This window comes from Schistosoma mansoni, chromosome W, assembly GCF_000237925.1.
Source record: "Schistosoma mansoni strain Puerto Rico chromosome W, complete genome".
Lineage (NCBI taxonomy): Eukaryota > Metazoa > Platyhelminthes > Trematoda > Strigeidida > Schistosomatidae > Schistosoma > Schistosoma mansoni.
This window is the reverse complement of record NC_031502.1, coordinates 44,334,360-44,406,448: the sequence shown is the minus strand read 5'-3', so window position 1 is coordinate 44,406,448 and position 72,089 is coordinate 44,334,360. Positions and strand designations below refer to the sequence as shown.

Here is a 72,089-nt window from a genome sequence, read left to right as displayed (position 1 = left end):
TTTTATATATGTGATTGGGAACTGAAAACGTTGATTACAATGGTCAAACGTTTAGAAAACACATAGTATAATGCAAATGTAACCATGCTTCAAACACGTAGATGATTTGTAAATGTACATAATAAAGGGTCAGAAATGGAATAATCTGAAATTATTTCAGATGAAAATTAGATTTTATACTAAAACTTTTTATGCAATATTTTATTAAATATATTACAAAGTGATTTAAGATGATTTTTACTGACAAACGTATCTTCTATCTGTTCAAGCAGTTATATTCCTAACACCTTAGGTCAGCGTTCTAAGCACATTTATGTGTGGTAGGGAAATAAGACTACTTTTGTAGACTGAAATTCGCTTAGTTCGTACTGAATCCTAATTTTCTACAATTTGTAAAAGCTTGTAATTGGGCCATGGTAAATTCGGGTCTTTACTTCGCGTGTAGCTCTACTAGGGTTTACTACCGTCTCAAGCCGCCTAAAGAAGGAAGGTTGGGCATGAGGCTAGCATCCCCAACCCGTAGAAAGAAGCTTTGAAAAATCAAACCCTGAGCAGAATAAACAAACTGAACCATTTAAACTGTGTCCTCTGAATTAGAGGAGCTTCATTTAGAAGAGTTATGACACCTCGTGATGAAATCCTGGATTCTTTGGAAGCCACAATTCCGATGCCCCTCTTAACACCCAGAGCAACAATCAACATAGGTATATGGAATGTCCGTACAATGTGAGAGATCGAGAGGAACAATCAAATAGCTGCGCGAATGAGCCGATATAACTTGATGGTTATCGGAATAAGTGAAACCCATTGGAATCTAGCCGGACAGAAAAGATTGGCTTCGAGAGGGGTTCTGTCGTACTCTAGTCATGATGATAACTATGTTTCGCACACACAATAATTCTCACTGATTCTGTTGAAACACCCACCAAAACTTATGGGATGGGAATCTCATGCATCCAGGATCATCAGGCATCCTTCAAAACACAGAAGGATGGATCACCATGGATGTTATCTAATGTCATGCACCCACCAATGATAGGAATGAAGACGATAACGATCAGTCTTACGAGAGGCTGCAATCATAGCGAAGTGTTCAGTAGACGATCTGACCATCTTCATAGGAGATCTAAACGCAAACGTCTGAATAGAAAACACCGGGTATGAAGATATCGTGGTACGACATGGACTGGCTAGGGGAAGGTGGAAAGAATGGCGAGAGATTTGCAAATATGTGTGCCTTCAATAAAATGGTTACAGGTGGCACTATATTCCAACACGAACGCATGCACGAAGCTACATGTGTCCCACCGAATCACACTACACAGAACCAGATAGGCCATTTTGCTTCACTAAAAATTTCAGAAGGTCAATGGAAAGTGTGAGAACCAGGAAAGGAGCTGACATGGCCTCAAATAATCACCAACTTGTGGTTGTCAAGATGAAATTGAAGCTAAAGAAGTACTGGACAACTGGGGAAACAGCAGATCAAAGGTTTAATACACCCTACCTTAGATATACTGACAAACACAACGAATTCAAGAAAAGTTTCAACAACAGGCTTCAAAGAAACTGGTAGGGAAAATCACTAAGAGTCGAAAACAGGGAACAGGTGAGTAGAACACTTTGAAGAACTCTTGAATAGGCCAGCTTCATTGAATCCACTGATCACTGAAGCAACACCTGCAGATTGTCCTATAGAAGACAATTCACCAGCGATCGAGGGAATCAGGATGATCATCAGATAAATCAAGAGTGGCAATGGAGTAGTCGGACCAGACAACATACCAGCTGAAACGCTGAAGTCAGACCTCAAGGTAATTGAAAGTATACTTCACGTTCTGTACAGTAAAATTTGTGAGGAGGAACAAGTACCGACGGACTAGAAAGAAGGACACTACATCAAGGTACCATAGAAAGGAGATCTGAGCAAATGTGAGAACTACAGAGGAATCATATTACTGTCAGTACCAAGAAAAGTTTTCAAAATAGCGTTTTTGAACCAGATGCAAGATTTAGTTGACGCCCATCTTCAAGACTAACAGGCAGGATTCCGTATGGATCGGTCGTTCACAGACTAAATCACGGCACTACGGATCATCGTTAAGCAATCAATTGAATGTAACTCGTCACTGTATATCGACTTCATTTACTATGAGAAGGCGTTTGATAGAGTGTATAGGAGAAACTTGTTGAACCTTCCTCTACGCTATGGTGTACCAGAGAAAATCGTCAACATCATCTGGAATTCAGATAACGGAGTACCCTGCAATGTGGTGCATAGAGGACAGCTGACAGATGCATTCCAAGATGGGAACGGAGTTAGAAAATGTCGTTTACTCTCCCCCTTTCTCTTTCTTCTGGTGGCTGACTGGATTATGAAGGCTACCTTGAAATCTGAAGGGAAGCACGGAATACAATGGACAGGTTGAATGCAACTAGACGATTTGAACCTCACAGACTACCTAGCTTTTCTATCTCATACACATCAACAAATGCAGATGGAGACAACCAGTGTGGCAGAAGCCATTGCATCAGTAGGCCTCAACATACATAGGGGAAAAATCAAGATCATCAAATGCAACACGGAGAACACTAACTCAATCACACTTGATGGAGAAACTCTGGAAGAAATGGAAAATTTCACATACCTGGGAAGCGTCATCGATGAACGTGGAGAGTCTAATTCAGACGTAAAGGTAAGGACTGACAAAGCAACAACAGCATTTTTGCAGTTCAAAAATATTTTGAATTCGAAACAACTGTCGATCACTATCAAAGTCAGAATAATCAATACGAACGTCAAGACAGTTCTATTGTATGAAGCCGAAACTGGCAGAATAAATGACATTTTCATCCAATCATTTAGAAAGAGAAACTGAAAATTCTGCCCCTCGTACATAAGAACATGTTAAGTCACGTTCGTCAGGTGGATCTCATGCTAAAAAACCTCTATTTTCGAGTCGAAAGTAATGTCAGTTCTAATAATAAGTGTTAAGTTTCAATTTGGTTCTGAAATAAATTTCATCATTTTGTAAGCCTTGTCTCTCTCTGACATATTATACGGATTCATGGAAACTCGCAAAATCCTCTGACTGACTAAGGCCTTAACTAGAAATACTCACAACTTTTTTCTGAAAAGACAAAACACACATTCGGAGATGCTGTTATAAAGTGAATTCTGAGTATCACTAATTCACAATTCTCCTCTAAAGTAAATGAATTTTTTGAAAACAGGCATAAGTGAACAAATAGACTTCGTAACAGCTACCACAAATTTTAGTAAAAAGGAATAATTGAAACAGTGGAATCTAGGCTGCTTGTTTTTTATTACCTTGGGCCGGTTAACTGAGTGTTCATTTTCGCTTTCAGACTTGAATTTTTAATTCAATATTCAAAGCTACTTTCTGTATTACACATAACATTAAACTAAAATATGATTGCATTTCAAAAACTATGATAACAATCAAATTGTATCTCAACAATGATAGGTAGAAAGGGAAGACTGTGAACAGAATATATAAAAAGATCAGTTTCAAATTTCATCAATACGAGGTGTTTTTTGAAATGATTACACTTTGATTAATGGATTTACTTTCTTGTCTGGCATGAAAAAAACTGGATTCCCAAATTTCTGTGTAGTATTCTAATTAAATAATCTTGCCTATATTTCCACCATTGTTTGGCTAGATAATCTAATTCGATTTTACATATACACTAGTTATCGTTGGTATAATGAATGCTATCAGTCATCTATCAATTATATGTGGGGATTTCTTACGGTAATAGAATTTGTCTTGGAAAATGAGAAACAAATCTACCGAGATTAATTAAGCTAATTAGTACATACGATTCTACACAAGTACACATTCCATCTCATTTTTTGTGTCTGAAGTGAGTAGACAAAATTTCGTGTTTATTTATATTTCTCTTTTTAAAATGAGAAGTGAGAAATGAATCCCAAGATGTACTCTATTAAATGAGTAAACGATAATCATTAAGTTATTCGTGTGGTTGTACAATATATACTGTACAAATGAATCATGGATCCGATTCCACCGTCATTTGTTGACTGACACATATGTACAACAAAATAATCTCTTTATCTACATTTTATACAGAATGAGTAATAATTTTATCCGTAGTATTGCTTATTCTTCAATAGTACCGTAAGATGTTGGGAAAACACATTATAAGATGGTGAAGACTTGTAGCTCAGGTTGATGATTTAGGTGGAATCATCATATCGATTGATTATTGACAGTTCTTAGTGTCCTGGGTTATTAGTATTACGAATTTTTAATAAATACTATGTAAATCCAATACTCTCTATAAAAACGATTTTGACACCACTGTCTGCTCGTCACGAATTCCGTCAAACAACAAACATGGTAAATTTCTGCATCCACTTCTCAATAAGCAGTTAATAAATAATAAATTTGTATAGATTTGGAAAATCCTATTATGATTATTCGGTATAAATGAAGTGTGTTGGGCATATTCGCTTTTAAAATAATTTATAATTGTGTAATATCAGATTGGAAATCGCATTTATGCATAGAACATAATGGAACACAACCTCATTTCAATAATAGTCACACGGTATTTACATTTATAAAATTGGATAATTTTCCGATCTCACACAACTCGTGGATTTTAATTGTAATTACGTATGTAGTGAATACGAACACCAGTGGGACAATCGAATGCATTCCAACACAAAATTACAGATCATGTTAGTAATATCTCAAGACCAAACAGTAAATATTTATTTTGCAAAGTATCAATCAAACTTGACTATTTCTTTGCAAATGTCAATCAGTCGTTTTAGACTTCATTGTTCATTTATCTTCATACCAATTGCTTTCTGTTTCTGTTCTTTTCTTCCCGATCTTCTCAATCTTCTGCTGTCGACTCACGATATATAATACTTATATCGATATAAGTGGCACACACCACACATAGACACTTCAAAGTAAGTTGTTTGTTACGTCCAAAAATTCTGTATTTCACTGTCTTACATATACAAATATTGAGAAACACGTTTATTCAATTTTTAATATTACAACTTCTGCTGCTCTGATCGTTTTAATAACCATACAATTAGATTGTTTTTTTACTATTCACCAGGAATTATTGTATGCTGAGTAAACCAATACTCTATTCAACATTAGATTGTTTTAGTTACTTTCAGTTTCTGTTTCCATATACATAGAGAGTGTAGACAATTCGTATCATAAAAGTGTGTGTCCTTTATGTGTTTTTTTTATAATTTAAAATAAATGTATGGACTTGAATGATTCTAACCAACGTTTAACTTGATACTATGATAAATAATATTATATGATTATCATGATAATTGCATAGTTGGTTATTTGAAGTGATTTGAAGTGTGTGGTCGCGTGACAATAACTCATGTAGGTTGAATCGATGAAAGGGAATCCATAGAATAAAATCATATCAAGTTATGGATAAAAAGTTAACAAAATTTAATTGTCTTTTTTTATTTGATAAACCTTTTTACGTACAGAAACGAATAAAAAATTATTGTAAACATTAATGCGATTGTTGGATAAGGATTATTAAAGTTATCAATCATCATATAATATTAAGTTCCGAATATCTGACTAATTTGGTGGGCGGCCTATGCTTCTCCACGAGGGGTAACAGGCGTAAGTAAGTAAGTATCTGCCTAATTCTTGTTCGATATCAGTATCAAAAAATAAATATTATGATATCATAAACTCCAGCAAAATGATGTTGAAGAAACTTAAAATCTGAAATTATGTCAAAATATTAATTCAGATGTATTTTTATACAAAATTTTTATTCGAAATAAATTCTATACACTGTATTCTCTAAACATATTTTTTGATTGTCGACACATATGGATAGTGGCTAGCAGTAAAATCTAGGACTCGCGTTTCATCTTATTTGGGACTTGTCACCTCTATGTACCTGCATCTCAGAGTTGATGTTCACCCCGGGATTCGAACCCAGTACCATTCGTTTCAAACGTCATCGTGTTAGATAGCCACCATCCATCTTTGTTTATAAAGCTTGTGACTTAAGATAATATCGAGACAGTCCTTAAAGAATACATATATTCCAACAAGAGACTGATCAATTACAATTCTAAACTACAATAGGACGATACATGCAAACAATACCAAGTGAATGTTTCTTGATTGAATTTTTATCTCATTCATGTTACTTTTATTGGTTTATGTACAAAAACAATTTTCTCCACAACAGCTTATTAATATATGATTTTAGATTATTTGGCGTCTATAAACTTAATCATTTCAACGTACATCAAAGAGAATTTATTGCTTGTATATTGTTACATTTATTTAACATAGGTTATGTAATATGTTCCTAACGGCATATTATCTAGTATTGTAATCAGAATTCTAAGTATAAGATTTGAATAATCTATTTCCTGTATATTTATTGAACTATTCAGCAAAACTAATTTAAAATACATATTAGTTAAAAAAACTGTTAAGAAATTCCAATGTCTATATCCATAAATGTAGAACAAATGTCAATGATACGGAATACTCAAACAGTTGTTTTATATTTCATTTTAAGGTAATTTTTAGCCCGGATATTTATCCAAGTTTTATAAAATAAGTAACTAAGCTCAAAGTCAACATTCTAATTTCTTGATTGGTTAAGGTTATGCAATTATTTATCTACTACATACTTTGATTTACGTTATTATAAAGTCGTGATAATATTATTGTATACATTTTCAGTTGTTTAACCTATCACTATAAAAGATCCAAGGAATATTCAATGTAATTTAAGGTTGACTAAAAGTATTCACATGTTGATTTCATATTTCGAGTTTGATTCACTCTCTATTATCTTCTATGTCATTTATCATCTCTGATTCTAGTAAGTTACTGTTACATCAGTATTCTACATCTTTTCATATTAGTAATAATCTCAACGATGTGTACTTTACTGTAATTCTTAAACTTGTACATAAAAAGCCAACGAATCGCTGTCTCTAAATATAAATTTTCTTATGAAAATGACATAAGAGATCCAAAGCATTTGTCAATATACACTATACTAAATATTAGGCTAGATGAATAAAAACACTATTTCATAAATAACAAAGTAGTATGATTATTCTTACAGGTCATTTTTATATTTTAGCAAAATATATATTGTATGTGACTGTAGCTCCTCCGGTGGCTACTGCCGGTCCCGAGCCCAGGTAAAGGAGGAGGGTTGGGCATGGGGTTGACGACCCCATCCCGTAGAAAGCCAACTCGCTAAAAAAACGCTAACCAGTGATATACAAAACTGAATAAATTCAATAAGTGAAACAAAAGAAAAGAGAAAAATGGTAAACTGTTTTTTAGCCAATTAAATTTTAGTGACAAATATTTTCCCCCTGGTAATATGTACAGTAAAATATGTGATTTATCGAGAAGTAAATTATTCATGGTCATTCGATGTGTACTTGTATTATTCATATCTAAACAGTAAGGTTTGAAATTGATTCATCTTAATCAAACGTTTTTGGTACTCTGTATAAACGTTTGTTGTAAAAGTGCGAAATTAATGTTTTACACAATAATCTTTGGTAATATCTATTGCTTTATTTATAGTACACCGTTGAATCATTTTGCTTTTTTCCTTAACAAAATGATTTAATTTTTATTGGAGTAATAGTTGAGAAACATTTAGTTATGATTTACTTGCATTCATGGTATTTTAGACTTAGAAAGGCTAATAAATTTCTTTAAATGCTCACAATGAGCTTTAAGGTTATGACTATTATCTTGAATTTATACGAATATTCGTCGAGGTTAGAACGAATAGCTTAACAAAAATTGGGCGCCGAGTATAGAGAAGTCATTATATGTGAAAATTACATTTCGAAATAGTCTCAGCGATTGAAATTTAAATAATTCCAACGTTTCGTCCAGCTAACTTGTCTGGACTTCGTTAAGGTAATGGTTGAAATAAAAATCATCAAAAGAAATATATAGTAATTTTTACCAATCATACCAAAATCTATACTACGTTAAACTAATCATATTTGGATGTTCAATCTATGTAAACAGGATAACATAAGTCAGTTGAATGAGAATCAATTGAAAAGTTCAACGATGTGAAGTAAAAGGAGACAAGATGAATTATGTGTGTGTATGTATGTGTAAGAATGAGTTATTAATGAATGATATTCGGTGTTGATATGTCTCTATGTGAAGTAAAAATAAGAGTAAAACACCAAATATTTCTTTGATGATTTTGATTATTACCCTGAAGAAGTCCAGACAAGTTAGCTGCACGAAACGTTGGAATTATTTAAATTCCAATCGCTGAGACTATTTCAAATATAATTTTTCACATATAATGACTATAATCTTAAATGTCACATAAATAATCATTGATGAAATCTATATTTAACAAGATGCTAGAAATTAGATATTTGTTAGTCCGAGTTGTATCTCATAGCCTGAAAGAAAGGATTAAAATGAATAACAACATCATTCTTTGGAATCTAATCTTCTGTTCATGTATCTGAATATCTGGGCTTTTTAGTTCAATTTTATTAGGAATGGTTTTCAGTCTAAATCAGTTTTCTAAAGGAAATCTATGTAAAGATCTGGAACCCTAAAAGAATAAGTGATCAATTTTTCTCATCATCAAAATGTGTTTGCAGCAAACCAGTGATTGATTAAAGAATCATGACTAGAGTATAAACTGAGGTGTTATGCATAACGTCAGGCAATAAATAAAAATTATGTCTCATATACGTGAATGATGCTAAGAGATATAACCTGTTATAAGAGACCCGTTTTTTATTTGACTCTCTTGATTTTAATGAATTAGTCATGTCAAGTGTCACTTCCATTGTAAGGTTTATATTCTCAGTTTAGATCAATTAATGCAATGTGCAGTCAACGAATTAGGTTACACTGTACTCACTGAATAGCTTTTATGTGGTAGTTTAGTTTGTGAAAAACCTAAAAAACATTGTGGTACATACGATGGCTGAATAGTTTTACTGTATAAAAATGCATAAATGTCTCTTTGGTCAGATTTCAAGAAGTCGTCAATTTTCAGGCTATATTTATAACATACATTTGTTGCCAACAGTTAACGAAGTCTATGTTAGTGTGAATCTCTTCGTTTCAATGTTTCAGTGAAGCTAGTCATATCGTTCACGTAGAATATACAAATTTCAGTGTTAAACTGTCTTACTATTCAGCTAATCATAAGAACTTTATAAATAAGCTACAGATCAATTGTAATAATAAAGCCATGATAGCGGAGTCCTTTAGATTTCTGGTTTATTTACAGTGAAAGAATTTGATATTTATTTACAAATGCGTTAAAGATTATCTTCTATTTTCATCTTCATTCTAATCATCTTCATTTTTATTCACTTTATTATTTAGTTATGTATAGCATCATTATCATGCAAAATCAACTACTATCTTATTCTCTTTGAGTCTTCTATGTGCATTTTCTTTTTATTCTACAAATACTTCTCATTATGAAATTTACTTAGTATTGTTTGTTTGAATATTCCCATTGATGTTTAGGACTGCAACTGGTCAGTCTCTAATTGGCATATGTGCATACTGTGCGTATTGTCTCGATATAGCCTAAATTCACAAGCATGGTAAGCAAAGATTGATGGTGGCTAGCAGTGGAATCCGGGACGCGCGTTTCGTCCTATTTGCGACTCCTCAGCTGGATGTACCTGCATCTCAGAGTTGATGTTCACTCTGGGACTCGAACCCAGTACCTTTCGCCTCAAACGCCATCGAGTTATCCACTCGGCCACTGAGTCCTTATAGCAACTTGCTTGTGCAATGGGGGTGAAGTTGAAATTTACTTAGTATTGTTTGTTTGAATCTTCCCATTGATGTTACTTCACAGTATAATGTTACGCATCTATTGATCAACTGGCATTTCCTTGTGAGAGTGATATTTTTGCAGACATAGTTTATTATGTAACAGAAGCCTATCGCATAAGCGTTCACGTTTAGAAATACGACTATATACCCTCTCTTCATTTTATCAACTGTACAGTTAATTCTTGCCTAAAATGCTAATAAACTTAAACTAATGACTATCTCATAGTTACGGTAATTATCTTCGATTTGATGTTGAAGGAATTTCGTTCCTAAGGTTTGTAATTCACTGCTATAATTTGACAGACTGTTACGAGTAAAAAAAGAATCATGGTAAATAAATAAATAATAATAAAACATCCAACCATTGTTACTTGGATTTCAATGGTCTTTAAGTTGATGCCCATTAGCAACTATACTTGTTATCTGAATACTAAACAAATATCCGCCAAAAAAAGAATAATACCTTAGAAACTAATGAAAACGCTAAAACGTATCATTTGGATAAAGTATATATATATATATATATATTTTGAAGAAAATATATCACCATTAAAATAACATTTCAAAATAAATTTATTTACATTTGATGTCTATATATTTATATATATGCAGAGAAATGTGTATTTGAAAAAAGAGCAACCTTTTGTGAACATATTCATGTGTTATATATATAAGCATATACCAAAGTAATTTTTAATTATATAATAGGATTTATTTATCATACATGCAGAGAAGTTTCAAAACAAAAAAAATAACAAATTTAAGGTCACATGCATTAAAGAGAGAGTGAGAGAAAGAGAGAGAAAGAGATAGGGGGGAGGGAGAGAGAAATAGGGTATAAGTGTAAATGATCAATCAAAATTGTATTTCAATGAAATTTTGTAGTTCAGACTAATTTATGGTAAAAACAATAAAACTGAATATTTTGTCCTAATTATTTTTTATTCTAAAAATAAAGAAGATTGTCAAAGAATAAATATATTTATATTCCTAAGTCATTAAAGGGAAATATTTGATGTTTTTTGGTGTATTATTTACTTACGAGTGTATTTATACAAGGATACTTAAAGTAGCCTACTTGTTCTTTTCTATTTCTAAATTTAGAAACAAATAATTAATTTTATATCAATTATGAATTTTTCTTCGTTAGTATTTTAATGGTTGTTGCTGTGGTAGTAATGGTTACTATGGTGTGTTAGTCTAGTTGTTGCTTTCTGATATTTCTGCTTTCTTCAATATTTGTTGTTTGACCAGGATTCTTTCTGTCTTCTACTTATCTTTTTTTGTTTTCTAGAAAAAAAGCTTCAAAAAATATTAAGAATTTATATATAAATCCAGGAAGAAATCTTATCTTAAAGTATTTATAAATCTATATCTACATATGTATTAAATTTATATAATGATTCAAGCAGTTTCAATTCAACTAGTTGATTAGGTATTCTGATAGATTTCTTTTGTTTTTGGAATCTATTTTTAGGTAGAAAATGAAAATGTGACTAATTCATGTTTACAATTAATGTCTTTATATCGTTTGAAAAAGTTAAAACGAAAAAAAAATAGGAAAAAGTGTGGATGAATAATTTTTCACTTATTCTTTCATGTTGGTTGGCAATCAGTGATTGAGATGGAACTTTATATTGCCAAATGAGTAAGAAATTGTGTATTCGTGTTCATACGTAGGTTTTTTCATAATATGAATGCTCAATTTTTTTCTTTTTTTAACTTTCATCAGGAAAGTTGAATATGAGGTAATTTCTTGACACCAGAAAAAAATTCTCTTTAAAATAATGTGAAAAGACATTAGTGATTACTACTACATATGAACTAGATATACATTTTGAGAAATATTGAAATGAATATTTTCATAAAATGTTATTATGATTACAAAATAACAAATGCATTAAAGAAAAAAAATATTTATACTGTTAGTTGAAGTTCTGGATTTGATAATGGGTTTGATTTTTGTTTGGGTTGAATATTAACTGGTTGGTTTAATGCATAATTACTAGCTAATGGAGGTAAACCAATACCTAAACCATTTCTTACTAATCGATGTTGTTTCGATGCTGTATCATAATTATTTTCTGATGTATTAAAATCTGTGGTAGACTGTCCTCTTAAATCGATTCTTAGTGGTGTTTGAATTATATTTGATGACTGATCGTCGGGTTGATTAAAACCATTATGATCAAAATTGTTATTTGAATGGATCAATTCATGGCTATTTTCCGAATGAGGGTATAAACCTGAAGCTCTTGAATTCACCTTTGTGGGAGATTCATTATATTTTGAGAGACCTGATGGGATATTTGTTGTGCAATTTTTACGTAATGTGACAGTAGATGAAGGCATCTGAGGACTTCTAGGTGGAGGTATGGGAGGTAGACTGTGTTCACCTCGTGAATGTTCCATTTGCTGTTGTTCTAGTGTTAATGGCATTATTTTCTGAGGTGATGCATGTTCTGGATGATAAGCGATTCCGGGACCATTATTATTTCCATACTGAGCTACTGGTTGAATGATTGTATTATCAGAAACTATATAACATGCACATGAACCGCCTGGTGTTGGATTTTGACATGCGATTGAATGAATTTTAGTCAGACTTCCTGTGTTATCTAAACTTGGATTCCTGTAATAGCCAATTCTACTACTTGGTCGATATCCAGAGTACGTGTTGTACTGATATGTTCCATGCTGTCCAGGTATGTTCATGCCGTCTACATCCAAATATTAAATGAAATTTGTTAAGTTTATCAGGATATAATTGTATGTATATATATTTAAATGTAGATAAATAAACATACAAGTAGTTATTAAGCAAGAGCTGGTGATCTCAAGGCCTGAATATGATCGTAAACGCTTACAACTAAGAGTCTAAGGACTCTCCTTTAAAAGATAGCCTTCATGAAATAACATAATATTGATCAATCAATCCAAGAATGTATCTAGTGCAATGTATTATTACCTCATGTCAGATTGGCAACATTCTATCACACACAAAACAGCACTAAGTCTTCAGTACAGATATTCACTAGTTGATGTGAAAATATTCAATCATCTGTTGTATGTTTTAGTGTATTCACATATGTACGTACATTTTAGCTGTGAAATATGTTTGACGATTATTCAGATTGATTGCATGAACAAAAATACTATTCTTCTATATAAGAATAAACATCCTAAGCAGTTCATCGTTGGACTCTCTAGCAAACTTATGGTTTTTTTCCTAATAGTTTCTTCAAAATTTCTGCATTGATTCAAGTAAAATATCTAAATAACGAAGATAATGTTTACTGTAAATGGGACTTCTATCATATTGGATATTTGTAAGCTATTAAGAACCAAAGTTTAATCTTTACCATTTGCTACATTACATGGTTTCCAAGAAAGTAAATATATACCTAATACCAGTTAGTTAATCATTTTCTTATTCCATTATAAACAATAGAATACCTAGGTACATACTATGCTTATTTCAGTTATTTTGTTTACAGTAATGAAATAAAATAAAAATAATGTTAGTTCAAAACTATAAATGTTCTTATCTGATTATCAAATCATCATTACTTACAATAGGGAATAATTTAATTTTATCTAAGTTAATAAGTTACTAGGAGTATTTCTAGTTTCTAGTTGTTAACAATCCTTTTTTTGTATTTTCACTAATTAAATGAATTTATTAAATAAATAAATAAATAATCAAGAAAAGAAGAGAACAACTGATTTAATTCAATTGACTTTTGAAATAATAACGCACAATATAAACACCTTTACTTCTAAAAAATTTTTTTGTCAAATTTTTATCAAGGATTGCTTTGTTGTTTTTTTTGTTTTTTTCTATGGAAACTAACAACAACGAAAATGAATGTCATTTTTTCATTCATCTTTTTTTGCGGTATAAAATCTGTTCACCATCTCAAGTGATAAAATAAATAAAAACAAAATGGAAAGATAGAAAAAAATTTGATTGTTTTTTTCTTGGTTTGAGTTGTTCAGGTGCCTAGAAAATTGCTCAAATCTCTTTTACTTATTTTCACTTATTTTTTGTTTCTTTAAATAAAGTTGCAAAACCTGGCTCAAGTTCAAAATTGTTTTCTCTTTCATTATTAACTGAGTGTTGTAAATGTTAGATCCATGCAACATAAATACACAATGATAGTATTAGTATTATAAAGAACTGTTACTGTACTTGATAGCATACTTGTCCAAATGTATATAACATCAAAATAACAAATATTTCATGCAAGTAATTAATTCTTAAACTAACGAAACATCTATCATATTCATATGATATGTGTCAGGACGAGTCTATAAAATACAAATTTGCGTACACTAAGCATTAGTAAGTATATGAATTACAATAGGGAGCTGAATTGTCATCCATTCAGACCATGCCATAGTTGCATTTCAAAACAGATTGTATTGTCAGTGACAATCATCCCTAGGATCGACTAAGTTGGTAACTACTTCATATTTAGTATGAATATCTATACATTTGTAATTAAGTATATTTCTACTGATTGTGTAAATAATTGTGTTTTATTGTGTATTAAGGCGGAAAAATACATTTTTTTTAAATTTTAAATTAATCATGATATACACCTGTAAAGTTTCATAACTTAATACCTTCGGGTTTTTTATTAGAATTAACGGATAGTTTATTGATTTATAAAACAAACGTAATTGAATTTATCCAATCAAAAATTTAATTACTGATTAATAATGGATAATATATTTGTAATAACCCCATAAGTTAGATTTCTTAACGTTTCGTGACTCAGTGTAAGCCACCTCTTCAGAGAATAAATAACAATCGACTCTGTGCTCAATCTATTCGAAATTGTCAAGTCAAACATGGTAATGATACCTACTAATGTTTGTTAAATGATAATAATAACTAGACTGACTACTTACTGTCATTCGTGAAATACTGTAGTCTGAATTAATCTCAAAAATAGCAAAGTGACAAACAAATTTTTAGGTTTTCATTGAATTAAATTACATAATTCTAGTGAAAGAAATGGCGAAACAATCAGGCTATACCGAAAGGATTTTACATCGCTTCCTAAAAAGAAGATATGTTAATAACACTTCACGTTATTATTGGTTCAACATAACTAATAATCACCTGAACGCATGGTTAGATTACATAACACTCATTATCCTTCATTATTTCTTATTAAATTCATATAACATTACACACAAAACAGTGTTCTACTAGACATTTGATAGATTTGGTAATTGTATTATTATTCCCCTCACTCTATCTGACCCATATTTTATTTAACATTTAGGCTTATTCAAGTTAACGCTGCATATTAATCATATCAACATTATGGATTTCATTTTATTACATAACCTTAAATTCCCATGTTATGATTTTGAACTATGTATTTTGCTTTACACCTAGTTACATATTGAATTATTAATCTGGATATATGATTGTAAAACCTAAAGAGAATTTATCAAAAAGAATATTCTTCATTCATATAATAGGATATCCAATGAAAGTGTTAGATTTTATGGGATATCTTTCTTCAAAATACAGCGTTTAAAAGTAAAATGAGTTTCAATAGCTTACAAAGTACGATATGTATGTTAAATTTAACAAATCAGTTTTCAAAATAAAAAAAACTACTTACTTCTATAATTATCTGATAATAAAAATTGATTGCCTTCTTCAGATGGACCTCTACCTGAATCCCCACTGTCGGCATCTAAATGAGGTTCATAAGCGATTGCACAACCAGGTGGAGCTGCAAATACACTTTGCCCAACTGAACCACGTGTTCGTGTTAAAGTCTAAAATGTATGTAGAAAATAATATCGGAAATTTAAATAATAACGATGTTCAATCAAGGACAAATATAATTTCATAAGTCTCCATACGTTTATTTTTTGCCTCTCTACTTCTTTTTGGAAGAATAGTCATTACAACTAGAGAATAACTAAATTAACAAATGGAATGTTGGCGACACTATAGTTTAACCAAATGATCAGATTGTATGCTCAGTTGTAAAATTAAGTATTTAACACTAGAGTAAGTAAAACATTCAAAAGTCAGTCTAGACAGTAACTGAAAGAATATTGAAATATAGATGTTCTGAAAATGGTTTGCATCACTTTAAATGGTTGCTCCGGAATAAAAAAATATTTTGATTGCAATGGTTACAATCTAGCCAGTAGTTTAGTTGATAATCTCTTATTTTATAACTCATGATGTCGGTTCTAAATGAAGGAAATAGACAGTTATATTTCTGATACTAGACAATTCTTTGAAATGATCACATAAATCGTAGTGTCATTTTGGATAAAATTGGTTTCTAAATTCACCTAGCTGTTTATTCCATGAATACGCAAAATGAAACTAAACAAATATTAGATCAAATGTGATATTAACCATACTCAATATTGCAGCAACTCTCCTACAGTCAACTTCGATTATGGTTAAATTTTGCTAAGCCCTTTTATTAACTTATTTAATAGACAATGTTATTCGGACAGTAACAATTCACATATTTCTTTGTACTATTATATTCACTATCTTGTCCGCATAAACGTGTACGCTTGATCACGTGACAGCCTACGTGCATATCTCTCTCTAGCTAAAATGGTAATCGCTTAAATATCGCTCGATGAGTTATTCCCATTCCCATGTGTATTTGTACTCTTATCCTATTATTAGCCTTTGTCTTTTCTATAGTTGCCTTCATTCAACTTGACCATAAGTTTGCCTCTATATTCGCTCGCAAACAGATATTCGCCTCTGTGCTTCGAATTCGGTCGATGTAGTTGTAGATTAGTTATTCGTACTATCCGCCATATAACCGTAGTCGCCGCTTCTTATTGCCGTCTGATTTCAAATACTGTTGGGATTTATATAATAATGATTATCAAGGTAATTGATTAACAAAGCTAAACCACTACAATATATTCCTTGCAGATTCTTAAAAAAAATTTAAGACTCTACATAGTAATTACTCATATTATTCTTCCGAATTCGCTAAAACAAAATATAAAAAAGCATTTTTAAATTTTAACTCAAGCAAATATTGTTTTTTCTCTTATTCACTTCAATGATTTGTCTATTACAAGGAGGAAAAAACAAAAACAACAATTTTCTTCACAACAAATCAAATCAGATAAATTTGGAATTATTTTCCTATTTTTTCATTATTTTTTTAAGGAAATAAAATATTATAACATTAAAACAATGTTAAATATTACATGATTGATGGATATGAAATTGAACTTTTGAACTTAGACAAGTTATGCATTCAAAAAAGAGAAAGAAAAAAAGACTAAAACAAAAAAAAATGAACAAAATTCGAAATGTGAATAAACTTCAGAAGAGGGGTTTTGTGGAGATTTCAGTATTTTCATAGTTGAAAACATGAGTCAATTGAAGCTAGACCACCATTGAAAACCTGGAATGGTTGAAGTTAGAGATTAACATCATCGGATGCCGGCTTAGTGGTCTAGTGGTTAAGCGCTCTGGCACGAGACTAGTAAGTCCTGGGTTCGAATCTCGTGCAGCGGGATCTTGGATGCGCGCTGCTGAGGAGTCCCACAGTAGGACGAAACAGCCGTCCAGTGGTTCCATGTTTTTCATGGTGGTCTAGCTTCAATTGACTCATGATTTCAACTGTGAATAAACTTATTCATTAAGTTGCTCTTTAATATTATTATTGTTTACAATTTTGATTATTTTATTAAGTATTATAATCTAATATAACTAGAAGGATATGTTTTATTGATTTCTATTAAGACAGTGAATAATCAGTGAACTATTGGTTTATATGTTTACTTTCTTATTGAGAATTCGAAGAGGATAGAATGATTAACGTATTTTACAATTTAAACAACTTTGTAATTTTATTTATTTTGTTTTTTTTTATTCTAAAAAAAGTAAAGTATAGACGAAATCAAGTCATTCGATGTAAGAGGAAAACACAGAAGGTATTTATCAATAACAAGGAAAGGAATACTATGGCTATGGTTAAACACCTAAAATGCAATGAATGAACACCTTTCGACCACTAAGTAATGTAAATAATGAAATTACATACAGTATTTTGGACCTTTTGTGAACAATAAATAGTGGGCATATTTGGCCTTCTATATTTCTTTTTATGGCTAAATTACCTGGTCACCAGGTAACAACCAGGACCAGTCTGCTTATGCTTCAGTGTTTATCAGATTCTGTTGCTTAAGTTGTATTTCGGCCAATACTGTAAAAAGATTGAGATCGAAGTTGTCTTTTTTAATGATTGAATTAGTTGAGATCTCAGATGTCTTATCGGTAAAGGTCAGTTAACACAAATTAAAAGTTCTTAGTTTTTTAATTCTTATCTTCACTCTAATAACCCTTCCGTGAATTTTGAAAGTATTTATATTTTAATTAAGATAATTTTTAGTTTGTAACTAGCACTTAGTATTTAAAATTTCTTAATGTTACAAAAGGGCTACTTGGTACCTTTTATCCCAAAGTTTTATAATAAAAAAATTTACAATGCCGATATCAACAATATACCAATTTTTAAGACATGTTGGGGGAGATTTTGTAAACGGTTTATTGCTGGTGTATATTATGTTGATGAACAGTAAACAACAACAGAGAGGAGTACCGGTTTCTTTAGCCCCTTCCCATAAGATACCATACACAAAGTATATAATCATTTGGTGACAATATGAAACAGTGTAATAACAAAGGTTCTAATAATGGAGGCAGTTTACAGATTGCGTGAATGTTTTGATGTTGTTCGGCTCTCTAAAGTAGATAAATTCGTTGTAGAGCTATCATTATCTTTTTGGATAACATCGTCAGAGCTTACTGCAAAAAAACTGTTTAAACTTTAGGCTTGTAGAAAGCGAAACCCATCAAAAATTTCAATCTGTCAGATGTAGTTCCACTATGAATCTATTATACTTTCTATTGTGTAATTTGCGGTTAAACTGAATCAGTTATTATTTTCTTTTTCAGATAAATTTAAACAAATTGATGCAATAAAATGAATCAGTAGTACAACACGATATGAATAAAAAAATAATTAAAATTATTCATTCTAAAAACATGAGTTTTCATGGAGTTGCAGAAATGTTGATAGACAACATGTGATGCATAACTACCGGAAAAATTACTATGTAGTAAAATGACAAATCACTACATTTTCAAAACAATTCCAGATCATGTTAGCAAGATAACTGAGTAATTCAGACTGATTACATTAACAGTGGAATAAATTAACCAGACAACAAAACAATATGAATCCGGATTGGGAGTAGATAAATTGTTCATTTTACTGATTTATTTATTTAGCTATTTCCTATTATTGTTATTTGAACTGGGCATAAATTAGTCTTTAGAAGCGTTTCTGGCTTCTTAACTATGGACTTTGCAGGAGAAACTTTAGTTGATAACCATTGGATGTACGTAGTTATTTGCAGAAAAATATACAGCAACATATCACAGTTGTGTTTGGATTTATAGTTTTGCTAGAGAAATAAATGTTTAACTTACATACAATATAAATGTTAACTTTTTGTATACTTAAAGATTACTAATTCAAATTCATTTAGTATTGTTTGTTTGAATCTTCCCACTTATGTTTGGGACTGCAAGTGATCAGTCTTTTATTTGCATATGTACAGGTATATCCAGCTGACGACATCCAAACAGGACGAAACGCGCATCCTGGATTCCACTGTTTGCCACCATCCATTTTTGCTTATACTTACTCAATATTCAGTCATTTTCACATTAATTCTTAATACTAACGATAATGATGACACTAATGAAGGAAGTACTTTGTACTCTACCAATAGGAAGTACAGTTTATTGGTTAAAAATCAATGAATTTTATTATCGAAATCGGTAAATGTACTATCTAAAAAAGGATCTCTATACGCCGTTTGATGATTAGTTCGAATGAAAGCTAAAGTTTTTCTCTTATGATGAGTCACAAGAGATAAAACTTCATACATTAGGTTCTTTCAAAAAGCACAACAAGTAATATTAAGCCACCAAGTTAATACCTAATGGCTAATACTGTAAGACTTGAATCCATTTTCAATGACTCAACAATTAACTAAAGTCATCAGTAGATATGTGTCTCATTCTGATATATTTGATTTCTTCATACAATACACAGAAATTACCTTAAAAAGCCAGTTACTAGTCAACAAACTATTATCAGTTGGTTATGTGATTGGTGGAAATTTGTTTAAAATATAAAATACAAAGTAGAATAAAATCAGTGACAATACTACTCTTAATAATGAAATCTTAACTACGTTTGGAAGGACGAGTTTATCCAACCAGTAATTTTCTGTTTCTCGGAGCTCCACTTATTATACACTCTTACGTAGACACTTTTGAATTAGTCTTATGTAAATGGAAGATATTAGTAGTCACTCCCTATAAGACTATTGGAGTGTATTTTTCGCACGCACTTAATCAATCTTACTTGCGCATAATAATTATTCCTGATGATTGGTGGTTTCTGGCCAATACAATCAAACATGATCAGACAGATTACCTACTGTTTGTTTTGTGACGAAACAATGTTCTCATCGAATAGTGCTTTTGCTTGTGTGCTTTGTCCCACTAGATGGAGATTTAAATCTTTATTTAGACATGAGACCATGACATTTACCTCTAGTCATTATGGTTATGTAGATATTTTTTAAGAATCAGAAGTGTAGTATATCTAGAAATCACGCTAAAACGACAGTATGCACAAAACGACCACTTCACACGATAAATGAAAAAACAAATTAAGTATTAAGTAAATAATAAACTTTATAGAAATGCAAACCGCTTACTCCAAATGTATGCATGTGATTTCTAGAAGGATAGTCTGGACTTGTTGTAGTAAGGTCAACTGGTACTGGTGTCATCGAACCTCCTAGGGACCCTATTATATTTGGTGTTGTTTGGGCTTGTGGCACGTAAATCAAACTTGCTGTATCGCTTGGCGACATGACAGCTCCATATCCCATAACCCCTCCATGCCCGTAAAGCGCTGTAAACATCTGACCGTCTTCTATAATCGAGTTTCCTCCATTGGCTTGCCCAGGTATGAAATGATTTGCACCGTAGGTAGCTACAGGTGAAGACCAACCACTGTTGATATTTGTTGACATGTTTTCTTTAGCAACATCCATTGAGAAGGTTGTGGCTGCATTTCCGGGAGAAACCCCCCCATCAGTTCCAGTGACATTACGAGCCAAAGTGTATCTTGTCGGTCTCCGACGAACACAAACTATTCCAACAATTAGGAACAGTGATATAATGGCCGTCACAGTTATCATAGCCAAAATTATTGTGATGTTTAATGTGCCATCCCCGCCAAAACTCAGAAATCCAATGCCTTCACTCGGATCGATGAAAACGTTGATAGTTAACCATGCATCTGTATGGGAACGGGGGGTTCCCTGGTCTTCTGCACGTAAGTGCAGATTTATTGTTCCGGATGTCAAGGCTTGAGCAACCCATATTTCACCGGTTGTTCCGTTTAAATACAAAGGGCCAGCACGATATCCTTTCAAGTCATCTGAATTTGAGGATAGCTTTTGTCCAGGTTTTACTGTTTTTGTTAGGCCTGGTTTAGGAGGATTTAGAACATTAAGCAGACCTTCTTCTAAAGTGACACCTTCGATTGTTTCACCTCGAGGTCCAAGGAACAGATATTCAACTTTTCCCGCTTCGAAAGAGTCAGCATCCTCTGCTCTAAGTCTACCAGCTAGACTTCCAGGTTTCATTCCAGTGGTTAGATTAATCGTTCTATCCACAGGTGTGGGGAAAACCCAAACGGGAGCATTGTCATTCGCATCTTGTACGTTTACCCTTAACATTGTTGTACTTGCAAGTGGCTGAGCTCCACGATCGCGAACTCCAATTTTAAGTATATATACAGGTACTGTTTCTCTATCTAGTTCAACTAGTGTTTCAATTACTCCATTTGACGTAATTCGGAATATAGGCTGGTCAACCACGTGACGTGTCATTCCGGCTTCACTATTGAGATCTGATCCTGGTCTATCAATGAAATGTTCAAAACTAGTCAACATATTTGGTGAAGAACCAATAAATTGATTTCGCCTTGATGACTTCGTAAGAGCATATGTAGCTAGCAAAGAAAACTGAACTCTTCCATTATCACCCTGAAAAAATAGAAGAGATATCGTAAGTCTAATAATTAGTAATTCAGATCTGAGAACAATGATAAAGATGTCGAAAAGTATATTATTTTGTGGATTTACTCCGAAAAGTTATTGATGATAAGTATGAACTTCAAAGTTATCTACTGTCTGCTAAATTAATGTACGGTTAATCTACCAACCTATGATTGATGTGAGAAATTGACAGCGAACACTCCACTTCTTTGATGCTGGTACGTTTTTTACTAAACGTGAAGCCAATTTTGTAAAACGACTAGGGCTATTCATAAGTTATGCAAAAGATCAATCGCAATATACTTTTGGATTTATTTCACTAATCTGATAAAACTGAAATAAACCAGAGTTATTGTAGTTTAAGTTTTTTTCATGGTATTTTGTTTGACTTGTGAGCTGTTTTCTTTTATTTATGGTGAATTGAACATAATCTGGTGCTAGAATTAATCAAAACCATTCATCCATTACCGTTCAACTGACTATTTGTAGAAGACAACCTAAGCAACAAAGCATATTGATCAAACAGTGTCAAACAACAATAACTGACTTTCATAAATAAACTTTTAGTGTCTGAATCAGAAAACAAGGTTTAAAACTATTACATTATTGTCTAAAGGGTAAATTAAAAATCAATCTTCAAACAAGTTCTGTATATCTTCTTATGAGAAACCAACTGAAAGATAAGAAAGTATTCAAAGAATAATGAAATAAAACTTGTTAATTACTTGATCCGGATCTTTGGCTTCTAATCGTTGACTTAACTGTGTGAAACGTGGAGCATTTTCCATAATTGTGAATGCAAATTTTTCATTGTCGCCTTGAGGTGCTTCAGACGATCTTACTGGAGGATTAGTAAAGACAGGAGCATTATCATTCTCATCTAATATTTCTATAGATACTGTTGTTGTAGCTGTAAATATTGGCGGTGAAACTGAATCCGTTACCAGAACAACTAATGTCACACTTCCAATTTTCTCCCGGTCTAATGGAATCTGAAAAGAAAATATTGATTTAAACTTTAGTTTTATCTCATTTGATGTTAATCGATATCATAAAATACAGCATTTGAAGAGATTATTCAATGTGTTGTCATTTTACATTACTGGGAAATGCTAACTTTGTGAACCGATGGGAATAAGAAAATACTGGATGGCGATGTAACTTAGCTACACTCCGAATCCTGATTAAAGTTGTTGTCATTCACGTGAGAAAAGCAGTGGTGACCACTAAGCTTCACTGAATGGTAATGAATTTCACAAAACTTGATTTTCTGTAAGTAGTATCCAGAAAGGATTTTTATATGATTTGTGACATTTTTTCCAGGATACTTATAGATTTTCGTATAAATTTAGGCTTATCAGAAAATCAGAATATTTAACGAAAGAGAAGAGTGATTGTTGTGTACTTATCTTATTTATACCATAACTACATATAACGAATAACCGGAATTATGTAACATTACACTATGGCAGCTTAAATATATGATTTGTGAAAAGTATGTTGCATCCTAAAGAAACTCAAAAATGATGATTAGGTAAATTAATAAATTAAAGTATATAGCAGTCACATGTAACAATATTCAAAGGGAGCTTTTTTGCCTTTTCACATTATTTTAAAATTTAGTTCTAAAAATGAACAAATTGACTTATTCAAGTTTTAGAATTCTTCGTTATATCCGTAAACTGTCACTCTTAATGTGAGAAGAAAGATTCCAACAAATTTTCACCGATACGTGACTTAAGCGACTTCTATGGATTAGCCTGTAAAAACTAAACTCATTAAGATTATTGTATTTGGATTACCATCATATTTTTCTGCAATTTACTCTAACAGCCAATTAGATAAGAACTAAAGGTCTATATGTTCAGTTATGCAGCACGCTACTAGGCTATCCAAACCTAATTAAATGAAACATGGATGAAATTGGTTATCTACTAGTTGAAACGTAAGTACTTTAAGCGATGTATCACTTCTCTAATGAATAACTTAAAAGTGTGCATGCAATAATTTACAGCTTGGTCTACAATACAGAATACAGTGGGTTTTTGTATGCAAAATGTGGAATCTAAACAGGTCATTTATATTTTTTTTGTTTGAAGTATGATTCCAGATATGTTCTTCATTTATAAAACAGAACATGAATTATGCTAATAAAAACGCATCACCATATGACGTAATATAAAAGAATTTGAAAATCTCATAAATAAATAGTGAATTTCAATTTTTACTTTTTATGGGGTCATCTGAACTCACCAGGATTATGCAAATATATGAACCAAATAAATAGTGAAATCTACTATATGTTAGAGTATACATTTGTTTTACCATACTAGACCAGTAGATTTGCACTATGTTCTATCGAAGAAAGGGACTACATATACAGACGTATTGTTCTATTGTTGGTCGGTGTGACTTGGTCATGGAGAAGTTTTGACTAATAAAGTTGATTTTATATATGAATAAAAATCAACATGGATTTTAGTCAATGTACAAAATAGTTTTATACTAAATAGTCATTCAAAGAACTCAGTAATGTTGAAGAGTTTAAGATTTATAAATTACTATATTGAGAATGATTAGGAGTTGTAGAATACCATGTCATGGCTAAATATTGCAGACCGGTTCACGAGTAAATTACGAAACCTATCAGAATTAAAGTTTTATTTAATGCAACTAATAAGATACTAGTTGTATCGTAAAAATTTTCCTTCTATCATTGAATGACCCATAACTTATCATTTATGTATGAAGTAAACAATAAGCATTTATAACTTCAAATCTTTAAACATTTTTTTAATCGTAAAATATATATTCAACAGCAAAGAAAATAAATGATCAGTATTTGATGATAATTATTGAAAAACCGTATTGTTTTTACCGTGGAGATTTGGAACATAGTCTAATTATTAATGGATATATCTAACATGTCAAATAATGATTTATATCTCATTTCAATGGATGAGAATTAATGAAACTAATTAATACATCATTGGTGTTAATTATCAAGGCCACACCTAAGTTTATTTATATAGTAGATTAAAAAAATTGATCAGTAACAGGAAGTCAGACACTTGAACAGTGAGATTAAAATTACTTTGTGCCTTTCTTTATAAGAAATAATTCTTTCTTCTTGTATTATATCCTTATATTCAATCTTTCGTTTATATATTACCATCATTGAAGTAACAACCTCTATGAATTTAGTGTTCATCATGTTATGCTAATAAGGTATGGCAAATCAAACCGATGTATATATGTGTCTGGTTCTACGTTGTAGCTGACTGACTATATAGTAGATAAATTGGGCAATATGACATTAGTGCTTAATCGAAAATTGTATAAAACGTGTCCGATTAGTAAACGATTAATCAATATCAAGAAAAAGTGTATTTCGAAAAAAAACCAAATCAACTCTTCTTGCGATTTACATATTTTGTAAAGACAATTAAATACTCAAATGAAGAATAACAAAACCTGATTGCATTCAGTTAGTATTGTTTGTTTGAATCTTCCAATTGATCCTTAGGACTTCAGCTGGTCGGTCTCTTATTGGACGAAACGCGCGTCCTGTATTCCACTGCTAGCCACTATCCGTCTTTGCTTATAATGCTTGTGAATTAAGGCAATATCGAGACAATACGCACAGTATGCACATATGCCAATTAGAGACTGACCAGTTGCAGTCCTAAGCATCAATGGGAATATTCAAACAAACAATACTAAGTGAATTCAAACTTCACCCCATTGCACAAGCAAGTGACTATCAGGACTCAGTAGCTGAATGTATAACGCGATGGCGATTGAAGCGAAAGGTACTGGGTTCGAGTTTCACAGTGAACTTCAACTCTGAGATGCGGGTGCATCCAGCTGAGGAGTCGCAAATAGGACGAAACGCGCGTCCTGGATTCCACTACTAGCCACTATCTATCTTTGCTTATAATGACCTGATTGGATCAAATTACATTTATCGTCACTGCATTGTATATTATATCGAATGATTACATAATTAAAATGGTGAAGTATTTTTGAAGTGATTATTGAAATAAATTCACTTTCAATGAGTTGAAACAAATTTTTCATACATTTACTTAATAAAATTTCATAATTGTGGTTATTTATTTATTTTTGTTATTATTGATTTAAAGTTTACTAGAGAGTATTGAAGCTTATATGAATGTCAAATACTTGTCTTTTTCAAACGTTTTCACATTATTGTAGAAATGTATGTGTTTGTCTAAATAGTATTAAAATATTAAAATATCATTTATTGTACACTTTTTAAAGCATTTAAATCATTAACATAAGGAATGTACTTATTTAAACGTATAATAACACTTAAAATCACTTCACATTGTTTGTTTAAATCTTTCCATTGGTGTTTAGGAATGGAATTGGCCAGTCCCTTAGTTGCATATGTGCATCCTGTGCGGACTCGCCAGCTTTAAACTTCACCCTATTGCGCAAGCTAGTGGCTATCAGGAATTAGTAGCTAAGTGGATAACGTGATTGAGTTTGAAGTGAACAGTATTGAGTTGAAGTCCCGGAGTAAATATCAACTCTGGGATGCAGGTACATCCAGCTGACGAGTCCCAAATAGGATTCCACCAGTAGTCACCATTAACAAATTTGAATGATTCTAGACTACAGTTCTACTTAGGATCATGACAATATGTTTACTAAAAACACCGAATAATTTTTAATTAAAATAGTAAATTAGGATTGATGTGTTTTTTTTCACCAACGTCATGGTAACTATTATCAGTAGCTAATGAACAATTCATTACAACCTTATGTTGTGTTTGTAGTGTCGGTTGATATGCTAAGTTCGTATGCTTTATTCTAGATTCTGCACAAACCAATTTACCTATCCATCTTGAGTCATGTTTTCACCTTGTTAATTATTCACTTATTAACCCTGATCATCTTTTATATGAGCGTATGTGTGTACACTTCATATCCTATTTATCACATGTCTGTCATTTATTTTTATCTGGCTATAAATATTGATTAACGCTTGATTAAAGCGAGTTAGCTTATCCGCCATCTCTGATGCGTGTCATTTATGCTTCTCTTGATGAAATTTGCTCATACACTTAAAGCCTTCTGACTTGCGTCATTTGTCAATGAAAGTGCACTTGCCGTTTTTCTTCGCCTTTTGATTTTACTCACCATTAACCTTTGTATTATAACTGTTATCAAGATGAATGAATAACAAAGTACGGCACTACATGTTCAAGTTACTTTACCAAATTAGTTTTTTTTTCATCATTATTCATAGAACGAATATAATCCTGATCTAAAAAAAAATTTAATCCCTGAAAAATTGTTCACCTAATAGTTTCATCATTATTTATTTTTCTTTTTTTTAACCATTAAAATAATCTGTCCTTTAGTTTTAGAGTGAAAAGATTCTATTCTATTTATTAAATGACCTAATAAATAAATTTAATCTATTGTTTATTACCCTTAATATATATATATGTTGATTATTATATGAAACTATGCATTGCTTTTCTGTTTCTGTATTTGATTGTTTAACTCTTTCTTTCATTCGCTTGTCATAATTATATTTAGATGACTTAATTTACTAAGAAAATACAAAAAAAACGGTTTATTATCTGTAACATTCATTTCTATATTAGAATATTTACTCATAGATATATTCTTAAGGATATAATAATAATGAACTTGAAGCGCACAAAGAATGGGTGGAGGGGGGAGTTAGGTGAAAACATCACAGGATAACATAGAAACCTAATTAAACTATATATTCTGTTGTTGTTGTTTTTTTTTTGTTTTTTTTAGTTCAATAAATTTTTAAGCTTAACTTATAGAGTAAATTAGTATAGTTAAGCCTTAAGGCAAATCAACCAATTTTCAAAAAAATAAATGAGGCTTATCTTTTCATTGAATCTTTTCAATATCACTAGGATCAGTTAAAAGTTATTTTTAAACAAGAGAAATATAAATAAAAGATTAAAAGACTAAAAACAAAAAAAAGAGAGAAAATAATTGAGATCATTTAATTTTAAATAATTTAGGTCATTAATATTTATCAACTAGGTAATAATCGTTTAATAAAACAGAAACAAAAAAAAGGTTATTCACTGAAGTTTTGATTATTTTTTAGTAAAACAATAAGACATTCGCTTTCTCAATTCACTTGAAAACATTTTTTATGATATATTGAAATAAAATATTCTTATTATAAGTCTGTTATAATGTGTGAGTGCTTGCGTGCTCTGTTTGATATATTGTAGTGCCGCGATTCGTTAATCGTTCGTTTCGATAATCGATATAATTCTAATCTTAACGGCGCGTAAAATCAGAAGACAAAGGATAGCAGCAACTACAGTTTATTGTCGAATAACTCAGGTCAGAAAGTTAACAACACCTGAGCGAATATGAACGAGCGAGTGAATAGGCGAATAAGCGAAGGAAGCGAACGAGGCGGAAATGACATGCAGTGGAGATGGCTGGGAAGCCAACAATATGAACGTGCTGATCCCTGCCAATCAGAGAGGAGTGATTTATCAATCAGAGCAATGATATATAAAAACTGTATGAGCAGTCTTGAGCACTTATCAGTCCTGCTTTCTGTCTAGAACAGCCAGTTAAGTCCAGAACACCAATAACAGTCTCTGCAATATGTATCATTATTCTCAAACATACTGGGTTTATATACCAAACAAACTGACCACATTGTACCATAAAATAGAAAATAACATTTGTACAAGATTTGACCAAATGTGGCTGTGAATAGAGGGAACAGTAATTAATAAACTGAGTATAACTCAGGAATGGTAATTCGTACAATAATAGCCTATAGATCAAAATAAAGCTTATAATCAGAGGGACACGAATATGAATGGGTAAGTGACTTAACAATTATACAATAGGAAATATACATATCATATTGGTCTATAAATAGCTCTCAAAGTTACCACTCATACATCTTCACGGGATATAACAAAGTTTTGATATTAATACCATTTGTTACAGCAAATTTTGATACATCTCTTGAGACTTAATAATTATTTCTTTTGTAAATATCATAATCAAAAACTAGAATAACATTTCAGATTCATATACTGTTTAATGATAGAATACTTCTTCTTTTAATTAATGTCATGTTTAATGATTCGATTACGTAAGTGCGAAACCTTGACGATGAGATAATACCGTGTTGGAAAAAATGTTATTTAAAAGTGTTCAAAACTATTTTTAAAAGTTTAGTAGACATTCTTCTGATGCACTGTCAAGTAAAATCAACGATGAACAGTCAAATCATTTGATAATTAAGTTGTTTTTATTTCATAGAAATCAAATTTTAAAAGTTGTGTTGTAGTGAACAAGAAGACGAGTAAGGACAATAGAATGTATTTTAGCACAAAATTACAGAATATCTCACTAACATCTGACAACCATACAGTAAACAGTTAATTAGCTAACTATCAATCAATTGTCTCAATCTTGACTATTCCTTCTGTAAATATCAGTCCATCGTCTCTGATTATTATTGTTATGCATTTTTATACAATTTGCATCCCATTCACGTTCTCGCCTTATCGATCATTTACTGAAATATATTCTATGCCTGACCATTGCTATATATTACTTATGTGGATATAAGTAACCCACGACACAGTATTATTTCATATAGAAGAAGTATTAATCAGAGATAAATCAACAGAGGAAATATAAATCATATATTTATTTTTTTCTATCTACTTTATTATCAAAGATTTAAATTAATGTTAAATATTTTATCTTTGAATATATTTAAAAGAATATAATAAGTAAGTAGTTTCAAAACTGTAGTGGTTCAGTAACCAATTGGAATGAGGAAATATATATGTTGAAATCGTGAATCAATTGAAGCTAGACCACCATCGAAAACCTGGAAGCACTGGACGACCGTTTCGTCCTATTGTGGGACTCCTCAGCAGTGCGCATCCACGATCCCGCCTCACGAGATTCAAACCAAGGGTCTACCAGTCTCGCGCGCGTGCGCTTAACCTCTAGATCACTGAGCCGTCAACCAGCGGCGTTAATGTGTAACTTCGACCAGTCCACGAAAATGAGCTTCAACTGACTCATGATTTCAACTATACAATTACTAAAATCTCAACAAATCTCCTTCTGATATATATATGTAATTAAACTGATGAAAAAGAAATATTTTGTTGAGAAATGTAAAAATTGTCAAAGTGTAAATACAGCTGTTTATTTACAAATTTCAATCTTCGTTTACAATGATCAGAAAAACAATAACTGCACCTGTAGGAAATATATATTTTCTATTTTAAAAAAATCTAGTTCATTTACAAACTGTGAGAATGTAAACATTAATGAGTTTCAGTGTAGTGTTTTGTCAACAAACCTAGTTAGCTATATAGATGTATATACAAGAAATAGATATCGCTGTAACAAACATTAAGGAAAAAGAGCTTCAGTTGAACTTTATGTAATGGATATTGAACTTTCATTGTAACATAGTCGACTATGAAAATAATGTCGGATCTAATTATTTCAGGGAAATAAATGGACCTATATTTTGCAATAATCAATACTCATTAAAGTGCAGAATCATTTCTGATCTAACGTCATGAAGCTTCATATTGAAATATACTTTTTATATTTAAAAATTCATATTGTAATTGATATATAATATCATTTGTTAAAGCGACAATTTTCATACAAAATTTCATTTCAAACACTGAGTTTATTGTCAGAAGGGGTTTTGTTGATATTTTAGTAATTTCATGGTTGAGTGGAGTTCAACCGGGTCTTTTGTGAAATGATAACTCATTGAGGACAATGGTGCATGTGTTGCTCAATTTCGTGAATCGGTTGAAGTTATACTTTAACACCGTTGGATACCGGCCGGCTCACTGGTTTAGAGATTAAGCACTCGCGCGCGACACTGATAGGTTCAGGGTTTGGATCTTGCATGGCGGGTTCATGGAAGTGCGCTGGTGAGGAGTCTCAAAATAGGACGAAACGGCTGTCCAGTGCTTCCAGGCTTTCCATGGTGGTCTAGCTTTAATTGACTCGTGAATTCAACTATAAAATTACTGAGTTTATTATTTGCAGTTTATTTTTTTTAATGTTATTAAATTTCATTATTTCAAATTGTATTCTTTAAATTCCTGAAATTAATTAAACAGTTTATTTGATTTCGCAAATTAAGCCTTTTCTTATTTAAGATCGTAGTATCAATTTAATTCTCATCTAATTAAAATCACCTAATAGTATTTGAGATTATTCAGTCAATATGATCAACGAATAGAAGTAAATTTATATGTTCGAAATGATATTACTTAATTATGCTAATTTAGTAAAATTTAATTTTGGAATGTAAACTATTTAAATCGGTATACTTCTATTGTAAGCATAACTCATATATATGAATATATTCCTTTTCCATATAATAAGGTTTATAAAGTACGATCTTGTAAATTCTTTTAAAAAAGAAATCGTAGTAACATATTTACAGAGAGTTTTATGATAAATTCATATTCTACATTCCCCCTATGGCATTACTTTATTTGAATGGTTATGAAAATCGGATCTTTAACACATACATTTCCATTATTTTTAACATTTCCATTAGAATACATAGATTGAAGTGTTGTCCTCACAGTATGTGGTATGCGCTTAAATGTATATCAGTAGTATATAATTTAGTTTTACTACGCAAGATTCATCATTTATGTAAGACTGCTTAATACCACAATGTTATATTGCACAGAACTTAATTCAAAACGTACTCAATGTTTAGAGATATTTCTTAGAATTTAATAGACAATTCCATAAAGTGCGAATATCAAAAATGAAAAAACATAATGGTTTTCTAATGAATCAGTCAATAACCAATATTCGATACAAAACGTACTATTGTATTGCATTTGACAGTCAGACGACATAATGTTAGGGTGATACATCTTATAACAAAATAAACTGTATATCACGGAAATCAAACGTGAAAACCAATGTCATCTAGTCTGAAATCGGGTTTCATTGAAAGAATGATACAATGTATTAACAACATAGATCACTTGGACTTTCACATTAACGAATCAGTTCACCATGATGACGAAGTATTCCATTCAAGTTGTTAATCTTGGAAAGTATACTGAACGTGACCCATGAATCGTTTCACCCAGTTAAAATAAATGTAACGTTTTAGGAATGACCATTATTAAAATTCCACGAAATACAAAAACATGTCTTTCAAATTTTATGAGGTTTCCGGCTTCTCTTAAACTAATATTAGGTTATGTTTAAAACTCCTTTAAATTCGGAAAAGTGACCAACTTATATGATAAGTTTATATCAAGATAAGTGGTTGCAGCCAGTCATTATTAATTACAGAATAGTGATTTCATACTAACTGGGATTATTTAGAAAGGTTTGTATGAAAACTTGAGGAAACTGATGTCCAGGTTCGTTTCTTCTGGTATTACAACCAATCAGTTGATCATTGAATTATTGTGTACACGGCTGAACTCCTAAAGAGGTGGCATTTTTACACTAAACTTTAATTTAAAAGCAACCAAATTGTTTTAGTTAGTTAATTAGCTCTGACAGATTTCTTTCAATTTGTGATCTAGTTTTTATTCCAATATATTTATAAAGACTGAGGTAGTTAATTCTTTTCAGAGTATTCATCATATTTATGATGTTTTTTTTAAAATGAATTTTAATGGGTTACTGACAAAGTTGGAATAAAGAAAATTCTAATGGCTATTAACTGTCACTATTTGCAGATTTCTTTTTAACAGTCTTATCCGTGTACGTGTTTGCCTATAATAACAAAGCTGATAAATCTGTCATTCATGGTTGAATGAGTTTACTATATATATATGTATCGTCGTAGTTATCCATAAATGCGTAAACCATTACTGTTCCTTACTAATTTAGATTCATATATTATTAGAAATAAACATTTCACTTACATCCTTTTCCTCTTATTTTGTTCCTTTACAAGTTTATGCCAAACATAGAATCAGAAACAGTTTATCCTTATACTTCAATTCATTTGTATTTATTTAATTTGAAAATGAATTTAATGTAAATAATAATAATACTAATAATAATAATTACAATATTAGTAGTAAACATTAATACAACAGTCATTTATAATTATATATAGGTAAAGTAAATAAAGATGGGATATAATTTACAAAATAATATTGACTTAAATATTATCGGAAACTTATAGATGAATAGATTGTTTTCCTATTCTGAATATATAACCAATGATTAATGTCTTATATTCAACAAGGTGGTAAGTTAATGAATTACAGTGTTGTCAATCTTTCTACTATGGTATAGTTCAGATAGTTTATTAGAATATTTGTGTACAGAAAGAATAGGAGTTTGTGAAGTACACTTTTCAAGTATTGTCAATAGTAAAAGCTTATATTCCAGTCATAACTTCGTAGAAAAGTGAAAGACCTACAAAATGTGTACTATGATTTTCAGTGAATCAATAGATTCGTATTATCATCCAAGACTAGTAATTAGGTAATTAATTCATAAAACTCATCAGTTTCATACGAGGAAATTAATGACTGGAATAGCTACGCAAAAGGCTCTATGACTGGATACCTGGCTGACGTAAAAATAATGAATTTCAGAAGATTGTCCAAAAAAACCTTATATTAGTACTGGCCGATGTGACATTTAGTTGCAGGTTTTCAATAAATCATCGAGGTTTTACGCTAAATTAATATACTTCTTTTTATGTTCACTTTCAAACCTAATACTGATTCAGAAATATGGACTACTATCTTCAATTATAGATGATCCAATAGCTATATAACTTACAGGCACTTATCTTGTTCAAATGCTTGTTTATTTAAGCTTAATGGAATAATCAATATTCACTGCAATCGGCTGCAGCGTAATTACAACTGAAGAACATCTGGAACTCAAAACAATCGTCAACCGACACTAAGATCAGAAGTTTCAATAAAAATGTCAAGACAGTTCTACTGTATAGAGCAAAAACCTGGAGAACTACGAAAGCCATCATCTAGAAGATGCAGGTGTTTATCAACAGTTGTCTACGCAACATACTTCGGATCCGTTGGCCAGATATTATCAGCAACAACCTACTGTGGGAGAGAACAAACAAGATTCCATCCGGTGGAGGAAGAAATCAGGAAGAGGCGCTGGAAGTGGATAGGACATACATTGAGGAAAGCAGCCAACTGTGTCACAAGACAAGCTCTCACATGGAATCCTGAAGGTTCAAAGAGAAGAGGAAGACCAAAGAACACATTACGCCGAGAAATGAAGACATATATGAGAAGAATGATTAAACGTTGAATAGAACTAGAAAGGAAGACCCAGGACAGAGTGGGTTGGATAATGCTGGTCGGCGGCCTATGCTTTATCGCGGGTGAAAGGCGTAAGTAAATAAGTAACTGCAATCGACTGACTAACACCTAAGTGGTTTTAAAAATGTCTACATTGATAATTAAATCGATTCTTCTCCGTTTATTTGATTTTAACTAACCCAGAAACAGATTATTTTCAGAAATATTTAAAAGTCAATAAGTGAATTGATTTATTATCACCATACAGAACAATAAAATGTTTTCAGCTAGAAATAGCATATCATACTAAAACTAGTTATAGTTCAATATACCAGTGTAAAACAATCAAAATTCTGGAGAGCTTTTCTGTTTGAATATGTTTATTTGTTGGTTAGTATGTTGTTTGCTCAACTTGTGATAATTTGACGTTTTAAATCAATAAGTTGTTTTAATTTAATAATAATAATAATAATAATAAAGTATCATTATATTATTGTCACTCAATGTCTTAAACTACTTTAACTTACGAATATAGATCTTTGGTCTCAAAATTAGGTAACAAAAAAATGTTATACATTTAACAATGTATCGTTCAATCCATAGTAGGATTATGAATGTTCACTACAAAGGATTCGATACTGCACCATTTAAGTGATTCTTGGTTTATAATCATGGTTGATTAAACTACCTACAACTTTAATGGGTTTCTATAAAATTTTACAAGTAAACTATTTAAATTTCTATTGATCATGCAACGTTTGAGATGAACATTATTTTGTCTGAAATTGGATTAACTTAAAATATCTATTTCTTTTGTTTGGTAAATTTTTCAATTCATGAATTCATTAAAAATTATTAATGTTTTTGTTTTTTTTTAAAATATAAACTGGTTTACCTTTTCATTCCATCTCTGTAAGCCAAAAAGAAATTTTTTTAAAAGAACAACAATCAACATTTTTGGTGAAGCCTAGTGAAATGATGATAGGTGATTGGACAATGGTAAATATATATATATATATATGTATATAGTGTATAGTGTAGAATATGTTAATTTACTATACTATTATAACAATGTTGCTTGGGTATATCATTCCATTTCATGAAGAATTCAATTAAAAACACTTGTAAACTGTATTTCATTATATATAGAGAGAGAGATAGATAGATGAGAGAGTCAGAGAATGGTAGAATCGTCAAAATTTTGCTTATTATATTAACATTTATATAAATAAAAACATTTACAGACATAAACAGTAACTATTCTCATCTACATAAAATACCATTTATTCTTAACAATATTTTGTTTCATTTTTAATTTATTTCATTTTTGTTTAAAATAATTGATTTTACTTGTATGAAAAAGTCTTAATTTTAAAATGAACAATAATGAGATGGTAGAGAAGATGTATAGCTCAGGTGGGTGATTTTGATGGAGGTTTGTTCTCTAAGATGATCACGTCGTTCAGAAGAACGATGAAATTTTTACAACCAAACTATCCAGCTTAAAGAACAAAACTTTATCAAAAACAGTTAGGTTAGTATACAGGTTAGTATACCAAGAAATTGGTTAAGTTTGTCAAAATATCGAATTATTCAAATAATAAAACATCAGTTGATTAATTATTAATTGCATAGAATGAAATATGATTTTTTTTTAAATGTGGTTTTTGGGTAATTTATTGCCTTTCAAACATATACTCCATTAAATGTATTTCTCAGATAATCTGAGTTGTAAACCAATAATTTTAATTCATCATAAAATATTGCAAGCATTAAATGTTTAACAGAAATGATTGCCTAGAATGATTTTTGTAAGGAAAAACATACAAATTAGTCCTGGTGACTATTTGAAAAAATATAACTCTACTGTATTAAAAGGTGAAGTAAAGAAAAAAGAAGTTGATTTTATGCCTAAGTTTTTAAAAACAATTTTAAATAATTCCGCGAATTTTCAAATTATGAACATGATATTCAGTGACACGTTGTAGAGTTCATTCATTTAATGGTAGACAATAAAACTTTTAGTGGTAAAGACTAGAAGTGACCAAAAAATTAGTCATTATATTGTAGACAGGTTAGTATTAATTATGTGTATATGAGATAAAAATTAAAATATATTGGAGAATCAAGATGTTGGCTGATTCCAGATTTTCCCATAATGTCATGGATGAATATTACGATTGAAGTACATAAGTACTAATAAAATAGGAAGAAATTTATTTATATTTATTAGAAGACTAGTTGCATTTTTATCCCAAGTAATTTCCTTCTCAATTGAATAGAACTAGAAAGGAAGGCCCAGGACAGAGTGGGTTGGAGAATGCTGGTCAGCAGCTTATGCTCCATTGGGAGTAACAGGCGTAAGTAAGTAAGTAAGCAAATAATTTCCTTCTCAATACTACAAATCATAGATGTTTATGTAATGGATGTTATTGTTAAAAACAGGTAAAAGATTTAGAAATGAAATTCCAGTGACTACAATCTATAACTTTTACATGCGTATAGAAATTCAGTAAATTTGGAAAAAATGATTTTGGTCTTAATGTTTATTTTGTACCATTATGATTTTAAACGAAAACTAATCAACAATGACTACGGATTCTAGATGATAAGAACATGCATAGATTGAGTAGTGTATCATTTTATTTAGATTTACACAGTTATAGCCTAACAAAATCTGTTACATTTCACACAGTGCAAGTCAGTAAACAGATAGAAGTTTGCTTAAGAAATACAAAATATCATATTTAATCCTTTTAATGATTAAAAATGCTATGAAATTCCTGAACCAACAACATTAATAATCCCAGAACTAGGTCAATAATTAAAAAGAAAGACAATGGGATTTAAAATATCCGAAATCTAATTATTCAGAAATAGAAAGGGATAATTTTTTTTCATAATACTAATGACCTGGTGAAATACTGACCTTTTTTTAAGTTGATATCCGTGTATATTTAAGCATTTCTATGTAAAAATGTGAATATCGGCAATCTATGAATTGACTTCTTATATTTTGGCATTCATATTCATGACCACACACATATATAATAGAGATATTATTCAATTCGCCAAAGTGAATTATCGTAAAACAAATTTCATATCCATTCATCACCATCTTCTGATAATCGTATGGATTATTATTATGATTATTATTGTCCTTATTGTTTCATGATTTCATTAAGTAATTCTCTAAGGTTTTCAATTCTTTCTCGTTTTCTTTATCATGGACAAATCTCTCTCCGCATATATATATATATATATAATAGGATTTTCATAGATGGTTGAATGACCTTATAAAATGTGATTAATAATTTTCAAATGAATTGAGAAATATGCTTAAAGAATGCATTTAAAAACTTACTGGGAGAAAAAGAGATAAATGCCAATTTGTCAGTCATTTTCAAATGGTGAAATGTTATGTTCACCTTTTTGATCACTGGTTATAATTGAGAGGTTTGTCTAGTTAATGAAGTATTTATGCTTCGGCCTTATAGAGTAATGATAACAATGTAATGATTTATACAATAATTATGAACGGATATGAGTGGATGCGCACTGCTGAGGCGTCCCAGGATGGGACAAAACGGTCGTCCAGTGCTTCCAGGTTTTCCATGGTGGTCTAGTTTCAATTGACTCATGAGTTCAACTATATATAAAAATTATGAATTTCACAAAGAATTAATCCATTTTTGAAATCATACTTTTTAACGATAATAGATGATCTACAAACTTCGAGTGAATAGTCGCAATTTAGAGTTTCATTCAATAAGGACTAGGTTATGATAATGTTTATGAAACAGTCTAGAAAATTCAGTCTTTCTTCTATGTTGACAAATTATAAACACAATAAACGTTTAATCATGAATTTGCTTTCAGTGTTTCTTTATTATCTGTTATATCCTGACGAGAATTGTGAATGGTAACTTTTGAGAATTATTTATGGACCAACACAATACATATATTTTTATTGTATGATTGTTAAGTAACCAAACTATGCACATTCATGTTTCGCTTATTATAAGCTTTATTTTGACCCATAGACTATTATTATATAATTTACAGTTATTGAGTTACGCCAAGTCTATTAATTACGGTCTCCCACATGCACAGCCACTTTTAGCTAAATCTTGTACAACTTTTGTTTCTATTTTGTGGTACGATATGGTATGTTTAGTTTCTATATAAACCCTGTCTGCTTGAAATATATGATTCATATCATAGAGGCTGAGATTGATGTTCTGGACTTAACGAGTGGGGCTAGGCAGGAAGAAGGACCGATAAGGATGCTAGACTGCTCGTACGGGTTTACGCATCATTGATGCGGTTGATAAATTACTTTTCTCCAATTGGCGGTATCATTAAGTTGTATATCAATAGGACAAAAGACCACAAGATATAACACTACCATATATTTAATTTCATTTATAGAAGCAAAGTGACAGAGTTTATGGATCTGCACTGTCTAAATAAAATCTAACAGTCTTTTATGAGCAGTACAAAAATAAAGCCATTGGTTTTTATCTTACATAATGATTTACATGAAAGTAAGTCATTTAGGTTTTCTTTACGAATCTAATCAGTGACGCTTCATTTAGGTTTCGTTTATGTTTAAGAATTGTTATAGACCTATAGAAATGCTCAAATCTGCTAAGCATATTTCTTAAGAAAACGTAACCAGAAATATTCATATAGTTAATGATCAGAGTTTGTACTCTCGCTATTCTTCCTACTGTATTAAATTTCAAAACTTGGAACGCGATTATCAGAAATCAGTCGAAAGCAAAAGAATCAATGTTTTCAATCAACAAAATTTTGCCTTTTTCTTAGAAATCTCATTATCATATAAGTTGCATATATTGCGTCTAAGAACTAGGGGATAAACGTAACCATCCTAAGGATTAGTGAAAAACTAAGATGGATTCTCATTCAGTGGTTTTTCTTGGTACCAATGGATCAGTTGTTATATTTTTAAATGAGGCAGTGAACTTCAGTTGCATATAATGATTCTAAAACCAAAAGTGTTATAGTAACTATAGATGGAAATTCAAGTAATAAATTCAGCAAAATATACAAGCTTTATCTCTGAAAAAAATAGTTAAGCAAATTACATTTATATTTCCCACTTATTTAAAATTGTATACCACTTTAGCCTATTACTTGTTATTTTACAAATGCTGAAATCGTTAGTAGTTCATTTGAATCTACTGACAGTTGATTAATCCCAAGTGATTTTTCATATATGTATATCCATTTTGGTAAGAGTTATAGTGAAGAAGATAAAGAAAGTAGGGAGAGAGAAAAAATATATATTCGTTTTCGTATATTGTAAAATCTTTGTTTAATGTGGATATTATATTTTATTTTTGAATTTTCACACACATGGATACTGACTAAAAATTCATGACAGTCTTAACCTCTGTATATTTATGTCGATAAATCATTCTAACAACCAATCAACCAATATTCATTATGATAATACACTAAACACAAGCATACATTCGATTATGTGTTTAACCTTAAAAAAGTTTACCATGAATTGATATACATATTGTACACATTAAATAAAGTATACATATACACACTATGTGTTCATCTACACTTACCTTTTATGTAAAGTTGGAATACTAATGAAAAATCAATATATATATAGAAACAACATAAATCATTTTCACTCATTTTAATAGTAAGCACAATTTCACTATACTATAAATACTCTATTTTTTTTTATTATTTCAGGCTTTAACTAAGATTAGCAACAGTTCCAGTTAGATTATGGTAAAGATTTAAAATGTAAATACCGAAATATGATAATTATCACCATCAACTTCAATACTATTGTAAACCGTGTATTACAACTACTGTGTATATTCTTACATTATGACAGTGAAGTTATTAGTAATATTGATAAATTAAATTAACCTTTTTATACATGGACTGACATTTGTTTATTTAAAGTTAAAAGCATTCAGCCTGTTCAATTTTTGTCAAAACTTATTGATTTTTTCTTTCTAAAAAAGTTGATGTTTTTTAGTTGGATTTGTTATTGTATAATAAGAAAAATCATGTGAAAAGTAGGAAAATAGGCTACTGAAAATACATAATGGTACCTTGAACATTGTCAATTTGTGTCCATGATTCAGAACTTTGTTTATTTAATTTTAAAGAAATATTTTGATGGATAGATGGCTAGCAGTGGAGTGCAGGAAGCGCGTTTCATCCCATTTGGGACTCGTCAGCTGGATCCACTTGCATCTCATAGTTGATGTTCACTCTGGAATTCGAAGCCAGTACCTTTCGCTTCAAACGACATCGCGTTATCCACTCAGCTACTGAGTCCTGATAGCCACTTGCTTGTGCAATGGGAAGATTCAAGCAAACGATACCAAGTGAATATATTTTGAACTTTTTTTAAAAAAAAAACAACAGAGTTCGTTGATTTTAAACTTCTTATAGTATAGGGAGTTTGTGGAGATTATAGTGTTTTTAAAGTTTAAATAATGGACTGATCCTAATTAGATAATCACTGGAAACCAAAAAGCAGGTATTTCAGCTGTTTCATTCTAGTATGAGACTTTTCCTCAGTGTTCATCCACGACAATGCAGGCAATTGAACCCAAAACCTTCAGTATCCGGCAAGTGCTTGACGGCTAGACCAATGAGCAAATGTTCAGTGCTTTATATTTTCAACTTAAACCAATTTAAGATACTGTACAATCTTTTTCCACATCTGTCTAATGGTTCCTGTTTTTCAATAACCGTGTAATTAACAGTGGTTTTTAGTGCGAACTGTAAAATTCAGCATTCTTCAGAAACTCACTATGTAAATAATGATCATGGAAGTAAAAATTAAAAGAGAAGTAGAATACTCATTTGCAAACTAATACATAGCATACCAATGTTTACTATAATATAAAGAATACTCAATGGTGAAATAACCTGATCGACATCCGACTTGACATTATGATAATTTCTCTGAGCTGAATACAGTCGATTTTGTTAAGAAAAATTAATCACTCACTAGTTATCGAACAGAAATATAATGAAGCTGAAGCATATGCCTCTAGTTTCGTTCATTAGTTATTAACGGTTATGTTAGTCTAGTTGAATGATCACATAACATCAGAGTGCTAAAAATATGAAAGCCGTTCAGCTTCTATAATGGTTTCAATTGGTGAGTTATTTAAACGGGTTTCGACAGTCGATCTGAGGGCATTATCTTCTGTAATCAGTGTAGCGTTTGTTTAGTTGACTTGAAATAATACAACGCACATTTAAATGGTTTTCATTTATTAGTAAAACTATTTAATAAAACTTATGCGCCGTGGGTTCTTTTAATAAGTCGAAGAAGAACAGAATATTAAGAAATCGTGTTATCTCATGGTTACCATCAGGCGCAAAAAAATCCCGGGGATTTATTAATTCGTTTGTAATCTTGTTATATATATATATCCTAACAACCACGTAAATAAAATTCAAGGTTTGTATGTTTCTGTTTGTTTTCATTCCAAAAATAAATAATCAATCTTGATTTTAAAAAGAGATGTGCTGGTAATCACTTTCTACTCGATTTGAATCAATAAAATGACAGAATATCATTAAAATATAATAGGTTGTCTAAATTGAACGGTATTTTATAGTCTATTCCAGTACATTTTTAATGTGTATAAAGATTTTCTATTTGTCAAGTGAAATAGGGTTAGCGTCTCTATGCATGAAAATGAATAAAAGAGTCAGTAAATAATGGTTAATTATATTCTGAAAACAATGAACGCTTAGTAATCACTTCGAATAACTGATCTTTATTTGAAGACATATTTAACATTTGCAATCTCAAAATATAGGATTTATGTAATAAAAGGGATCTTAATGTAAATTTACCAAAGAGTCATCATTACTTACAAATTACTCAAGTAATAATATGAAGGGGTTAAAAAGAAATCATTCCTTGTTAATGACATAGAGCTGAAACGTTCATATTAAAGGTAATTGGGGTAAAAATTGAATGAAACTTGACAACTGGTGTGGTAAAATGTCTTTACTATAAAAGAAAACCTCTGACAAATGAAAACCAGGAATAAAATTTTATAAAAGAAGAGTTTAGACCTTTCATGACTGATGAAGACAACAGAATAATTTATGTAATAATCTAAATTATCTTGCAATGAATTGTGTTAAGACTTCATACTTATATTTTGGTAAAAACGTTAACATTTTGATAATTGATTACATGGAAAGTCATTTACATAAATGTTTTATGTATTTAAAACTGCTTAAAAGATTCAAACCAAAAAAACTCATGAGGCAAAAGTAACTTCTACATTCATTGCATATTTGCAAATACATGTTTCGCTTAGGCTTCCCTGATAAATTCAGCTGGTCCTGAAGACGTTAGACATGTAAATAATCATAAGATATTTGTTATAAATGTGTGTTAGTATATCATTTAGCTATTCTGGTGAGAATTATTACTGTTGATTCGTCTCTAGCTTTTCCACATTGTCGAGAAACTCCCGAAATATTTCAAAAGTGTTAACTTCAAATGGAACAGATTTTTGATTCTTAAGCCAGTGTCACCAAAATGTATTTTGTCAAAATAATGTTGAGCTGCCCAGGCAAAGTGTTGATAATGCTGACTGACTAGTGAGGAAGATGGTTCTATATATATAAACTATACGACTGCCTACCTGTGTATACATACCGACATAACTTTTTAACAATGACCGCATGATTTTGACTAAATGAAACCACTTTCATGCAAGTATCACTGAGATCTAAAAGCATCGCCTAACCTTAAGTTCAATAACTAAAATTTGATATAAGGGAAAATGAATTCTAAATTCTCTTCACTGATTAACCTGAAGCTGGTTATTCGACGTATTTTTGAGCAGTGTTGTGTTCGTTTCTTTTAATTATATTTAAAAGCATAAAGGATGTTTTAGAAATTATTTGAGCGTCATAATAATAATAACCTTAGGTACCGTTGCTGTTCTGTATCACAATATTATGTCCAGCTTGGGAAAGGGTAAGAAGCATGTTCGATGCGCTTTTCTGGACTGTACTTTTGCTTTTGATTCTATACCAAGACAGGTTTTATGCAATAAATCAACCAGCGTCAACAGTGGCAGCTGGATAACCAGCCGACTGTGTTCCTACCTCTTTGGAGGAGAATATGTACACTGTGTTTGCAGGAAAGTGTTCAATATCTCTACAGTCTAATGAGGGTGTGCCACAAGGAGCTGTTCTCTCAACTCTTCTATTTTTTTTTCTGTATTATCTACTATCTTCCACAGAAAGCACTTTTGCGAATTATGCAGACGATCTCAGTCTATGTATGTCAAATTTCACCTTTTTACATCTCAGAGAAATGAATCAGTTTTTGTCTCATATTGAATGATGGTCTGTTGTCAATGATCCCATACTTAATCCGTCTAAATGTCAAGCTGTTAACTTTAGCCTGAGACATGAATAGCACCATAATGCTTGTGCCGTTGGAGACTCTTTGATAAACACAGTGTTGAAGGTCAAGTATCCTGGTTTTACTATTTCCTATGATCTCTGTTGGTCCTCTCAGCAAATATACTCTGTGACGAACAGGTTATTAGAGTTGACTTAGTCAATAACCTGTTTTCCTAAACATGTCGTTAATTGAAAAGTAGTACAAATTTATATTTTTTCCGCCTTTTCCCTTTCTTTTTTTTTTACTTTTGTAACAGAAACTTGTTGAAATACCTCGTGCTGATAATTCTATATTGTACCAAAATGTAATATTGAATTGTTCTATTAATAATAATAATAATGCATAGGTTAAATATCTACCAATTATAATTAAGAAGATAGCTCAATACTTTTAACATAATTCGAGATTTTTTCAAAGTTCTGGACCATCTTGTGTAACCATGACAAAAACAGTACCTAATGAATATTCACAGACGTCTAAAGTAAAATGTACTGTTTAAGAATGATATTCAGATAGTTTTATAGTTTAGTAATTTAGTTTCAATAACATCTAGAATAACTTTAGCTAAGCGTTTAAACGATATTATGACTAGTTTTAAGTTGAACCAATTTTGGATTGTTAGGTTTATTTTGATCTTAATAACCGTGGTAATCAATATATTGTTTATGATCAACATAACTATTTTCGAGTGACTGTGGATAATATTGATCTGTTTATATTTTCTATTTATATTTATTTATGTTCATTATATAAGATAAATTCAATTTCAAATGTCAAATAAAAAGTCACCGATATTCGCTGGATTTGTGTTATTTATCTGTTTCATTTAAATAAATACATAAAATCATTTCCATTTTAAGTGGTCAATGACCTTAAATTATCATTAATTTTTTAAGGACATGATATATTGAGTAAAAATTTGAAGCAAAACATATTTAGTCATGAAAAGATATATGTACGAATTTAAAATCACTAATGGTTTAAGTTAACAATATATTAGTGTAAATGTAAAGAAACTGTTTCCGCTATATGGTATTGTGGTTTGGGTTACTTATATCCACATGAGTAGTATATAACAGTGGTCGGGCTTTGAATGTATTTCAGTAGAAGAACGATAATGAAAGTACGAAAACTAAACGTAATTGATATGAAAATGCATGAACAATGAAATCAAAGACGATGGACTGATATTTGCAGAATGAACAGTCAAGATTGAGATAATTGATTGAGAGTTGCAAACTTACTGTTTGCTGTATAGTTGTCAGAATTTAATGAGATAGTCTGTAATTTTGTTTTCAAATGCATTCAATTGTTCCCACTCGTCTTCTTGTTCACTACGTTATAAGTAACGAAAAGGATTCATTTACTCTTTTTTTTAAAGACTTAACTAGTGAGATGAAAATAAATTGTATTCGTCAAAATTAAACACTATTTACCCGTTTAATTCTTAAATATAAATGGCATTTGTCGTTATTTCATATCACATTTCATTTTGTACATTAATTTAGTTGTGCCTTAAGTAAGAGAAATATTTTGATGTTTACCCTCGACAGAATAATGAAACAATGGAATAATCGGGTGTCTGTTTGTCTTAACGAAGAATGGCGAATTGCTCACAGCTAAAATTAGTAGCCCTTTCAGCTATAATAAAATAAAAAAATTTCACTCATCTATCAAGTATAGGTATATGTAATTGGCATTAAGTCAGATATTAAGTATAAGAGCTAGTGATTCTATTCAGCTTCTTAAAGTAAAGTATTTGGTTTCACACCACAAACTACCTTTTTAATTTAGTGCTTCAACTACTAAGTTAAAACAAACTATATAGCATAACAACGTGTTCCCTAGTCAATAAGGACTATATATTGTAACCCTCAAAATACAGCAGACAAGCGAACCGATTTCAAAAGTTTTCAATAACATCTTATATTCATTATGATTATTGTATTATTGAAACGGTTAAAACAATATTCAAATTTCTATTCATTATAAATATAGAAGAAATATGTGGAACTTAAGTTCTTCATTAGAAATAACTAATTTATTTGTGTACTAACCATTTAGTATATGTATAAACTTTGAGACAAAACAATAATAGTTTATGGAAAACCAAGTCAGAGTATACAAACAATTCTCGATAATCTGTTCTTAACCATTGAAAATAAACATTGCTATTAGCTGACAACAATAAACAGAAAGAATGTGCTTGTTCTCCATAAGATCTATCCAGTGAAAAAAATAAAGTTTCGTTCTAATTACAAGTTTTCTAAAGAAGTCGTTCGTTTAGTTATTTATGAGAAAAAATAGTTTAATGAATCGAGTTACTGAATTTTTAATGAACATGAAGTGTATAGATTATGGTTTGGTTAAGTTTTTTAATCTTTTAAAGTAGATTTGAAAAGTTCAAAATCAATTTCATGGAACTAGTGTTTCGAATAAAAATTTTGTGATGTGTTTTGCTTGTGTAAAAATGAAGGTGCAGAACAATTCAAGTGATTCACAAAAAGCACTATTTAATAACTTTCGGTAACCCGTCATATTCAAGAGAATAGTGATCGGGTAAGCTCATGAAATGGTGCGTCACTAGACTTGTATATCAGTGGGTATGAATATTACGAGTCAAACGACAGAAACAACTAACCGTCACATTTTTAGATTAGTTGGGTTAATCTCAGGTCATAATGTGGTGTGTTACTGATGTCGATAGATATAAGTAGCATGTTTCATCAATCGAAAGTGAAATGTCTGTTGGCAGATGGTTGAAAAGATCAAAGAAAAGAGTGTGAGAACAAAGAATGATTGGCGTAGGAACAAAAGAACAATAAAATATGAGACAATCGACAGATAGTTGCAAAATGAACAGTCAGGTTTGAGACAATCAATTGACATTTTGCAAATGATATTACTAAGAGATTCTTTAATTTTGTGTACAAATACATTCGATTGTCCCTATCTGTGTTCTCGTTCACCAGAATACTGCTAATACTCTCAACTTTTTTCAAACGAAATTATCTGATGATAATACTACTGTGGGTAACTTACTTAAAAAAGACTTCATACTAGGGTCTTAGGTTATACATCATTTTACGAAGTAGGGCTTAGGTTTTCAATTAACTTAGTTTACAAATTTGTATTTTTGGATCATATACGAACACTAAGATTTATTAAGCAACGGCTATGATTCAGGTTATACTAGGAATATCCTTCATATTTGGACACTATAATCTTATGTTTATAATGATAACACAATGAAAATCTGATCAAAATAACTCGATCAAATCTGACAATAGAGAATGTTGTTAAAAAAATACTTAGACTTGCCACTCCATGCATTATTATTTTACTCTTTTAATGATGACAATGTTAACAATATACATCAATGAATTAAATACAGAAAATATTATTGTTTATAACTTCTTTGTTCACTAATATTACCATGGTTTACTCATTGTCATCTACTCAATATATCGTGCTGATAAGCAAGGGTATTTCTACCCGCAGCTTGTGCTGATGATGTCGTTCAAAAGGACGATTAAAGCTCTACGGCCAAACCATCCAGCTCAGAGAACAAAACTCCATCAAAAGGGGTATTTTTACAAAACACTACTGATTTACAGTATCTATTTATTAAAAAATAAATTTTATAAAACATTTTGAAAATACTTTTTTGCATAATTCATATTTAATTTCCGGTTGTTTTCTGTGACATTTTGTCGACAAATGGCATCAATAGGAAACTGATAGGAAAAAAATAAAAGACAGCTCATCAAGCAAAGGTATTTTTGTTTCTTATTGTGGCAAACTTTGTAGATTATTACAATACACTATCATATATACCTTATAATGAAACAAAATTAGATGAAAGAGTAACGGAGATGAAAATACAAAATTTTGTAACTAACTACTCAAAATGTAGCAATTTTCAGAATGTTACATTTATTTTTCTCTCGAAACTTTCTTTTATGGTTTACACCAATGTATCTTACAAATTAATGTCCCCCTAACTAGACAATAATAATAAAACGAATGAAAATGTAAAAGTTCACATACAATTACATTTGTTGGCTTAATATTTTATATTTAGTGACTACCTTTCACAGTACTAACTTGCTGGATGTGATCTAAACACACTCGATATAAGCATGTATAAACTTTTTTTCTTAGGCAAACGAAAACCGAGTAAATTCTGTCACATAGATAGTACAGTAGACTCTACAGTACCACAACAATGACAACATCAAAACTGTGGATACAAACTGATGAAATAAGTCACAGGAAGAAATAAATTCCAAATAAAATTTATTTTTCTCATAGAAACTAATAGTTTCTCCAATGTTCTTTTGTAATTCAGAACAAGATATGATGATCTACAAAAGATGAGTTGCATGTTATTTATACAAATCTTGCACATAATGACCCTTTGAATAAACAATATTTGGAATTAATGAGATGAGTATACTTTCGCTTATTCAAATACATTTTTTAATGATCCGTTATATATCTTCAGAGCGATTGATCTTCAAATCATGACTTTCTTTTTATGATATAATCAAATGAATTGTGTATATTCATTAGGCTAAACGTATATGAATACAATTTGTAACTTTAATGACTGAAAAAGAAAATATGATCTATGAGAACAGATGATAATTAAGAATTTTTCTACATTTTGATTATTTCCCACCCCCCCAATGAGAAATTATTTAATATTGGTTTCATCAAGTTCTATGAATAAAGTGTATATAATACAAAAAACTAAACAAAATTACTTTAACTGATTAGATTTCATGCTATAAAATTATATTAATGTTACCTTAGTTTGACCTGGTCACGCAAAACACTTCATGACTATTACTGTATATTATGAAATAGTTTTATAAAAGAAAACAAAAATTTTTTTTTTCATATTGACAATAATATTATCATTTTACTCAAAGTTCAGATTAATTTTGATAATTTCATTGATGAAAATTCTTCTTTCTTTTCTTTGAAAGACTAAGTTATTCACTGTTAAGATAAACTTTAATATGATTGTGTGAGTAAATATTCAATATATATCTAAAGTGTGATAATTTATACATACATTGAATTAGGACGTTAGGAGTCCTGTTGAATAATACGTTAAATAACTTGGTAACAATTCTAACATGATAAAATGAAAGAATTTCAATAAATCCTTAAATATTGCTTGAAACTATACTGAATGTTTTAATTGAAATCATGAACCGATCAGTATTAGACCACCACTGAAAATCTTGAAGCACTGGACGTCCGTTTCGTCTTAGTATCGAACTTCTCTGCAGTGCGCATCCGCGATCCCGCACGTTAGGGTTAGAACCCGGGATTTTTGGTCTCCCGTGTGAATGCTCAAACTCTAGACTACTGAGCCTTCATTCAATGGTGTTATTATCTAACTTCGGCCGATCCATGATATCCTTAAGCACTAAACATACAATATATTTTGGCTGTTTTTACATTTTTATGTATGAGAAATATTGTTCAGGAGAATAACAAATAGATGAATAATTTTTTCCTTATTAATAAAATTTTCTACACCATAACTGAAAAGAAGATTTTTCAAACTATCGTTTCTTTCTCAAAATAGATACTACTTTGAAGTCATCTACTATCCTATAAACAAAAAAAGTTGTGTAATCAGTTTAGGTGTGTCTCACTTAAAATGAGATAAATAATGCCGAATATAGATTTCTATGCTTTACTTCATTTTTAATTTTTAAGTTTTGTCTAGTCAAATAAACGGCAGGTATGATACAAATACTACTGTTAACGAGCTAATAACAACAACTCTTGAATTGAAAAGTAAACTGTCAAATCAATTGAACAATAAAAATGAACGAAAAATAATTTACCACAGTAACCATAGTTACCCAATAAAAAAAGGATACATAATCTGTTTATCTGAGAAAACAAAATTTAAGTTGCAAAACGTCAAACCTTAAAATTGTTCTCTTTTATTGAATTCATACCTGCCTCAAACTTTTATTATTCCCATATGATTTAGCCTGTGTTTTTTTTATATTTAATACCATTTCTCAACTAAGGTTTATCTTAGATACCTCTACTGTATATATATTATGCAACAGGATTATCGTAAAACAATCAAATATGTAGAATAAAGTATCGTTTCAAAAGGAGAAAACTTTCCATGATTAGAAGGAACAAAATATTCCAGTAGTTGAATCATTTTATTGATATTTGCTTCATTTTTATTAAAATTTTGTTTATTTACTCATATAATCAAAATATTTATGGTAAAAACAATTTTTTGGTTTCTCCGTAATGTATGAGTATTTAGGTTGAACAAAAACAACATTTTGTTTACGTTTCATTCGGTTCCTTTTTTTTAAAAAAAATACTTATTTTACGTTGAATAAAATGTTTACTTTGGTTGATATTTCTTCTCTCTAGTTGAATGAAACGGTTAAATATTATTCATTATATTAGTAAGTTATTATGATTTTAAATAGGAAACACTTTTAATCACTTATTTATGATGTTTATGGTGTATATTTCTCTGGTTGTTAGAATGGGTTATTGCTTACTTATGTGTATATTTATTATTATTCCTATTTAATGTATATAAAATAGACAGGTTATTTATTTTACTAGAAAGAACAGACGATTGAGAAGAAAAGATTAATTTTCGATCATTAAACTGTACAGAGAACAGTAAACCGATTATTAATTATTATCAGAAGGGGTTTTTGCGGATATTATAGTCATTTTAATAGCTGAGATCATGAGTCAATTGAAACTAGACCACCATCGAAAACCTGGAAGCACTGGATGGCCGTTTCGTCCTATTATGGGACTCCTCAGCAGAGCGTATCCACAATCCCGCCTCACGAGATTCGAACCCTGGACCTATCAGTCTCGCGCGCGAGCGCCTAACCTCTAGACCACTGAGCCGGCCGGCATCCAACTGTGTTAATGTCTAACTTCAACCGATCCCCGGAATTGAGCGACACACCCACTATTTTCGCCAATGAGTTGCTATCTCACAACAGACCTGGTTGAACTCCACTGGTCACTGCTTCTGACTAGAACTCCATGAAATACCTCTTGAAGCCAGTCACTAGTTAGCATTGGTTGAATAATATCAGAAAGGGTTTTTGTGGATATCATAGCAATTTTAATAGTTGAGATCATGAGTTTGAGAATGAACATGAACAGGATGTGAGTCATTATTAGTTGTTTCGCTGATAGGACAATTTGTATTATATTATTTTGTTGTTGTTGTTGTGGAAATGGAGATTAACTAATAATGAGTTTCTTTTTGATACTTCTATTCCCTATGCCTTTACATACTTAAGGTCATTTGGTTAAAAGTAATCTATATATATGAACTATTTGACCTAAACAAAAATAAAATTGAAATAAAAAATTTTCTTTGTTTTTAAGTATTAAAAAGTGTTAAAATGAAATCTTATGACAACTAGTTAAAAAGAAGTATTCACTTAATGAATGCACGATTTGATTGTCATACTTTATAATTAAAGTAGAATAACTTTAATTGATAAAGGGTTAAAAATGAACGATATTTGAGCGAACAATTGCGTTCAATAACTTCATCATCAGGCTCTACAGTCATAGGTTCATAATTATTGTGCTATTTTACAAAGGCCAAAATGAGGCATGTATTAATTAATTTGGCAATGTTATATGTGAACATTTGCATCTGTTACGACATATATACTTGAAGATTGTGTTGTTTGTAAATTAGAAAGGTCATTTAATAAAGGTCAAAATGATTTGCAATAAAGTGTCCAGTCACAATCAGTATAATAATAATATAGGAAAAATGAAAATGCAAAAAAATCGTGGGAATAAAATGCATAGTAGGGGAATTTCATCTTGGTAATTGAGATAATAATGATGATCCAGCTGACGAGTCCCAATAGAACGAAACGCGCGTCCTGAATTCTACTGCTAGCCACTGTCCATCTTTGCTTATAAAATCATCAAAGCTTATCGATTATCCTATTCTCTACAAAAAAAGCAGATTGTTTTCTTTTACTGGTGTTATCTGAATTCACAAGGACCCAAATTATTTACATAAGATAAACGTAAACTATTTCATTTACTAAATAATGACGAAAACAGGTGTTTTATCATTTCATTTACTCTGTCAAATAAGCTTTAACAATCATACAAAGTAGAGTGTTTTACTACTTAGCAAAATATTACATTAAATAAATAAACAATTATTTAAGAAAAACAATAACAATAGTGAGTAAATAATCAGTCAAGATCAACACCATCTTTAATAAAGAGAACAGAAAGAAGTCTCAAATTTCTTTTGGTCTCAGATCTTACAATGAATTAAATGTCAATTTATATTTCGTCTTTTCTTCTCTACAAATTAAACTCATTGTTTTCTTAAAGGAAAAATACTATCTTTAAAAAAATCCCATAACCATATGCAATTTTTACAAGAAAGTCTCATTTAATCACTCATATAAGACAATTGTAAAATACACAAATACTCAATTGAGGTGATTGATGAGATGATGTAAAAGACAAAGAAAAATGAAGAAGAAATAGATTATCATAAAACTTATCATACATTTATCATTTCTTTTTTTGTATAACAGAAGCTACTATTCGTTCATTAGTATAAACTTTAAAACAAAAACAACAAACAAATAACTATCAATCAGTATATTGGTCTTTTTACTGTTTGCTATGTATTGTTTTTTTGTCACCTAAAATGCACAACTTTTCTATGTATTATTTGGATAATTATCATCACTTTTGAATTTTACCACGTTTAATAATGAAGTATATCACCATTGTTGTTAATCTACACGTGCTTACAACTTTTGTTTCAAGTGCTTTTTTTAAAGAAATTATAAATATAGTTTCATTTACAACGTAGCGCAAACATAAATATAAGTAGTAATAGTAGTGTTGTATGCCCTACAATGAAGATATAAAACTGATGTATTAAATGTATGATTTCCATATTTTACAAAGTTAATATGTGATTTCGCTCAGAAAATTAATCCGTTTTCATCATCATGTCCTCCTTTACAGCACAGGTAGTAGTGTGGTGTGGTCTACTTATATCCACATACGTAGTATAGGGCAATAGTCAGACATCGAATGTATTTTGGTAGAAGATCGATAAGGAACGAACATGAATGAAGTGCAATCGGTATGAAAATGCAAAAACAATGAAATCAGAGAAGATAGACTGATATTTGCAGAAGAAACAGTTAAGATTGAGACAATTGATTGTTATTTTACAAATTAACTGTTTACTGTATGGTTATCAGAATTTAGTGAGTCTGTAATTTTTGCTGAAATTCATTCGATTGTTCACACTCGTGTTCTGTTCACTACAGTAGTAGTAGTAGTAGCAACACAAAGTAGTCAAAGAAAGAACGATCAAATAAACTAAGAATAGAATTTACTTCTAACAAAATGAGAAAAATAACACATTGATAATCGATGGTTGATGTTCGTTCGACACATTTTTTTACGATCTTTATTAAGGTAACAATTAATATAAATGAGATTGTTGTTTTGTTACTCGTTATTGTTATGTGGGCGTTTTAATTTTTTTATTTTTATTTATTTTCTGACAAATACCAACTATTCAGACAAAGATCATTAGCAAATTAGTTACGCTATTTTTTTATTGTTAAATTCTTTATTTTATTATTGAATCTGATCTAAAAAAAATAATCCCATTTATATAAATTGACCAATAAAAACAATACGGTGTAATTATATTATTTTATTCATGAATTAATTATAATTAACTTTAGAAAGCACATCTTAATTATAATTTATTGAAAAATAATGGATACTGAATAACATTACTATTTTAGTTATGAACTTTATAGATAACACATTAACATCAACATAATTAGTGATTAGCTTTATGAGAAACTGGTCGAGATAAGTAGGATATCTGAGGTAAGCAGAAAATCAAACTTCACGACAGTAAGGAGTAGAGTGTATGATCAAATTAGAGCTTTAACTGATTAAGAGTGAAAATGTAAACTAGTGGATTGGGAAAAATCAGTATTAATTTATTTTGAGTTCGATAACAACTGTTGATCGACCGCAACTTTATGAAATATTCTCTTACTAACAGAGTCAATAATGAAAATTATCATAACAATGCAGGAATTTTTTGACATAGTAACATCACACGACGCCTTATTACAAAATACTTTCAAATATGTCGGTGTTTCAGTTTATGAGCTGTGGGTGAGTTCATATATTCATATATTAATCGACTAAGTGTAATAAGTCATAAGTGAGTACTAACTGGTTGCACAATAATAAAAGCCATTCAATAAAAAACAACTAGCTATTTGGTTCGAAATAATTTAATTAGGTATTAGGTACAGTAGCAAGTGACAGAAAATAAAAAGATATTTAACTAAATTACGTTAAATTAATTAAAGTGAAATTGTGGTTATATATAAAAGAAATAAGCATCCATTTGTCTTAAAACATACTATTTGATTAGAGTTCAGAATGATAGTTACATAAAGAATCTGTCGGAAGTGACAAGGGTGCAGACGCTGTGGTAGTGAATGACTACACCTTCCGAAAAGTGAAAGTTATTACTGAGATTTGGAGATAAGCGGAATATCCTGTAGATTAGTGTAGGTAGAACTTTCATTAAAAGCATAAGATTATTATAAGACAATCGACATTCGAATTAACTCAGTGCAAGATTTTCCTTGAACTAACATTGAACAGTGGTGGCGCAAAGTGTTTGATGAACTTATTTTCTCGACTTATGCGAACTTACGGATATTCCTTGATATATTATGATCAAGTTTGAAATATCTTGGTGAAATGATGTTGATGCAGTAGTGTGGCTTCGTAATATCATATGAACTTTTGAAGTTAAAAATCAATTACTCTGTCTAGTACAATGAGAATCGTAGTACAATTTCTTATATACATGAAAAGAAATTGATGATCGTAACATTTATTTAAGTGGGATACTTTTGTTGAAATCCTTCTCTTGTTTCCATTAGCTCAATGAAATATCAATCACGATATAAAGAGGTAACAAGCTAATCCTATCGACAATTAGTCCCTTACATCCAACAAGGCTTATTCAGTTAAAACATTAAAAAGCCTTTAACATCTTGAGAGTGAACTACTGTTTATTCGTAAACTGAAGATAAACTAACCGTCAGATCTCTGTAGTTTTCTGTAACTATCTAGCCAGAGTCATTTTGAGATAAAAGTTATTTTCACAATTTTTTATTTATTGATGTTGCTAACTCAGAAATAATTTATGTCACTCAACAGACACTTTCTCAGTGACTGACCGTAAATAATTAGTAGGTGATTCATAACAGAAAAAGTTGCAAAACAAATTTATTTAATTTTGATGACATGGTATCACAATATTGATTAATGAGTTAAATTTACCCTTATTTTCGAAAACAACTTTAGTCATTTTAAGTATCCTTTTACGACTTGTATTTACTGACTTTCTTTTTTGAATGGAAGAAACTCAAAGGTGGGAAATTCTATTATGTAATTAAAATTGGAGTAGTCTAGACTAGAAGATCTTAATTTCTTATTTGTGTTTCATTAAGAAAATTGGATAGTCTGATTTTACACTTCGCATTCGTCTGTCTACTGTAGTTCATGTTGGTTTTATTGATAATGAAAATCATATAAAATTTCTATTTGTCTCTATAAGGCATACTTTAAAACATGGATTTGGTGAATTACAGAGCCTAAACAAATATTATTCATTTCAATAGTTGAGATCATGAGTCATGATCTCAACTATTGAAATTACTATAATATCCAAAAAACCCTTTCTGATAACAAATATTAATGAACAATCTATGGCTTGAACATATTTCGTATCACAAAGTGGATTAAGCCAGACAGATGTGGAAAACCAGGAGGCGCTGAATATCTGTTTCTCACTCGTATAGGACTTTCAGGTGTCTGTACTCATGATCAACAAGGGATTAAACTCTAGACAATGTGAAACCTAACGGGCAAACAAATTCAACAATCCCCACAACCATTTACTCAGAACTACCATGTGATTACTAGTGACTCACACTGAGAGAACATTTCCGGAGTGCTTTCAAGAAGCCGTGGTCAGTGAAACGAATCCGTGTCTATTGTAAGGCAGTTACCCACTTAAGAGAAACGAAGATGGTCATGGAATGTCGCAGGTTGAATTAAGTTAGACATTACCACTTTTGGATGTCAACTCAGTGGTCTGGAGGTTAAGTTTTTGCGCGAGACAGAAGGTGTTGGACTCGATTCCCGATCGCGGGATCGCAGAAGTTCACCGCTGAAAGTCTTGCGCTTAGACAAAATGGCTTCCTAATAGTTCCAGATTTTTTCCAGTATTTTAAACCTCATAGATTCATGATTTAAATGAGACTCGAAAATCTTCACAACCCTTGACAGAAACTGTACATAAACGTATCATCGTTATTGATCTAATTGCTTGTTTTGCTTACTTATTAACTCCACCAACACATCTAGACATCAAAATCACAACCCCGTTTTTTCTAGTCATTGTCGAAAATATAAATGATAGTAAAGATAATAAATGTATATTCGTCTTTTCAAAAGACTCGAAAGAACGATATTTCAAAGTGTCTTATCTCAATTTTTCATAGAATACAAATTCCAAATGAAATTTTATAAAGTTTGTATCATTTATATCATTTTCTATAAAATGGGAAGTTTCGTCAAATATGCTTCCATCCTGATTCATTATTGCACTATTATGCTTTTTCGTCTGTTTTGCATGGAATCGACCATCATTATACATACCACAGAAATATTAAATTAATTTAAAACATAAAGAAAATTCTTTTCTACTTAATATCAAAATACATTATGAAATAACAATAATTGGAATCAGTACTTCCTACTAAGTTCAAATAATTCATTTAATTTAATAGTTGAGTTCATTTGTCAATTAAAGCTAGACAACCATGGAAAATCTAGATGCACTGGATGGCCATTTCGTCCTAGTATGGGACCCCTCAGCAGTGTGCATCCACGATTCCGCCCGCGAGATTCAAACCCGAGACCTTCATTCTCGCTCGCGATCGCTTAAGCTCTGCACCACTGAGCCGGCATCCGACGGTTCGAACCCCGCGAGTGGGATCATGGATTTGTACTTCTGAGTTGTCTCATACTAGGACAAAACGGCCATGCAGTGCTTCCAAGGTTTTCTTGGTGGTATAACTTTAATTAACTCATGAACTCAACTATTAAATTGCTACAATCTGCACAAAAAACCCTCTTCTAATAATTCACTTAGTATTGTTTCCTTGAATTTTCCCATTGACGTTTAGGACTGCAACTGGTCAGTCTCTAACAGAACTATCAGGACTCAATAGCTGAATGGATAACACGAAGGCGTTTGAAGAGAAAGGTACTGGGTTTGAGTCCCAGAGTAAACATCAGCCCTGAGATGCGAGTACATCCAGCTGACGAGTCCAAAATAGGACGAAAAGCGCGTCCTTGATTCACTGCTAGCCACTATCCATCGTTGTCCTCTTCTAATAATTTACTTAACATAGGAAAATATAAAAAAACTTCGAGTTTTCTTTTCTATATAGTTTTCTTTCTTCTTTTTTTATGCCTTCGTAATACGTGAATATTTATGCCGGGAATGAAAGGAAGTTAATGTGCTAGAATATTCTGATATATATATTTTTTAAAAATTAATATCTCAAGTGAATTAAATGTGTACAAATATGTCTGACTAGTTTTGTTTCTTTTTTCATTGCTAATAGGATAAATATATTGAGAAAATTATTTCTGCTATCAATAATCACTTGAACTAATACAATAATCTCTAATCAAAATATTTTTTTTTCATTTCCATAAGTTATTTAATTAAGAAGAAAGAACTATCGGGTTTAGAAGAGAGAAAAAACGTAGTAAGAACAAGCAAGCATATTTTTTGATTGATGATTTAGTTTGTGTACTATAATGATTCATTACATATAAGAAATTAGTTTCATCTAGTAATGAATATTCGATAAATGGACAAACAGAACACTTAGAAAACTGATATGTTGATTTTATCAGTCCTTAACCCCCAAATGCCCTGGTACGGCTGAGAGTGGGGAGAGTCCGCTCTCCCTCTCGAAATGCTCTCACATGGCCACGCGAATATATACCCTCTGCCAGGGAAGTCCTACTCACTGCCTTCTCGTGGCATCACTGTTGTTTACGAAATTGAGAGGACGAAAAGTGAATGTCCGGCGCTTTAACCGGGTTGGTGGACGCGGAAAGGGAGTTGAAAAACCCTGATTCCAAACCAATGGTGCACATGTGCTCCAGTACCCTGAGGGAACAAATGGCGGATGAACCAATCGTTGTTCACCGGCTACCATGGGACTGCATCTCCTTACGATGCTCTACTGCCTTGTGGACTAGACCATTAGGTCAAAGACTCCAGGTGTGGCCCCCTAAGAAAACCACCTGCTTCAGCCTTGGCACCTGGGCAGTATCACAGCCCTCACACGAATCAAATGAGAGTTGTGAGGCGCATATGTATCTGGTGCTTCCTTGTACCAATATTTATGTGTTTAAATACATAAACAGATATCAGTCCTTTATGGGATATTACATTCAGAAGTGTATCCTGTAAACTTACGCAGACTTAGAGTATCGAAGGTTTTATAAAGCTTGATATACGGTCAGGATATTTAAATACCTTATTCTATTTTAATGTTTAATTATATATTTGAATATTTTTGTATTATCAGAGGAAATGCATAATAAACATTGAAGAACGATATTGGTATTAGTATCTGCATAAGTAATAAAACTGTAATAGTCTAATTTAATTGAAGTGCCAATATTGAGTCAATCTCATGGCAAAATAATTGACAAAACTTAGCACAGACTGCGAAAGAGGAAAATAAAATTGGCTATCCTATGATCTAGTCTGTTCCAAGTAAAACTCTTAGAAAATATAACAGTCTAGTTTCATTTCCTCTTCATTTCTCTTAAAGATCATCAGAACTATTATCCCAGAATCAGGGATATGTTATATGTGGTATATTATATAAATCGAATTGGAACTACTAACAGACAGTAATGATATCAATAATATGTTACATTTAAGTGAAAATTGACCCAGTTGCATGAAAAATGTATAAATTATTCCGTGTACCATGTCATTTTTCTAGTATTATCATATCGATTAATTGAAACGGATAACATATGGAACGAATACCTTTAAATTTGTGATATTTTCTATTCCACTTGACCTAATACTTTTACAGTTATATAGACAACCATTATTTTTTACGTTTATCCAATTGTATTTTAATATGATAAGAAAGTCGAATTCAATCAATAATTAGATACAAATAAGTTTCCTTAAAAATTAAATATGTATATATATGTATATATAAGGAAGATGAAACAGACAACGTCAGTGAACTAATCTAACACTATAGTAGAGAAGGAAGTATATTGTAATTCTATAAAATACGTCAAATGTAATTCCTGTTTCATTTTCTATTTATAGATAGCACAATAGAAATATTGATGAGGTTTGTTAGTTTGTTAAAATAACTTAAAATAAAACTAATAAATCAACTGATTAAGATGGACACAATTGAATTTTACTTCATGAAACAAATTCTGATACATATATGATCGATTGTTCTTATTCAGTTTACTTCTATTATCATTGATGTACAATATGAAATGATATACTTCTTTCTTGATCTCTATCCACTAAATATTTTCATTGGGGAACATTGTAGTAAGTATTAGATTGGAAATAGTTAAGATTTATAGTAGGAAATAATAATGTAACTCTCAATTATTTCAATAATCTTATAGATATGAGTTGTATTTCCTAGTTCTATTATTCATTTGTGTAATCGAAACATAAATGGAATATTTACATCCACCCGAAAAAATCAGTACACAGAAGTTTATGTTGATATATTAACATGTAATTCGTTAATCAAACAAACACGTACTAATAGACGTGTTACGTTTTTGTGTGCTGTTTAAGTAGTTTAATGCAATGTAATCGATCTGAGAAAGATCTTAATAGTAACTATTTTTACGTTCCATTTGTATTCAAAAAACAGTGTCTTGCATCTTTTTTCATTTTGTTTGTTTAGTTGTTAGCATAAAATTGTAATAATAAGCTATTTCAGTATTCGTTGGCCGAATAGCATTAGCAACAGCCTACTGTGAGAGAGAATAGACCAGCTCCCAACTGAAGAAGAAATTAGGAAAAAACGATGGAGTTGGATAGGATATACATTGAGGAAATCATCATGAGGCAAGCGCTAACTTGGAATGATGGAAGTAAATGGGAAAGAGGAAGGTTGAAGAACACGCTGCATCGAGTATTGAGAGCAGATATGATTGGGATGAATAGCAACTAGAAAGGATTGTCTAGGATAGAATTGGATGGAGAATGCTGGTGAACGGCTTTCGCTAAACCATGAGAAGTAACAGGCGTAAAGAAGTAGTTATATAATATCTATTGCCTAATGATGTTAAGTTTGAAGTTCATTGTATTTATGAAAGTGGTTTGGTAGTCGAATAGTAGGTATACACTGTTATAAAGACGATAAAACGTTTCTTCTAATAAGAACTATTGTTGTATAAAATTTATCACTTTTAATTTCAGGTTTAATCGATAGCAATAATATTGAAATCATTTCGTTTATTGTAAGATATAGAACACGAGAATAGATCATAGATAAGTTTGAATCTAATTTCTAATACTCAACAGAAATTTTCAATAAAGAATTAAGAAAACTTTCATTTAAGATTAAATAACAATCACTAATAGCAATAAATAAAAACAAGATAATCAGTTAATGGTAGTAATTTTATAGTTGAAATTATGAATCAATTGAAGCTAGACCACCATGGAAAATCTGGAAGTACTGGACGGCCGCTTCGTCCTATTGTGGGACTTCTCAGCAGTGCACATCCACGATCTCGCCTCGCAAGATTCAAACCCAGGACATATCAGTCTCGCGCGCGAGCGCTTAACCACGAGACCACTGGGCCGGCATCCGACGTTCGTCCAGTGCTTGCAGGTTTCCATGGTGGTCTAGCTTCAATCGACTCATGATTTCAACTATAAAACTACTGAAATCTCCACAAAAGTCCCTTCTAATATTAGTAATGTTCAATGACAAAACGCATGGACAATATTTATTTGTTCATATTTGTTTTAATATATATTTTTACTGTAAAACAAAAATTTAGGGAAAAGTATATGACGGACAAGAATAATTACGTCATTTCATTCCATTTATGATGATATATATATACATTAGTAGTCAGGTTTGTGAAATAATGCAGAAAGGATTGTTTTAGGGTTGTAATCAAAGAAATTAGAACATGTTCAGATCGTATTATAAATTGAACTTAGTCTCGATTAGATTGTTTTGCTATCGAAATCATAATAAATGCATGATATGCAATAGATCATTTATATAAGTTTATTCACAACATTTCTTAGAGTTTGCCATGAAATATCTACAGTTAATTTTCATACCATTATCACTATTATAAAGAATATTAGAATCTTACGTAACAAATGAAATTTCCAAGATGTGAAGAAATATTTAGTTAAACCTTTATAAAGATAGCAAATAAATAGGTCTTCCTCGAAGATGAGATATCTAATATTAGAACGAAAGATTTACAAAAATGATTTAATCTTCGAAAATTTTGATTTAAAAGCTCACTTGATTAAAAAACCTATTGACATGTTTTACAAATGCTCACAATAGAAAAGATTTATTCACTTTTTATCATCTATCCCTTAGATCTTAAATTTTAAAATCACATTCTATCTTTTATTCGGCAAATTCACTGCTTTTTGATGAATCACACGATGTATGATTAATGCTGTTTTTTTTGGAGTTGATACAATAACTACTTATAGGACTTCAGAATTCAACTTGATAATTTTTAGATTGTTCTTTCATCGTATGGCTACTTGGATCAATTTATATTTGTTCAGGTTCCAATATTCCTATGATTGACTAACCGATACAATCAATGAAAATGGAGGAATATTGAACTCATTTTTCAATCCTAGCTTCTTGACTCATTATTAATGATTATTTTAATTTATTGCTGAACCTTATAATTCCAAATGCTGTTAAATTAATTCTTCATAATATTTTCTTCATAGAGTGATGAATATGGTTGAAAAATATTCAACTTATCACCTTCATTAAACTTTTAATCCAGAATACATAAACAGAGAAAACAAAAGACTATTATTATGTGTTAAAATCTGTGAATTATTCTCAGATCATTCTCAGAACTGAATATAAAACAAAGCAATTCTATCAAGGTTGCAAATGAGTGTGGATGTTTCTGTAAGATATAGAATTTAAACTGAAACAGATTTTATCAGAAGGGGTTTGGTGGAGATTTTAGTAATTTAATAGAGTTGAGATCATTAGCCAATTGAAGCTAGACCACCATCGAAAATCTGGAAGCACTGGATGGCCGTTTCGTCTTATTATGGGACTCCTCATCAGTGCGCATCCACGATCTCGCACTCGCGAGATTCGAACCCAGGACCTACCAGTCTCGCGCCGGAGCACTTAACCGACAGACCACTGAGCTGGTATCTAGCGGTATTATTGTCTAACTTCAACCGATCCAAGAAATTGAGCAACAGATTTTAATAACACATCAATATATTTATATGCAACACTACAATTAATAAGAATAACGAATTTCCAAGAAGAGAAAATTAGACATCAGCTGTTTAAAAAAATGAATAACCTATGGTCAAAACATTTTTTGTTGTTGATTTTTACACATTTTTATTAGTAAACAGAATTCTAATTCATAAACATAGTCTGTAGATATTTAAATAGACACATAATAACCAATTTTATCATCTATTTTACTAATAAGATAAAAAGAACACCATCAGAAGGGGTTTTTGTGGATATTATAGTAATTTCAATAGTTGAGATCATGAGTCCATTGAAGCTAGACCACCATGGAAAATCTGGAAGCACTGAACAGCCGTTTTGTTCCATCGTGGGACTTTTCACCAGTGCGCATCAACGATTCTGCCTCGCGAGATTCGAACCCAGGACCTATCAGTCTCGCGCGCGAGCGCTTAACCCATAGAGGAGTCCCACAATAGGACGAAACGGCCGTTTAGTGCTTCCAGGTTTCCATGGTAGTCTAGCTTCAATTGACTAATGACTTCAACTATTAAAAAAATAGTTTTGAAATAACTCACTTGACTTGTACGTATTATTCCAGTTTGTGATTCAATGATAAAATGTTTATTAACTTCATCGTCTATTTGTATACTATCAGACTTATGTGAGTCTTTTTCTCCTTCACTAAATGATAATGTTGAAGAAGGTGCAAATTTATAACTTAATACAGCTGCTCTATCTCTGTCTAATGCTGTAGTTGTAAGAATATCCATTCCTGGTGGTGCATTTTCTGGTACTCCACTAACATAAACACGACGTGAAAATTCCGGTTGAAATTCATTTACATCAATAATTTGCACAGTAATTACTCTAGCTGAAGTTAATTGTTGTGGTTTACCATAATCATGACAAACAACTGTTGTACGAATAGTTGATTCACTTTCATAATCAAATACTTTTGCAGTGCGTAATGAATAAATCCCCGGAGTACTAGGAGTAAGTATAAAATTTTGGGTGGTTTTTTCACCGTTTGATAATATGTTACTGTTCGTATCATTCAAGGAACATGATACTTTAGAATTATCACCAGTATCATCATCACGAACGGTTAAAACTGCTATTTGACTTGGTGGAGAGTTCTCCAAGATACTTAATTCATCACCGGGTTTTGGTTCATTGAAACTGTTATGATCTGATTCACCTGTTTTTGACTCACCTACTTTATTTTGATCAGATGAACTAGTAACTAGTGCTGCTCCAGCAGCCACAGCATGAATTGATGGTGGGAAATTATTCACATCTTCTACAGTAAATGTGATGTCAGCAGTTGAATTCTCGTTCCCACTGCATGCTCTATTTACTGCATCACATGCAATTACTTTAAATTCATAGCTATCACGTATATTTGCTGCTAACGGTCTTCTTAGTTTAATTTCACCGGTATCTCTAACAAGCTCGAATGTTTCAGTTAAGTCGGAATCAATATTTCCATGAAAACTATACATAACCCTACCTCTTTCTCCTGAATCAATATCAGTAGCGTTCAGTTGTAATACTACAGTACCAACTGGAATATTTTCAATTAATCGTTTATTAAATCGGGTGTTTGCTAAACGTGGGCTATTATCATTTTCGTCAAGAATTTGAATTTCTAGCGTTTGTCGTGTACATGCACCAGGATCACATGCTTCTAAGCTTGCCTTATATTCAGATACTTGTTCCCTATCAAGTGGACGTAATAATTCTAAACGAACAGTGGGGAGTCCAGATAAATCTAGTTTAAATGTACCTGTATGTTCGACAAGAGTATAACGTTGTATCTGATTTTCAGGGTCAATATCGGCATCTGTTGCTGCATTAATACTTATTAGTGTGCCCACAGTAGTAGCTTCAGATAAAGTGACTGTTTGACTTTGTGCACTGAATGTTGGTCTGTTGTCATTTTGATCTTGAATTTCCACTTTCAATAAAACACTAGCAGCGAATTCTCCTGCAGCTTTGTTTGTTACAAAAATACTAGCTTTTAATTCACATGTAATCACACCACAACAAAGTTTAAATTCCGGACATAGTCGTTCTCTATCAATTAAACGTCCAACACGTATTTCACCAGTTGTTGGTGTGACTGTAAAAAATGTACTATCAGTTAAAAAATGCATTTGTGATCGTAAATTAACGGGTAAACTTGATATAACTGAACCAATACGTGTAGATGGTGCAATTTCTTCACGCATACGAAGACGTAATTCAATTTCATCTACTGCTAAACATTTTCCTGATAATAGTAAAACCCAATAAAAAATCCATAAAATTAACTTTAACTGATAGTAATGACTGTATAAATAATTCATTATTTAGTCAGTAAACTTCGACTGAGTTGAATGACGTCTTGGAAGAGGTGAATAATATTAATAATCCACAATTTCTTGTTTATAGAAATCCATAATGATAAAGCAATTCTTGTAGTATATACAACGGTCGTAGTGATTAGAATGAAATTAATACAGGAAATATATATTTGTGTTCCTTTTTGTTTTTTTTAAATATGTATTCACCAATTCAAAGCATCTATTCATGATGAAAATTATAAAATTGTAAAATATAAACCATTACATGTGGTTAAAGAATCTTCGAATAGTGAGCGATAAAGGCACATACTATATGTAGATATACATTTACATATATGTATATATTTGTGCATTAATACAAATTGACTATTACACAGACATACCAGTTAAAAGTTCCCCTATTGTGCATACTGAAACAAAGTGTTGATTTGTGTAGTTAGTCTAGTAATTCAGACTTTAAAACATGAAAAAGTATATGTATATATATATACGTACATGCGTACATATAAACATCCGGTATTCATTTAGAAATAGTATATTCAATGAAAACTTTGTATAATTCCTTTAAACTGAAATATATATAGATTCATAATGAAAACAAGCCCAACCAAGTTAGTTATACACCATGAACTCATGTTAATGTATAAATAGAATTAAAAAAGGTGGAAAAAAAACCTGTTCTATGCCAATGCAAAATGTTAATCAAATTTATGATGGTAATGCTTTTATATTAAGCATCAAGTGAAAAAAAACAAAATAATAATAACAATGGTAACTAGTACAGTGAGTGTATCTAATTTAGAATAACTGAGTGAAATTGGTTAAATGACCTTGAAAAGATTGTTAAGATTATAAAATTGGGAAACAATCTGTAAAAATGGACATAAGTGTTGTTTAGGTAGAGAAAAATATTAAGATGGATATAAAGACATATAATTTTGACCAATAATATGAAAATGATAGGAACCCACAAACTATGATCATATTATTATTGTCTAGTGATTTGAAGTATGTAAAGATGTTTTCTAAGTGATTTTTACTTTGCCAACTACATTGAAATGCATTTTGAAAACAAAATCTATTATGTTTGATTGATTTATAAAAGAATAGTAGATTGAATCTCATAGATATTATCAATTTCTGTTGGCATTAGTAAACGGTAGAAATAAATGAATATAGACCAAATTTAAACTGATAATCTGATAGCGAGGAATATAAGTCTTCTTTAAATATAATTGGATCATTCATTTTCTATAGATAACTATTCATAGATAAAGTGACTGTTAGGTATCAGTTGACAACAAATAGTAATAAGGTGGAAATAAAAATATGATCGTACAATTCGAAAAGTTAAGTGGGTCTTTCAAATATTAAATTGCTATAACAAGATACGAATTCGTCAGGTTCAATACAGATAAATAAATTTATTATTAGAAAGAATTTTTGAAAATAGTTGACTGATGTTATTAAAGAATCATAAGTGAAATTACTAACTCACATGTACCAGTAATAATTATGGGGAATAAGATAAGATGGATCGTCAAACGGAGTGCATCGAGAAAGAATATAAAGTATAGAATATAAAGTCAAGTAACCAGGTATTCAAACACGATGACGGTTTCATTTGGCCAAACTTTAACCAAGTGCTATTTCATTCTGTACCCAGAATTTCAACATTTGAATACGTTTACCATACGATCTTTACAGACGCTAATATACGAATGTACGCTTATTTTCTAACAATTTAATAATTACATGGTTTTATCTATAACAAATTCACGGCTCAGCAGGAACCTATTGTTACACAAAATGTTTACAAGTATACATTCTGACAATATTTTTCAGACACCAATCAACTAGTTAATGTGGTGTCTCTTCGTATGACAAATATATATACAAGGTGGAAGTTGAAAGTAGCTGAGAGGATACCGTGAATCAAGGTTTCGTGTTATTTGGCACTCGTTAGCAATATGTACCTATAATTTTGAGGAGAATGATGACTCTAGAAGATCCGATTGGTAGCCACATTGAATACATATATATATATATACCGCATTTAGTAGCACATATTCATTTCTGACCAAATTATCATCAAGGGTTCGCTGGTTTATGTTAATATTCTACTTATGAAAAATTATGTGAAACCATCAGTCCTGAAGATTACACTTTTGCTCACAAACTGAATGAAATTGTTCACTCTCATTTACAAATGGTAAAAATTATATCTACACAGTGATCTGGGATTGTTTGTTTCTAACATCCTGAAATACTTGTCGAACAACCATTCTCATTTTTTACAGAAGGACAGACCATAGAATCACTACATTTGTTTCCATATGCTAAACTACCGGCTTATGACTCTCATGAACTCAATTTTTATGTCACACAGCTGTAGTTATACTAGATATGCTAAAAAATTGGAATGAACGTTGATGTAGGCGCTTACTTTAAGAACATTTTGTTACCAATCATTGTTGTTGTATATCTATTAAACAAACTTAACTCACTATTCCAAAATGTTAACCTATAATAAGAACAAGTTGTAATTCGTTTACTCTTATTTTAACCACTGATATTATGGGTGAAATAAAAGATACACAATAAAAAAAATACTAAACAATTTCTCTCTTTATAATCAGCTTTATTTCTCAGATTTGAACCATTTAATTATTTAAAAAATATTTTAAATAAAGCCAAGGTAATAATTCATTTTTCATCTTTTGAGAACTAATTTAAATGGAAACATAGTAACAGTTGTTTAACAAAGAAAGTTTCCTTACAAATATTGATTAATCAGAACATTAATTTCCATTCAAAAAAAAGTTGATGATATCATTAAGCTTGAATGGAGTTTTTTTTGTTTAATTTGTTGACGTACATTGTTTTTCTGCTATGTCCATGATATTATAATGTAACTATCTAAAGGTCTGTTAAGTTGTACAATATCATGTGCTTCCGTTACATCATAAAGTTATGTCATAATTTTATAACTAAGTTCTATAATGTACAAATCAGTAAACAGTGATCAAATCAATAGTGAGTGGAAAACGTTTGGCCAGTTATTAATAGAATAAGAAAAAGAAATGACATTATGTCAGATTTGAACTTAAACACTAAATGGTAAGGAAGTAAAAGAAGATCATAACAATTTCAATGAATAAAACATTTAAATATATAAAATTTTTAATAGCTATAGTATATGTTTTTTGTGGTGAATTTGAGCCATAACTCGATGGTATATGTATTTAACGATACACAAACTCATGATCCTGCCAAAACGTATTATAGAAGTTAGAATGGACCAATGTATAAAGACTAGAAATTACTGTGAACACATGTGATTTTATTTTACTACGATATATAAATAATGTGAGTAGTTTTATTTATTCCGAAGAAGTGATTTACATTAAGTCACGAAGCATCAGGAATACAATTTTTCTACTCATTGGGATATAACAAAAATATATTTATTATGGGTCAATAGTTATATTCAAAAGATTTATCATTTTTATGAATACCCTCAAAATTATATAAAAAAACAAGTTTGGTGTTCTTTTCAGTCTTAGCAACTGCTAATTTCCTAATCTAACAAGTGTGGATTTCAAATGGAGATACACGAAATTTTAGAATTTAACAAATTCTAGCCTTCAATTGCACACAATTTTTACTGTTGAAGTCAGATACTTAGTTAAATAATTACAAACAGATACTTTAACGGTCTATTACCATTTCATTGTATCTTTATTCAGATATGTATATGCTTAACGTCGTTTTTTGTTAGAAAAATTCCCTTGTATACCAGAGAGATCTTGACAGTTTAAGGAATTCTGACTTAAAACTCCATAACAATGCACACATACAAAGTTAACATCTAGCTGTATTAAGTAACGATAACAAATCTTGAAATAGATTAAAGTTTTGTGAAACATTCAAGTAGAGGATATTTACTTTGACAAGATTATCTAGATGACAAATAAGAAGATAGTTAATAGATATTCAATTGTTTATTTGATTGATTACAGAAATTGATTCAATTTACTTTGCTGTAAAATGATTTCCAATAAAGAATCATTAGAATAATGGAATAGTGAAAAGCTGTACTGATCTCAGTTTTTCATACTGACAACTCAACTAGTCATCAAATCATAAAACTTCTTACCAACAACCTTACCTTTAAACCCCTTAAATCAAGGGTCAATGGTACATATTCTGAATTTTAATTACTTTTATGATACATTGTAAAAAAATGATTAACCTTTATCATCAGTGATAATTGCATCACTTCCAACATAATTGAGTACTACAATTTTTTTAACTTTTCACTGGAACTTCTAAAATTAATCCCTAAGCTAATTCTTAATGGATAGATGAATGATTATCTAGCCTAAATCATTTTATGATCAAATACATTGATTTCTAAAGTATTTAAACAAGATTATTGATAACAATGCTAGACGATCAGATAAATATTGTCTAACTGATTGAAAGTTATTTCTTATTTATTGATAGTTTGTTGTCTATTGTAGAGATTTCAACTTACTGAAGACAATTGGTGAACGGTTGCTCAAACATCGTGGATTGGTTGAAGTTAGACATTAACACCGTTGGATGCCGGCTCAGTGGTCTATCGGTTAAGTGCTCCAGCGCGAGACTGGTAGGTCCTGGGTTCGAATCTCGCGAGTGCGAGATCGTGGACGCGCACTGCTGAAAAGTCCCATAATAGGACGAAACGGCCGTCCAATGCTTCCAGGTTTTCGATAGTGGTCTGGCTTCAATTGACTCATGATTTCAACTATGAAAATACTGAAATCTCCACAAAACCCCTTCTGAGTTTATAAATAGTTTATTTGCTTATATACTAAATCAATTATACACTTAATTACTATAATCATTGTATGTTATGTTAATGATTTATTCTATAAATATTACCTGAATACAAAAATATTCTAGAAACAAAAAAACGACAACATGAAAAGTGAATGAAGTTTTTTATTTCGATTTTTTTTCTTTTTCTTACATAAGATATCATTATTACATAAGGAAGGAGTGTTTAGGCATCATGAAAAAATTACAACAGAATTAATTGTTATATGTCAGTCGGTTACTATAACGATTTATCATAAATACATATTCCTGAAATTGTATGACACAATTTGTAAATGTAACATTCTTTGTTGATGCATTTCAATATTTCAATTCATTAAAAAACTCTTAGTAAATCAGTATTTAATCAGTATTTAATTAGTTAATCATTATGATAATAAATAGTTCAATTTCCGTAGGATCATAATCGTGTACGGAAACGTCCTATGTATATATATATATATGTATATATATATATATATATTGTGGATAGGACACACATTGAGGAAAGCACCCAACTGTGTCACAAAGCAAGCTCCCACATGTGAATCCTCAAGGCCAAATGAGAAGAGAAAGACTAAAGAACACATTATGCCGAGAAATTTAAACAAACATGGGAAGAATGAGTAACAATTGGATAGAACTAGAAAGGAGGCCAGGGACAGAATGAGTTGGTGAATGCTGGTTGGCGGCCTATGCTGCATTGGGGTTAACAGTCGTAAGCAATATATATATCAAATAATCTGAATACTTTATATTTTCATATATTTAAATACCCGATAACCAGTATGTTCACGAAATTTTAAATTGTATCAAGGATAGTATAAATGAAACTGAATAATCAGAATGTGTGGATCAGCTACTTAGTTAACTCAACTTGTACTTTACTTCTCTCTTTTCAGTGGTAATTTTTGAAAATCTTAAATTTCGTTCTGTCAATAAGGAACATACATAGTCGATAACACAATTGTAATTTAACGAATTGATCTCACTAAATTAGATATCTATTTGAAATATAAATTCACTTGATGTTGTTTACTTGTATCTTCCCATTGTTATTTTGGACTGCAATTGATCAGTCTATTGATGGCATATGTGATTCCTGTGAGGGTTGCCTCTGTATAGCCTGAAGTTACAAGCTTTATGAGCAAAAATGATTAGTGGCTAGCAGTGGAATTCAGGATGCGCGTTTCGTTTTATTTGGGACTCGTCAGCTGGATGCACCCGCATCTCAGAGTTGATGCTCACTCTGGGACTCGAACCCAGTACCCTCGCTTCAAACGCCATCGGGTTATCCACTCGGCCAATGAGTCCTGATAGCCACTTGCTTGTGCGATGGTGTGAAGTTTAAATTCACTTAGTATTGTTTGTTTGAATCTTCCCATCGATGTGTTAGGATTGCAACTGGTCAATCTCTAATTGGCATATGTGCATACTGTGCGTATTGCCCCGATAAAACCTTAATTCAAAAGCATTATAAGCAAAGATGGATAGTGGCTAGCAGTGGAATCCAGGACGCGCCTTTCGTCCTACTTGTGACGAGTCAACTCTGTGATACAGGTACATCTAGCTGACAAGTCCCAAATAGGACGAAACGCGCGTCCTGGATTCCACTGCTAGCCACTATTCATCTTTGCTCATAAAATTTTTGAAATATAGTTTAGAATATACAAAAGATTTTATTTGAGAATTTTACATATTTTCCTATCTTTTACGCTTGATGACTTAAAATATTTATAAATAGTAGTATATATTCTATGCTTCATTAATCATTCTTCCAGTATATTAGTAAGAGAACAATTTTATGTCTTTTTCTCATACGGTTATTTTGATTTCTAAAACTGATATACTTTTTTTGCTTTAAGCCAATTTATTTAGAGAGTTTATTTTATATGCCTAATTAATTCTTTGTTCATCTGATGATTTAGCAATAAATGTCATATAATTTTCTAACTATGGAAACTATCTAGTTAAAAGTAAAAATCATTGTTTTGAAAAATATTTTTTTGATTTTCTCTTTTTTTATTCTGGAGATTACTAGTTAGTTAAAGACGAGTATAATTTGTATCCTAGCTGGATGATGATGTTGTTCAATAACCATTTGTTATATTCCCTGGTGAATTATAAATGATAACTTTTGAGGACTATTTATCGACCAATGTAATATGTATATTTCCTATTGTATGATTGTTATGTAACTAAACTATTCATATTCGTATTCCTCTTATCATTAGCTTTATTATGACCTTTGACTTATTATCATATGATTCTTGAGTTATCATCAGTTTTTTGATTACTTTCCCCCTATCCACAGCCACATTGGGCCA

General features: G+C 30.9%; 1 protein-coding gene and 1 non-coding gene across 2 annotated transcripts; both read right to left on the bottom strand.

Annotated features, from left to right (window-relative positions):
• Positions 1–11,656: 11,656 nt before the first annotated feature.
• Smp_176540 (putative cadherin) lies at positions 11,657–64,902 on the bottom strand (the record flags this gene model as incomplete). Its single annotated transcript, XM_018789833.1, has 6 exons — positions 11,657–12,610; positions 15,536–15,695; positions 21,708–22,058; positions 22,796–23,062; positions 63,130–63,668; positions 63,768–64,902. The coding sequence occupies 6 exons, from the start codon at positions 64,900–64,902 to the stop codon at positions 11,808–11,810; spliced, it is 3,255 nt and encodes a 1,084-aa protein (XP_018655236.1). The 3' UTR covers positions 11,657–11,807.
• Positions 64,903–71,348: 6,446 nt separating this feature from the next.
• Positions 71,349–71,418, bottom strand: Smp_tRNA_00771_Pseudo_TTG.1.1. Its single transcript has one exon. It is a non-coding gene (tRNA).
• Positions 71,419–72,089: the final 671 nt, after the last annotated feature.